This window comes from Triticum dicoccoides, chromosome 4B (assembly GCF_002162155.2).
Source record: "Triticum dicoccoides isolate Atlit2015 ecotype Zavitan chromosome 4B, WEW_v2.0, whole genome shotgun sequence".
Taxonomy (NCBI): domain Eukaryota; kingdom Viridiplantae; phylum Streptophyta; class Magnoliopsida; order Poales; family Poaceae; genus Triticum; species Triticum dicoccoides.
Window position 1 is genome coordinate 96,538,576 of NC_041387.1, and position 72,089 is coordinate 96,610,664.

At 44.4% G+C, this 72,089-nt stretch overlaps 1 protein-coding gene across 1 annotated transcript; it reads left to right on the forward strand.

The window, feature by feature from the left end:
- Positions 1-28,985: 28,985 nt before the first annotated feature.
- On the forward strand, positions 28,986-36,744 carry LOC119295245 (WD repeat-containing protein 20-like). Its single transcript, XM_037573613.1, has 11 exons — positions 28,986-29,455; positions 29,935-30,249; positions 30,339-30,447; positions 30,534-30,633; positions 31,435-31,522; positions 31,608-31,691; positions 33,365-33,461; positions 33,553-33,640; positions 34,942-35,047; positions 35,144-35,236; positions 35,847-36,744. Exons 1-11 carry the CDS (start codon positions 29,288-29,290, stop codon positions 36,285-36,287), a joined length of 1,689 nt encoding a protein of 562 aa, XP_037429510.1. The 5' UTR covers positions 28,986-29,287; the 3' UTR covers positions 36,288-36,744.
- The last annotated feature ends 35,345 nt before the right edge of the window (positions 36,745-72,089 follow it).

The following is a 72,089-nucleotide window of genomic DNA, read 5'->3' on the forward strand; positions in this document are numbered from 1 at the left end:
GGGCCAAGCCCCTGGCGAGATCGTAAGTATCCGAATTCCCGAATAACTTCAAGGTTTTTCTTTTTCGCCACATAATGTCTTTCTAATGCCGCATACAACCCTGCAGTCCGCCCAAGGATGATCTTCCCGCTTCATTGAGTGGGTCCTTAGGTGCGTCGGATATGGATTCTCTTCCGACTGCCTCCACCCCCCGTGACACGGACGATGCCGAGGTGGGATCCCAGGAAGGGACCCACCAGGAGGAGGAGGCCCCGGAGGTGTCGCAGGACAACCTCCCGGACTTTGCACCGGACTCGGCCCCGGAACCCACAATGGCTCCGGAGTCTGGTGGGCGACCCCTTCATAAGAAGGGCAAGACCACGACGCCGGCAGCCTCCGTCCAACCGGAGGCGCCGGATAACTTGCTGGAGGCGCTCAATGGCGCCTCCATTGAAGAGGATAGTGCGGTGATTCAGAAGGTTCAGCTCGCCAAGAGCAGGCTGACCGAAGCCTGCAGCAGCCTTCTAACAGGCTTTAAGGTAAGAATTTCGATATATATAAAATGGTACCGCATAGACAGTAGCCCCTGATGCTCGGTTCGGTGTTCGGAAAGAAAAGCCGGACTGAGGATCTAAAAAGATATACGCATGAGTCATAAAAAATATGTCAATATGGGATTGCAGGCTGCGCTGCTGACCTCTGCCGCACTGACTGCGGAGGTCAATACTTTGAAGGAAAGCCTCGAGCGGTCCGAGAACGAGCTCGGCCGTGCCAAGAAGCAGCTCGAGGACAAGGAAGGTGAGTAACACCTTATTAAAATTGTACCTTACAGAAAAGGATTTTGGTTGCCAAAAGAATGACAAGGATAACGTGGGTATTGCAGGGGCCACTAACGAGGTGGCGACCCTGAAAGAGGCGGTGGCCGCAGCCAAACGCAATGCGGCCGCGGAGCGCACCGAGCGAGAGAAGCAGGAGGCGCGGGTGGCGGAGGTACAGCAAGAGCTCTAGGATCTCGTGAAAAAACATGAGAGCCTGGAGCGTGACTCGGAGACTCGAGAGTCTGAGCTTGCAACGGCTCTTGAGAATGCTAAAGCCGCTAAGGCCGAAGCCTACAAGGCCCTCCAGGAGATTGAGGCGGTGAAGAAAATAGCAGCGGGTAAGGCATTTTTCATGCAAAGTAAGCATGTGAGTGTTAATTACCTGTTGCTTACCCGAATTCGGAGCTCTCCAGGAGCGTTCGCAGATCTTCCTCGCAGCGTGTCCGATGATGCCGTGTTCTACCGGGCCAAGGAGGGGAGCTCGACGGAGAAGGTCTTCTGGTCTCAGTATGCTGAGGCCGGACATCCGGTGCCCCTTAGCGACCAGCTGAAGCAGCTGGTCGAGCTCCACAAGGCGGCCGAATAGGCCATGAAGGGCCTCATAGTTCGGCTGTGGCCTAGGGAGGCCATGCCTGGGAGCTACTTTGGCCTGGTGCGGCGGCTGGTGGATGCGTGCTCGTGGGTTGAAGTCATCAAGCACTCCGCCTGTATTGAAGGTGCCCGTCAGGCCCTTGCCCGCGCAAAGGTGCACTGGGGCAAGATGGATGCCCAGAAACTCGTGATGGACCCGCCACCAGAGGGCAAGGAGCATCGCACGCCCGAGATGTATTATAAGAGTGTGCTGAAGGGCACCCGCACTATTGCGGGTGAGTGCTCCAAAGATGTAATATTTGAGTAGACTCGCCTTTTGTTATCTTGTGCGCTGAAAACTTAGTTCATATGCGCTAAGCAACGCTTGTTAATTTAAAATATTACCTTCTGTGCGGTTGTTTATCAAATCTGAGAGATGGCAAGTCGTCGGCTTCAGCTCCCATGCCACGAGTGCTGGGGTGTTCGGGATAAACTTGAGCACTCTTGTTCCCATTTTTGGGTCCATCTAGGGAGGCGCTCAACACAGCGAACAAGGCAACCGGACTTATAATGCTTGAACACTCTCACTTAGCCATAGAATTCTATAATTTTAAATTTCGTCGAAGCCCCTAGTCTTCGGAAGGCTGAATTTGGGGCGCTATCCATGCCTGGGCCGGACAAGATCCGGCTCCTCACTCTAAGCGGCATAAGTCTTTAAGGACTCGCAAAAAACCTCTCGAACAGCGACCGGCTCTCGCCTCATCATGACGGTCAGTTTTAGCTTTCTCCACTGAGGCGTTAACCCAGCTCAACTGGGGCGCAATCACAGTGGTTCTCCCAGTGCTACCTTAGCCGATACAACGGAACGTAAGGTACCAAAACATGGGAGCCGGGCAAACCCAACTATTGACCCAAGACATGATTCGGAGCCGATGCATATAATGCTATAAGTTCGGGGTGCCGCACTTGTGAAAGTGTTCGGACTTATCACACCATGATGCGGGAAACATAAGCCCCTGGTGTGTTTTAACCGTACCAAAGTGTACGGATGCGACATGTCGTAAATGAACATATGTATAAAAAAGAAATGCACTTGGAAGCAAAAAGGTGTTGCATTACTTATTCAAGAAAATTTGCTGTGAGTGCAGAATGATACAAATGGTGCGATAAGCAAGGGATGGGACTGTTAAACATGTCCCCTTCCAGGGGTAGGCTACGGAATGGTGCGTAAAACGGATTAAATGCTCATAATGGAGACCACCTGGATATTCGTTGTAGCCTTTATCCTTCCCTGGCTGTTGCATCATGAGTTCGGCAGGTCTGCTGCCGGACAGGGCCTCTGACGAACGGAGTCCTGTGAGTAAAAAAAGAAAAAGAAGAAGAAAAAAAGGAACGACACACTTGAGAGCCCCTAGTGTGGTTGAGCCGCAGTCTGGGCCTATCGTGGTCGCGCCCCTCTCCCCATGCCCATGGTATCTTCAGAGTGTAATGGTGTACGTGAAGGATCTGTCTTGACGTTTCAAAGGGGCTGGGGTTGGGGCCGCACTGCTACGTGTGCTCGGAACGTGCCAGGTGGTCTTGTTGTATATTACTCCGGGCGCGCTTAGCTGTGTCCGGCCGCTTAACGGCCGGACTCGAGAACTGCCTTAAGAGGCTGCATTGTGGTTCTGCTGCGAGAGCCGCTGTATGTTCCTCCGTTCGGAGAGAACGTTTAGTGTTTCCGTTGACCGTGATGACTCCTCGAGGGCCTGGCATCTTGAGCTTGAGATATGCGTAGTGCGGCACCGCGTTGAACTTTGCAAACGTGGTGCGTCCGAGCAGGGCATGATAGCCGCTGCGGAATGGAACTATGTCGAAGATTAACTCCTCGCTCCGGAATTATCCGGGGATCTGAAGACCACTTCCAGTGTAACTGAGCCTGTACAATTGTCTTCTACACCTGGTATGACGCCTTTAAAGGTCGTCTTGGTAGGTTTGATCCTTGAGGGGTCTATGCCCATTTTGCGCACTATGTCCTGATAAAGCAGGTTCAGGCTGCTGCCGCCGTCCATTAGGACTCTGGTGAGGTGAAATCCATCGAGGATTGGGTCTAGAACCAATGCGGCGAATCCGCCATGGCGGATGCTGGTGGGGTGGTCCCTACAGTCAAAAGTGATCGGGCAGGAGGACCATGGATTGAACTTCGGGGCAACTGGCTCCATCGCGTATACATCCCTTAGTGCACGCTTCCGCTCCCTTTTGGGTATGTGCGTTGCGTAGATCATGTTCACCGTTCGCACCTGTGGGGGGAAACCCTTCTGTCCTCTATTGTTCGGCGGTCGGGTCTCTTCCTCGTCATCGCTGTGCAGCCCCTTGTCATTGTTTTCGGCAATTAGCTTGCCTGCTTGTTTGAATACCCAACAGTCCATGTTGGTGTGATTAGATGACTTTTCGGGGGTGCCGTATATCTGGCACAAGCGGTCGAGTATTCGGTCCAAATTGGACGGACCCGGGGTAGTTCTTTTGAATGGCTTTTTCCGCTGACCGGGTTTAGAGCCTCTGAATCCGGCATTGACTGCCATATCCTCACTATTGTCGCTGTTAATGCGGCGTTTGTTTTTGTTACGACGCGACCTGCCATTACGGTCCTTGATATCCGGACTGCCAAAAATTTTGCTGAGGTTGTTGCTGCGTGCTAGCCAGCTGTCTTCACCCGTGCAGAAGCGGGTCATGAGTGATGTGAGGGCTGCCATGGATTTCGGCTTTTCCTGTCCCAGGTGCCGGGCAAGCCACTCGTCGCGGATATTATGCTTGAAGGCTGCAAGGGCCTCCGCATCCGGACAGTCGACGATTTGGTTTTTCTTGGTTAAGAACCGTGTCCAGAATTGTCTGGCCGATTCGTCTGGCTGCTGAATTATGTGGCTTAGGTCATCAGCGTCTGGTGGTCGCACATACGTGCCTTGGAAGTTATCAAGGAATGCGGCTTCCAGGTCTTCCTAACTCCCAATTGACTCTGCTGGCAAGCTGTTAAGCCAATGTCGGGCTGGTCCTTTAAGCTTGAGGGGGAGATATTTGATGGCATGAAGATCGTCACCGCGGGCCATGTGGATGTGAAGGAGATAGTCTTCGATCCAAACCGCGGGGTCTGTTGTGCCATCGTAAGATTCAATATTCACGGGTTTAAACCCTTCGGGGATTTGATGATCCATTACTTCGTTTGTGAAGCATAGTGGGTGTGCGGCGCCTCTGTACTGGGCGATATCACGACGGAGCTCAAAAGGGCTTTGTCTATTTTGTTCGGCCCGGCCGGACTTACTGTGTCCGGCGCGACGGTTGTCGTCATGTGTCATGGGGCGCCCACGCGATCCATAGATCGATCTTGATTGTCTTGCCCTATCCTCCAATATATCTCGCAAGTCCGGAGTGTTCCCCTGTGGCCTTGTGCTTTTCGAGCGATGTCGGGGTACGGGTTTAGTGAAGGGCCTAGAGGCCTCTCTGTCGCGACCACGGGGTGGTCGGTCAGCCGTATTGTCTCCTGGTGATGCGGGTTCATACGCCTCCTCCTCTAATCGGGGGAGCAGCTTGCGTTTAGGGTAGCTTTTGGAGGGGCGTTCGAGCTCATGTTCTTCGGCCGCGAGGACTTCAGTCCATCTGTCGGCTAGCAGATCTTGATTAGCTCTAAGCTGTTGCTGCTTTTTCTTGAGGCTGTTCGCCATGGCCATAAGCCTGCGTTTAAAACGCTCTTGTTCGGCGGGATCCTCAGGCACGACGAATTCATCGTCGTCGAGGCTTGCCTCGTCTCCGGAGGGAGGCATGTAATCCTCTACCTCTTCTTCTGCCGCTCTCTCATGAGGGCTGGCGTCTCCGTCCTCCTGCGCTGGATCTTGCTGGAGTGGGTTGTCTTTGGCACTGTCCGGTGTATTATTATCTCCGATGCTGGAGTCTTCGTTCTTGCTGTGGCGGGATTTAGAGCGGCGCCGCTGATGCCGGCGCTTGGGCTGTTTCTTGGAGGGGTCATCCTCCGCTGCCACTTCGCCATTCCCATCCTTTGGGATATCCACCATGTATATGTCATATGATGAGGTGGCTTTCCAGTGCCCGGTAGGCGCTGGTTCTTGGTCGTCTCCGGCATCGTCATCCATATCGTCGATGTCTTCGGAGTCGTAGTCTAGCATGTCGGTGAGATCATCGATAGTGGCTACCAAGTGGGTGGTGGATGGGCTTTGAATTTCTTCGTCGTCCGCATCCCAACCGTCCTGGCCGCAGTCCGGCCAGGACTCTCCTGATAACGAGAGATACTTTAGCGAACTCAAGATGTCGCCAAAAGGTGAGTGTTGAAAGATGTCTGCCGCGGTGAACTCCATGATCGGCGCCCAATCGGATTCGATTGGAGGGGGCGCGGGAGGTTCGGAGTCCGGCAAGGAGTCCGGCTCCTCGGAGTCACGAGCTTCATGAGGGACAAGGTCAATGTTCGGCTCTATCGCCGTAGAGGTTACAGCCCCCGAGGCGGTGTCTAGCCATCCGTCCTCGACCCACGCAGCCGGCTCCGAATTGAAGATCGGAGGGGGTTCGAGTGCGGCCTCCAAGGTACTGTCCGGCTGCAGAGCTAAATCATGCTCGCCGTGACAGTGCGACACGCTTGGCTGTGGCTCGAATCCATCGAGGATCAAGTCCCCGCGGATGTTAGCCGTGAAGTTCAAACTTCCGAACCTGACCTGACGGCCAGGGGCGTAGCTTTCGATCTGCTCCAATTGGCCAAGCGAGTTGGCCCGCAGTGCGAAGCCGCCGAATACGAAGATCTGTCCGGGGAGGAAGGTCTCACCCTGGACTGCATCGTTGATGATGATCGAAGAATCCATCGAGCCTATCGGTGACGACACAGAGGAACTCTCAATGAAAGCACCAATGTCGGTGTCAAAACCGGCGGATCTCGGGTAGGGGGTCCCGAACTGTGTGTCTAGGCGGATGGTAACAGGAGACAAGGGACACGATGTTTTACCCAGGTTCGGGCCCTCTCGATGGAGGTAAAACCCTACGTCCTGCTTGATTAATATTGATGATGTGTGTTACAAGAGTAGATCTACCACGAGATCAAGGAGGCTAAACCCTAGAAGCTAGCCTATGGTATGATTGTTGTTCATCCTACGGACTCAAGCCATCCGGTTTATATAGACACCGGAGAGGGCTAGGGTTACACAGAGTCGGTTACAATGGTAGGAGATCTACATATCCGTATCGCCAAGCTTGCCTTCCACGCCAAGGAAAGTCCCATCCGGACACGGGACGAAGTCTTCAATCTTGTATCTTCATAGTCTTGGAGTCTGGCCGATGATGATAGTTCGGCTATCCGGACACCCCCTAGTCCGGAACTCCCTCAGTAGGAATGGAATATCTTGGTCTCAACACATGAGTAGGTGGTTCTCTCTCAGAAAATGTATGTTGGAAGTGTAGTCATGTTCTGATGGCTCTCTCCATGAATGAAGAGTGGGTGGAGGGGTATATATAGCCTCCACACAAAATCTAACCGTTACACAAAACTTACCAATCTCGGTGGAACCGAATCGTGAAACTCGGTCGGAACGATTTAGCGAATAATGTGACCATTAGGATTTCCGATGGGACCGACGTGCAACTCAGTAGGACCGATATGGTTAGGGTTAGGGCATAACATAATCTCGGTGAGACCGATTACACAAACTCGGTGGGACAGATTTTGGTAATAAGCTAACCAGAGAGTTGGTCAGGCAAACTTGGGACCGATTCGCTCGTCTCGGTTGGACCGAAACGTTACGAAAGGGAAACAGAGAGTTTGCATTGCAATCTCGGTGGGACCGATCGCTCATCTCGGTTGGACCGAAACGTTACGAAGGGAAACAGAGAGATTGCAATCCCATCTCGGTGAGACCGAGATCCCTATTAGTGAGACCGATTTGACTAGGGTTTGTGGCAGTGGCTATGACATCTGAACTCGGTGGCGCCGGATAGAAAGCATCGGTGGGGCCGAGTTAGATTTTTGGTTTGGGTCATATGTGGATGTGAGAAAGTAGTTGAGGGCTTTGGAGCATATCACTAAGCATTTTCAGCAAGAAAGCCATTAAGCAACACATCATCCCTCCTTGATAGTATTGGCTTTTCCTATAGACTCAATGTGATCTTGGATCACTAAAATAGAAAACATGTAGAGTGTTGATCTTGGAGCTTGAGCCAATCCTTTGTCCTTAGCATCTTGAAGGGGCTCCACATCCTTTAGTCCATGCCACTCCATTGTTGAACTTGTCTGAAATATACTAGGTAAAAGTGTTAGTCCAACAAGAGATATGTTGACATTAATTACCAAAACCACCCAGGGAGCACTTGTGCTTTCACCTACCCCTCTACCTCCTCATCTCTCGTAGTGCTTGGCGAAGCTCTGCTGGAGTGCCACGCTCCTCCATCACCACCACGTCGTTGTGCTGCTGCTGGACGGAGTCTTCCCCAACCTCTCCCTCTCTTCTTGCTGGATCAAGACACGGGAGACGTCACCGGGCTGCAAGTGTGTTAAACGCGGAGGCGCCGTTCTTCGGTGCTTAGATCAGATTCAGCCGCGATCTGAATCGCTTCGTGAATGACTCCACCGACCGTGTTCTTGTAACGCTTCCGCATCGCGATCTTTAAGGGTATGAAGATACACTCCCCTCTCTCTTGTTGCTAGAATCTCCATAGATTGATCTTGGTGATGTGTAGAAAATTTTCAATTTCTGCTACGTTACCCAACAGTGTCTACGTACCCTTGTAGATCGAAAGCGGAAGTGTTTGACAACGCGGTTGATGTAGTCGAACTTCTTCTCGTTCCGACCGATCAAGCACCGAACGTACGACACCTCCGAGTTTTGCACACGTTCAGCTCGATGACGTCCCTCAAACTCTTGATCCAGCAGAGTGTCGAGGGAGAGTTGCTTCAACACGATGGCGTGGTGACGGTGATGGTGAAGTGATCTGCGCAGGGCTTTGCCTAAGCACTACATGAATATGACCGGAGGTGTAAACTGTGGAGGGGGGCACTGCACATGGCTAGGAATCAATGTTGTATGTTCTAGCGGTGCCCCCCACATATATATAGGTGGGAGAGGGAGGGGAGCAGCAAGGGGTTCCCCAAGTAGGAGGGTTCCTACTTGGGCGCCTCCTCCAAGTCGGCTTCCCTCCTTCCATAAGTATCGGAGGGGGAACGAAAGAGAGAGGGGGGGGAGGCCGAATCCTCCCCTTTCCTTCTCCCTTCCCTCCTTTCCTTCTCCTCCTATTTCGGCCTATATGGGGGCGCACCAGCCCCTTGTGGGCTGGTCTATCCCTCTCTTGGCCCAATAAGGCCCATATATCTGCTGGGGTTGCCCGGAACCCCTTTCCGGTGACCCGATATGTCCCTGGTACCCCCGGAACACTTCCGGTGTTTGAATACTATCGTCCTATATATCAATATTTACCTCTCGACCATTTCAAGACTCCTCATCATGTATGTGACATCATCCGGGACTCCGAACAACATTCGGTCACCAAATCACATAACTCATATAATACAAATCGTCACGTGCGGACCCTACGGGTTAGAGAACTATGTAGACATGACCGAGACACCTCTCCGGTCAATAACTAATACCGGAACCTGTATGTTCATATTGTCTCCCACATATTCTACGAAGATATTTATCAGTCGAACGTTATGACAACATATGTTATTCCCTTTGTCATCGGTATGTTACTTGCCCGAGATTCGATCGTCGCCATCCTCATACCTAGTTCAATCTCGTTATCGGCAAGTCTCTTTACTCATTCCGTAATGCATCATCCTGCAACTAACTCATTAGTTACTTTTCTTGCAAGGCTTCTTATGATGTGCATTACCGAGAGGGCCCAGAGATACATCTCTGTGAAGGAAATATGCCCTAGAGGCAATAATAAAGTTATTATTTATTTCCTTATATCATGATAAATGTTTATTATTCATGCTAGAATTGTATTAACCGGAAACATAATACATGTGTGAATACATAGACAAACATAGTGTCACTAGTATGCCTCTACTTGACTAGCTCGTTTATCAAAGATAGTTATGTTTCCTAGCCATGGACAACAAGTTGTCATTTGATTAATGGGATCACATCATTAGGAGAATGATGTGATTGACTTGACCCATTTCGTTAGCTTAGCACTTGATCATTTAGTATGTTGTTATTGCTTTCTTCATGACTTATACATGTTCCTATGACTATGAGATTATGCAACTCCCGTTTACCGGAGGAACACTTTGTGTGCTACCAAACGTCACAATGTAACTGGGTGATTATAAAGGACCTCTATAGGTGTCTCCGAAGGTACATGTTGGGTTGGCGTATTTCGAGATTAGGATTTGTCACTCCGATTGTCGGAGAGGTATCTCTAGGCCCTCTCGGTAATGCGCATCACTATAAGCCTTGCAAGCAATATGACTAATGAGTTAGTTGCGAGATGATGTATTATGTAACGAGTAAAGAGACTTGCCGGTAACGAGATTGAACTAGCTATTGGATACCGACGATCGAATCTCGGGCAAGTAACATGCCGATGACAAAGGGAACAACGTATGTTGTTATGCGGTTTGACCGATAAAGATCTTCGTAGAATATGTGGGAGCCAATATGAGCATCCAGGCTCCGCTATTGGTTATTGACCGAGAATAGTTCTAGGTCATGTCTACATAGTTCTCGAACCCGTAGGGTCCGCATGCTTAACGTTACGATGATGGTTTTATTATGAGTTTATATGTTTGATGTACCGAAGGAGTTCGGAGTCCCGGATGAGATCGGGGACATGACGAGGAGTCTCGAAATGGTCGAGACATAAAGATCAATATATTGGACGACTATATTCGGACTTCGGAAAGGTTCCGAATGATTCGGGTATTTATCGGAGTACCGGAGAGTTACGGGAATTCGCCGGGGAGAAGTATTGGGCCTTATTGGGCCATACGGGAAAGAGAGAGGGGCTGCCTAGGGCAGGCCGCGCCCCCCCCCCCAAGGCCTAGTCCGAATTGGACTAGGGGGAGGGGCCGCACCCCCTCCTTCCTTCCCTTCTCTCTTCCCCTTCCTTCTCTCCTACTCCTACTAGGAAAGGTGGAGTCCTACTCCCGGTGGGAGTAGGACTCCCCCCTTGGGCGTGCCTCCTCCTCCTTGGCCGGCCCTCCTCCCCTTGCTCCTTTATATACGGGGGCAGGGGGGCACCCCATGACACACAAGTTGATCTACGTGATCGTTCCTTAGCCGTGTGCGGTGCCCCCCTCCACCATATTCCACCTCGGTCATATCATCGCGGAGTTTAGATGAAGCCCTGCGCTGGTAGAACATCATCATCGTCACCATGCCGTCGTGCTGACGGAACTTATCCCCGACACTTTGCTGGATCGGAGTCTGGGGATCGTCATCGAGCTGAACATGTGCTGAACTCGAAGGTGCCGTACGTTCGGTACTTGGATTGGTCGGATCGTGAAGACGTACGACTACATCAACCGCGTTGTCATAACGCTTCCGCTTACGGTCTACGAGGGTACGTGGACATTACTCTCCCCTCTCATTGCTATGCGTCACCATGATCTTGCGTGTGCATAGGAATTTTTTTGAAATTACTACGTACACCAATAGTGGCATCCGAGCCTGGTTTTATGCGTAGATGTCATATGCACGAGTAGAACACAAGTGAGTTGTGGGCGATACAAGTCATACTGCTTACCAGCATGTCATACTTTGGCTCAGCGGTATTGTGAGATGAAGTGGCCCGGAGCGACATTACGCGTACGCTTACGCGAGACTGGTTTCACCGTTACGAGCACTCGTGCTTAAAGGTGACTGGCGGGCGTCTGTCTCTCTCACTTTAGTTGAACCGAGTGTGGCTACGCCCGGTCCTTGCGAAGGTTAAAACAGCACCAACTTGACAAACTATCGTTGTGGTTTTGATGCGTAGGTAAGAACGGTTCTTGCTCAGCCCATAGCAGCCACGTAAAACTTGCAACAACAAAGTAGAGGACGTCTAACTTGTTTTTGCAGGGCATGTTGTGATGTGATATGGTCAAGACATGATGCTAAATTTTATTGTATGAGATGATCATGTTTTGTAACAGAGTTATCGGCAACTGGCAGGAGCCATATGGTTGTCGCTTTATTGTATGCAATGCAATCGCCCTGTAATGCTTTACTTTATCACTAAGCGGTAGCGATAGTCGTAGAAGCATAAGATTGGCGAGACGACAATGATGCTACGATGAAGATCAAGGTGTCACGCCGATGACAATGGTGATCATGACGGTGCTTCGAAGATGGAGATCACAAGCACAAGATGACGATGGCCATATCATATCACTTATATTGATTGCACGTGATGTTTATCTTTTATGCATCTTATCTTGCTTTGATTGACGGTAGCATTATAAGATGATCCCTCACTAAAATTATCAAGAAGTGTTCTCCTTGAGTATGCACCGTTGCGAAAGTTCTTCGTGCTGAGACACCACGTGATGATCGGGTGTGATAGGCTCTATGTTCAAATACAACGGGTGCAAAACAGTTGCACACGCAGAATACTCAGGTTAAAATTGACGAGCCTAGCATATAACAAATATGGCCTCGGAACACAGAGACTGAAAGGTCGAGCGTGAATCATATAGTAGATATGATCAACATATTGATGTTCACTGTTGAAACTACTCCATCTCACGTGACGATCGGACATGGTGTAGTTGATATGGATCACGTAATCACTTAGAGGATTAGAGGGATGTCTATCTAAGTGGGAGTTCTTAAGTAATATGATTAATTGAACTTTAATTTATCATGAACTTAGTCCTCGTAGTATTTTGCAAATTATGTTGTAGATCAATAGCTTGCATTGTTGCTTTCATATGTCTATTTTGATATGTTCCTAGAGAAAATTGTGTTGAAAGATGTTAGTAGCAATGATGCGGATTGGATCCGTGATCTGAGGTTTATCCTCATTGCTGCATAGAAGAATTATGTCCTTAATGCACCGCTAGGTGACAGACCTATTGCAGGAGCAGATGCAGACGTTATGAACGTTTGGCTAGCTCAATATGATGACTACTTGATAGTTTTGTGCACCATGCTTTATGGCTTAGAACCGGGACTACAAAAACGTTTTTGAAACGTCATGGAACATATAAGATGTTTCAAGAGATGAAATTGGTATTTCAGACTCATGCCCGTGTCAAGAGGTGTGAGACCTCTGACAAATACTTTGCTTAAAAGATGGAGGAGAATTGCTCAACTAGTGAGCATGTGCTCAGATTGTCTGGGTACTACAATCGCTTGAATCAAGTGGGAGTTAATCTTCCAGATAAGATAGTGACTGATAGAGTTCTCTAGTCACCATCACCAAGTTAGTAGAACTTTGTGATGAACTACAGTATGCAACGGATGACGAAAACGATTCCCGAGCTCTTCGTGATGTTGAAATCAATGAAGGTAGAAATCAAGAAAGAGCATCAAGTGTTGATGGTTGACAAGATCACTAGTTTCAAGAAAAGGGCAAAGGGAAAGAAAGGAAACTTCAAGCAAAATGGCAAGCAAGTTGTCACTACCGCAAAGAAGCCCAAAGCTGGACCAAAGCCTGAAACTGAGTGCTTACACTGCAAAGAAAATGGTCACTGGAAGCGGAAATGCCCTGAATTTTTGGTGGATAAGAAGGATGGCAAAGTGAACAAGGATACTTTGATATACATGTTATTGATATGTACTTTACTAGTGTTTATAGTAGCCCCTGAGTATTTGATACTTGTTCGGTTGCTAAATATTAGTAACTCGAAACAGGAGTTACGGAATAAACAGAGACTAGTTGAGGGTGAAGTGACGATGTGTGTTGGAAGTAGTTCCAAGATTGATATGATCATCATCACACTCTCCCTACACTTTTGAGATTTGTGTAGAACCTAAATAAATGTTATTTGGCATTTGCGTTGAGCATGAATATGATTTGATCATGTTTATTGCAATACGGTTATTCATTTAAAGCTAGAGAATAATTGTTGTTCTATTTACATGAATAAAACCTTCTATGGTCATACACCCAATGAAAATAGTTTATTGGATCTCGATCGTAGTGATACACATATTCATAATATTGATGCCAAAAGATGCAAAGTTAATAATGATAGTGCAAGTTATTTGTGGCACTGCCGTTTGGGTCATATCGGTGTAAAGCGCATGAAGAAACTCCATAAAGATAGATTTTTTGAATCACTTGGTTATGAATCATTTGATGCTTGCGAACCGTGCCTTATGGGAAAGATGACTAAAACTCCGTTCTCCAGAACAATGGAACGAGCTACTGACTTATTGGAAATAATACATACCGATGTATGCGATCCGATGAGTGTTAAGGCTCGTGGCAAGTATCGTTATTTTCTAACCTTCACAGATGATTTGAGCAGATATGGGTATATCTACTTAATGAAACATAAAGTCTGAAATAGTTGAAAAATTCAAAGAATTTCAGAGTGAAGTGGAAAAATCATCGTAACAAGAAAAATAAAGTTTCTACGATCTGATCGTGGAGACGAATATTTGAGTTATGAGTTTGGTCTTCATTTGAAACAATGTGAAATAGTTTCGCAACTCACGCCATCTGGAACACCACAATGTAATGGTGTGTCCGAACGTCGTAATCATACTTTACTAGATATGGTGCGATCTATGATGTCTCTTATCGGTTTACCACTATCGTTTTGAGGTTATGCATTAGAGACAACTGCATTCACATTTAATAGGGCAACATCTAAATCCGTTGAGACGACACCGTATGAACTATGGTTTAGCAGTAAACCTAAGCTGTCGTTTCTTAAAACTTGGAGTTGCGATGCTTATATGAAAAAGGTTTTCAACCTGATGAGCTCGAACCCAAATCGGAGAAATGCGTCTTCATAGAATACCCAAAGGTAACTATTGGGTACACCTTCTATCACAGATCCGAAGGCAAGTTATTCGTTGCTAAGATGGATTCTTTCTAGAGAAGAAGTTTCTCTCGAAAGAAGTGAGTGGGAGGAAAGTAGAACTTGATGAGGTAATTGTACATTATCCCTTATTGGAAAGTAGTTCATCACAGAAATCAGTTCCAGTGATTCCTACACCAATTAGTGAGGAAGTTAATGATGATGATCATGAAACTTCAGATCAAGTTGCTACCAAACCTCGTAGGTCTTCCAGAGTAAGATCCGCACCAGAGTGGTACGGTAATCATGTTCTAGAAGTCATGTTACTAGGCCATGATGAACCTACGAACTATGAGGAAGCGATGATGAGCCCAGATTCCGCGAAATGGTTTGAGGCCATGAAATCTGAGATGGGATCCATATATGAGAACAAAGTGTGGACTTTGGTTGTCTTGCCCGATGATCGGCAAGCCATAGAAAATAAATGGATCCTCAAGAGGAAGACGGACACTGATAGTAGTGTTACTATCTACTAAGCTCGACTTGTTGCGAAAGGTTTTCAACAAGTTCAAGGTATTGAATACGATGAGATTTTCTCACTCGTATCGAAGCTTAAGTCTGTCTGAATCATGTTAGCAATTGCCACATTTTATGAAATCTGGCAAATGGATGTTAAAACTGCATTCCTTAGTGGATTTATTAAAGAAGAGTTGTATATGATGCAACCAGAAAGTTTTTGTCAATCCTAAAGATGCTAACAAAGTGTGCAAGCTCCAGCAATCCATCAATGGACTGGTGCAAGCATCTCGGAGTTGGAATATACACTTTTGGAAAGACCTGTATTTACAAAAAAGTGAGTGGGAGCACTACAACATTTCTGATAAGTATATGTGAATGACATATTATTAATTGGAAATGGTGTAGAATTTTCTGGAAAGCATAAAGGAGTGTTTGAAAGAAGTTTTTCAAAGAAAGACCTCGGTGAAGTTGCTTACACATTGAGCATCAAGATCTATATAGATAGACCAAGACGCTTGATAAGTTTTTCAATGAGTACATACCTTGATAATTTTTTTGAAGTAGTTCAAAATGGAACAGTCAAAGAAAGAGTTCTTGCCTGTGTTGTAAGGTGTGAAGTTGAGTAAGACTCAAAACCCGACTATGGCAGAAAATAGAAAGAGAATGAAAAGTCATTCCCTATGCCTCAGTCATAGGTTCTATAAAGTATGCTATGCTGTGAACCAGACCTATTGTATACCTTGCTCTGTGTTTGGCAAAGGAATACAATTTTGATCTAATAGTAGATCACTGGACAGCGGTCAAGAATATCCTTAGTGAGGACCAAGGAAATACTTCTCGATTATGGAGGTGATAAAAGAGCCCGTCGTAAAAAGTTACATCAGTGCAAGCTTTTACACCGATCCAGATGACTCTAAGTCTCAATCTGGATACATATTGAAAGTGGGAGCAATTAGCTAGAGTAGCTCTGTGCAAAGCATTGTAAACATAGAGTATTTGCAAAATACATACGACTCTGTAATATGACAGACCCGTTGACTAAACTTCTCTCACAAGCAAAACATGATCATACCTTAGTACTCTTTGGGTGTTAATCACATAGCAATGTGAACTAGATTATTGACTCTAGTAAACCCTTTGGGTGTTGATCACATGACGATGTGAACTATGGGTATTAATCACATACAGATGTGAATATTGGTGTTGAATCACATGCTGATGTGAACTAGATTATTGACTCTAGTGCAAGTGGGAGACTGAAGGAAATATGCCCTAGAGGCAATAATAAAGTTATTATTTATTTCCTTATATCATGATAAATGTTTATTATTCATGCTAGAATTGTATTAACCGGAAACATAATACATGTGTGAATACATAGACAAACATACTGTCACTAGTATGCCTCTACTTGACTAGCTCGTTTATCAAAGATAGTTATGTTTCCTAGCCATGGACAAAAGAGTTGTCATTTGATTAACGGGATCACATCATTAGGAGAATGATGTGATTGACTTGACCCATTCCGTTAGCTTAGCACTTGATCGTTTAGTATGTTGCTATTGCTTTCTTCATGACTTATACATGTTCCTATGACTATGAGATTATGCAACTCCCGTTTACCGGAGGAACACTTTGTGTGCTACCAAACGTCACAACATAACTGGGTGATTATAAAGGAGCTCTACAGGTGTCTCCGAAGGTACATGTTGGGTTGGCGTATTTCGAGATTAGGATTTGTCACTCCGATTGTCGGAGAGGTATCTCTAGGCCCTCTCGGTAATGCACATCACTATAAGCCTTGCAAGCAATGTGACTAATGAGTTAGTTGCGAGATGATGTATTACGTAACGAGTAAAGAGACTTGCCGGTAACGAGATTGAACTAGCTATTGGATATCGACGATCGAATCTCGGGCAAGTAACATGCCGATGACAAAGGGAACAACGTATGTTGTTATGCGGCTTGACCGATAAAGATCTTCGTAGAATATGTGGGAGCCAATATGAGCATCCAGGTTCCGCTATTGGTTATTGACCGAGAATAGTTCTAGGTCATGTCTACATAGTTCTCGAACCCGTAGGGTCCGCACGCTTAACGTTACGATGACGGTTTTACTATGAGTTTATATGTTTGATGTACCGAAGGAGTTCGGAGTCCCGGATGAGATCGGGGACATGACGAGGAGTCTCGAAATGGTCAAGACGTAAAGATTGATATATTGGACGACTATATTCGGACTTCGGAAAGGTTCCGAGTGATTCGGGTATTTATCGGAGTACCGGAGAGTTACGGGAATTCGCCGGGGAGAAGTATTGGGCCTTATTGGGCCATACGGGAAAGAGAGAGGGGCTGCCTAGGGCAGGCCGCGTGCCCCCCCCCAAGGCCTAGTCCGAATTGGACTAGGGGAAGGGGCCGCACCCCCTCCTTCCTTCCCTTCTCTCTTCCCCTTCCTTCTCTCCTACTCCTACTAGGAAAGGTGGAGTCCTACTCCCGGTGGGAGTAGGACTCCCCCCTTGGGCGCGCCTCCTCCTCCTTGGCCGGCCCTCCTCCCCTTGCTCCTTTATATACGGGGGCAGGGGGGCACCCCATGACACACAAGTTGATCTACATGATCGTTCCTTAGCCGTGTGCGGTGCCCCCCTCCACCATATTCCACCTCGGTCATATCATCACGGAGTTTAGGCGAAGCCCTGCGCCGGTAGAACATCATCATCATCACCACGCCCTCATGCTGACGGAACTTATCCCTGACACTTTGCTGGATCGGAGTCCGGGGATCGTCATCGAGCTGAATGTGTGCTGAACTCGGAGGTGCCGTACGTTCGGTACTTGGATCGGTCGGATCGTGAAGACGTACGACTACATCAACCGCGTTGTCATAACGCTTCCGCTTACAGTCTACGAGGGTACGTGGACATTACTCTCCCCTCTTGTTGCTATGCATCACCATGATCTTGCGTGTGCGTAGGAATTTTTTTGAAATTACTACGTTCCCCAACACTCTGATCGGAGTGACAAATCCTAATCTCGATCTATGCCAACCCAACAAACGCCTTCGGAGATACCTGTAGAGCATCTTTATAATCACCCAATTATGTTGTGATGTTTGATAGCACACAAGGTATTCCTCCGGTATCCGGGAGTTGCATAATCTCATAGTCGGAGGTATATGTATTTGCCATGAAGAAAGCAGTAGCAATAGAACTGAATGATCATAATGCTAAGCTAACGAATGGGTCTTGTCTATCACATCATTCTCCTAATGATGTGATCTCGTTCATCAAATGACAACACATGTCTATGGCTAGGAAACTTAACCATCTTTGATTAACGAGCTAGTCAAGTAGAGGCATACTAGGGACACGGTGTTTTGTCCATGTATCCACACATGTATCAAGTTTCCGGTTAATACAATTCTAGCATGAATAATAAACATTTATCATGAATAAGGAAATATAAAACAACAACTTTATTATTGCCTCTAGGGCACATTTCCTTCATTGTCGTCGGGCGGGTGAGTAGTGAACTTGCACCAAGCAAGGGTGGGGTGCCAGATTGTCCTAGAGAAGACACATCCAACTAGGAGAAGGTGGGTGTCTTCGGGGTCCTGATCATAGAGGACACAACACGATGGGTGGGCCAACCCTCTCTTCGCGAGTCTTTCGACTGTCCGGCATCTTCTTGCTTTGCAAGCCAAAGGGAGATTTTGATCTTCAAGGGTGCCCACCCCTCCCACTTAAGCCACCAATCGGAGTCGGGGGATGGACCCATGGAACAACGTACAATAGCATGAGGCGGCAGAGTATGCTACGTTGTCCGTCCAGCGCTAAGGGATGGTGTCTGGGGCGGAGGAGAGGGTGACCAGACAAAGGCATCTCCAAAGGTCGACGTATTCAACCGTGGCAAGGACACCAAGAGCTCCTCGGATGTCGCGGATCCAATCCCGGTTGAGGATGCTGTCATGAACCAGAAGCTTGTTCTGAATGCGTCGGGGGACGAGCTTGTAGAGGGTGGGGGCGATCTCGCCGATCGATTTGCCATCTAGCCAATGAACTGACCAGAAGTGGCATGTCTTCCCATTGCCCAACATGCAAACGGTGGAAGCGCAGAAGATGTCCCGAGTAGCAACGTCCTCCGGCAAAGGCAAATGGTGCCATGGTCGGGAAGGATCGGTACCCGAAGCCATAGCCAGCGAACCCTGAGAGATATGCTAGTGCAGTGGATGTCGCCGATGCCGAGCCCTCTTAGATCAAGTGGGTAACAAACCTTGGGACAATTGACCGGCCAGTTACCTAGACGCGCCTTCTTACGATCATGCCAGATGAAGTCCCGGATTAAGCGGGTGACGAGCTTTAGGATGTAGGTGCAATCGCCATGGCCAAGAGCAAGTGGAACAATATGGCAGATAGAACGTGTCACATGAGGGAAAGACGCTCGATGTCGGTGTCAAAACCGGCGGATCTCGGGTAGGGGGTCCCGAACCGTGCGTCTAGGTGGATGGTAACAAGAGACAAGGGACACGGTGTTTTTACCCAGGTTCGGGCCCTCTCGATGGAGGTAAAACCCTACTCCTGCTTGATTAATATTGATGATATGGGTAGTACAAGAGTGGATCTACCACGAGATCAGAGAGGCTAAACCCTAGGGGATAGCCTATGGTATGATTGTTGTTCGTCCTACGGACGAAAACTCTCTGGTTTATATAGACACCGGAGAGGTCTAGGGTTACACGGAGTCGGTTACAATGGGAGGAGATCTTCATATCGAATCGCCAAGCTTGCCTTCCACGCCAAGGAAAGTCCTATCCGGACACAGGACGAAGTCTTCAATCTTGTATCTTCATAGTCCGGGAGTCCGGCCAAAGGTCATAGTTCGGCCATCCGGACACCCCCTAATCCAGGACTCCCTCAATAGCCCCTGAACCAGGCTTCAATGACGACGAGTCCGGCACGCAAATTGTCTTCGGCATTGCAAGGCGGGTTCCTCCTCCAAATATTCCATAGAAGATGTTGAACACAAGGATAGTGTCCGGCTCTGCAAAATAAGTTCCACATGCCACCGTAGAGAGAATAATATTTGCGCAAATCTAATCTGCTGACGTACTCCGCAGCGTGACATCACGCCACGGCCAGGCCATTATTTGTTTCACTGTTCCACCTCCGCGCGTTTAGCGAGGCGGTTTCCTTGGCATGTCTTGTCAAAGCAGAGATCGTGTCCCCTTATTCCGGGATTCTCATCAATACGGGCGTGGGTAACCCAACCACGCCATTAACCGCGACGCTTGGGAGATAAGCGAGTTTTATTAGACTGGTGGGGGCTCATAGTCTCGGCCGCCCATATAAGGGGATAAGGATCCACCCTTTCCATTCACGCCTTCTTCCTCCCTTGCTTGTCCATCCGCGCACTCGAGCTCCAGCGCCCAGGTCCGCACTTCCCACCTCGACCTTTCTCCAATCATGTCCGGAGCGGGAGGTAGATGGATGGCCTCCTCCGTCATCGAGGGGCAAATCAAAAAGTTGAGGAAGGTCGGATACTTGTCCGACGACATCGCACACCGGATTCCCGAGGAGGGGCAACTCGTCCCCACCCCTAGGCCCCATGAGAGGGTCGTGTTTCTTCCCCATTTCCTCCACGGACTGGGCTTTCCCCTTCACCCGTTCGTCCGGGGGTTCATGTTCTACTATGGCCAGGACTTACACGATCTGGCCCCGAACTTCATCCTCAACATTTCGGCGTTCATCGTCGTATGCGAGGCCTTCCTCTGCATCCAGCCTCACTTTGGCCTATGGCTGAAGATCTTCAGCGTCAAGCCGAAGGTCGTGGGCGGACGTCAAGCGGAGTGCGGAGGCGCCATGGTGGGCAAGATAGCCAACGTCACATGGCTCGAGGGCGCCTTCGTAGAGACCATCAAAGGATGGCAATCGGGGTGGTTCTACATCACCGAGCCACGTGGCCCTGAATGGGCAGCGGTCCCCGAATTTCGATCCGGCATCCCCACCCGGCTCACATCTTGGAAGGAGACGGGCCCATCATGGGGTAGTCCGGGAGAGGTGACCGGACTCCAAACCTGCGTCCGAGACCTGGTGAACAAGAAGGTTAAGCTTGTCAACATAGTCCAGGTCATGCTCTTCCGCCGGATTCTTCCGTGTGAACGACGGGCCTTCACCTTGTGGGAGTTCGACCCGACCCAGCACCAGACCATGTCCCGACTTTTCGACACAAAGCACGAGGACGCCTGGAAGGTGCTATTCAAGAGCTCCGAGGCCTCCCCACCCATCACCGAGGATCACAGATTCTGCGCCAAGTGCTAAGCCACCGAAGTAAGCTCGTCCTTAGTCTTTCTCGGGACACTTTATTTTCATGGTTTGATTTCATGCGGGATCTAAACTCCTGCTCCTTTGACAGGACTGGAAGAGGACATCCGGGCAGTTTGACTGTCCGGCCCCTTTGCCCGAAGGCCCAGCAGACACGCGCTTGACGAAGCTGCTGGTTCCGGCACCTCACGTGGTGCGGAGAAGAAGGCCAAGAAGAAGGCCACGGGGACCCGAAAGAGTTCCCGGTGCATGGTGGTGTCGGATTCATCGCCCGACAACCCCGAAGCACCCTCCGCCTCTGAGGACGAGGAGGAGGAAGAAGAAGAAGAAGCCTCTCCCCCTCCAGCGAGGGGAGGAAAGAAAAGGGAGGCCGCCCCAACTGGGGGGGCAGAGGGTCCAAGAAGGGGAGGACCCTTCTGCCGGACTACGCCTCCGATGCCGAAGACGGCGGGGAGGAATGGCCATCCAGGGTCAAGCCCCTAGCAAAATCGTAAGTATCCGGATACCAGAATAACTTATGGTGCTCCTCTGATGTATGGCACCTTCTGACGCTGAATTCAATTATGTAGTCCGCCCCGGGCTCAGCTCGGCTATTCGTCGAGCGGCTCCCTGGACTCGTCGGATGTGAACAACGCTTCACTTCCGACGGCCTCCTCCCCTCTCCCTACAGACGACACTGAGGTGGAGTCCCAAAAGGGGCTAAACCAGGAGGAGGTGGTTCTGGAGGCGCCACAAGGAGACCTCCTGGACTCCAGGCCCAAAGGGGGCAAAACCCCAGAGGGATCTAAGTCCGGCCCTGGGCCGGACACCGCTCCAAAACCAACATCGGTTCCAGAGACCGGCAGGCGGCGCCTTCGCAAGAAAGGCGTGTCTTCGACGCCGGCGGCCTCCGTCCAACCGGAGACGCCGGACAACTTGCTGGAGGCGCTTAACGGCGCCTCCATCGACGAGGAGCACCACACTGTTATGAGTGCGGTGATTCAGAAGGTTCAGTCCGCCAAGAGCGGAATGACAGAAGCTTGTACCAGCCTGCTAACAGGCTTCGAGGTATGTAAAACATATAAAAATGTTACCGCATAGACAGTAGCCCCTGATGCTCAGTTCGGTGTTCAAAAAGAAAAGCCGAGCTGAGGATCTAAAAAGATATACGCAGGAGTCTAACATAAATGTGTCAATATGGGAATGCAGGCTGCGCTGCTGACCTCTGCCGCACTGACTGCGGAGGTCGATACATTGAAGAAAAGTCTCGAGCGGTCTGAGAACGAGCTCGGCCGTGCCAAGAAGCAGATCGAGGACAAGGAGGGTACGTAATACCTTATGTAAATGTATATAGAAATACCTGGTTGCAAATAATGATAGGACCAACATGAATGTTGCAGGGACCACAACAGAGGTGGCGACCCTGAAGGAGGCGGTGTCCAAGGCCGAAAACAGTGCGGCCTTGGAGCGCACTGAGCGAGAGAAACAGGAGGCGCGGGTGGCGGAGGTACGGCTAGAGCTCCAGGCCCTCGTGGAGAAACACGAGAGTTTGGAGTGTGACTCGAAGACTCGAGAGTCCGAGCTTGCCTTGGCTCTTGAGAGTGCCAAAACTGCTAAGGCCGAAGCCCAGAAGGCCCTCCAGGAGATCGAGGCGATAAAGAAGATAGCGGCGAGTAAGGCATTCTTTATGCAAAGCAAGCATATAAAAGTGAATTATCTGTTACTTACCCGAATCCGGAGCTCTCCAGGAGCGTTCGCCGATCTGCCTCGTAGTGTGTCTGATGCTGCCGCGTTCTACCGCGCCGAGGAGGGGAGCTCGACGGAAAAGGTGTTCTAGTATCAATATGCTGAGGCCGGACATCCGGTACCCCTGAGCGACTAGCTGAAGCAGCTGGTCGAGCTCCACAAGGTGGCCGAACAGGCCATGAAGGGCCTCATAGTTCGGCTGTGGCCAGGAGAAGCCATGCCTGGGAGCTACTTTGGTCTGGTGCGGCGGCTGGTGGACGCTTGTCCCTGGATTGAAGTCATCAAGCGCTCCGTCTGTATTGAAGGTGCCCGTCGGGCCCTTGCCCGTGCTAAAGTGCACTGGGGGAAGATGGACGCTGAGAAGCTTGTGACGGACCCGCCACCGCTGGGCAAGGAGTATCGCATGCCCGAGATGTATTATGAGGGCGTCCTGAAGGGTGCCCGCATTATAGCGGGTGAATGCTCCAAAGATTTAATTTTGAGTAGACTCGCATCTGTGATCCTATGCGCTGAAAACTTTGTTCATATGCGCTAAGCAACGCTTGTTAATTTAAAATATTACCTTATGTGCGACCGCTTATTAAATCTGAGAGATGCAATTCGTCGGCTTCTGCCCCCATGCCACGAGTGCTGGGGTGTTCGGGATAAATCTGAGCGCTCTTGTTCCCATTCTTGGGTCCATCTAGGGAGGCGCTCAGCACAATGAACAAGGCCATCGGGCTTATAGTGCTTTATCACTCTCACTTAGCCATAGAATTCTATAATTTTAAATTTCGGCGAAGCCCCTAGTATTCGGAAGACCGAGTTCGGGGCGCTATCCACGCCTGGGCCGGATAAATCCGGCTCCTCGCTCAAAGCGGCATAAGTCTTTAAGGACTCGAAAAACCTCGCGAACAGCGACCGGTCTCTCGCATTATCATGATAGTCAGTTTTAGCTTTCTCTACTGAGGTGTTAACCCAGCTCAACTGGGGCACAATTGCAGTAGTTCTCCCAGCGCTACCTTAGCCAACATTGCGGAACATAAGGTACCAAAACATGGGAGCCGGGCAAACCCAACTATTGACCCAAGACATGATTCGGAGCCGATGCATATAGTGCTATAAGTTCGGGGTGCCGCACTCATGAGAGTGTTCGGTCTTCTCACACCGTATTATGGGGTGCTAAAGCCCCTGGTGTATTGGCCGTACCAAGTGTACGGTTGCAAAATGTCATGACTGAACATATTTGTATAAAAATAGATGAATACAATAATAGATAATAGCTATATATTGTTTATTAAAGGGGGTTGCTATGAAAGCAGAATGATACAAGTAGTGCGGTAAGCAAGGGGTGGGATTATTTGACATATCCCCCTCCAGGGGCAAGCTGTCAGACCTTTAAGTAAAACGAGTACTTAGCTCGTTATAGAGACCACCTGGACATTTGACGTGGCTTGTGCTCTCCCTGGCTGTTGCATCGTGTGTTCGGCGAGTATATTGCCGGACAGGCCTTCCGGATAGTTGGGTCCTGAAATAAATAAAAAAAGAAACGGCAGAATAGGGAGCCCATAGTGCGGTTAAGCCGTATTCTGGGAGTGTCGTAGTTGTGCCCCTCCCCTTATGCCCATGGTATTTCCAAAGCATAGTTATGTACGCGTGGTACCGCTATCGCCATCTGGCGAGGGTTGGGGTTGGGGCCGCACTGCTATGCTTGCTCGGAGCGTGCCAGCCGGCTTTGTTGTAGGTTACTTCGGGCGCGCTTGACGTTGTCCGGACGCTTAACACCCGGATTGGGGAATTGCCTTGAAAGGCTACTTTGAACTTCCGCCGCCAGGGCCGCTGTGTGCTCCTCCGTTCGGAGGGAGCGTTCGGTGTTTCCATTTACCGTAATGACTCCGCGAGGGCCTGGCATCTTGAGCTTGAGATATGCGTAGTGCGGCACCGCATTGAATTTTGCGAATGCGGTTCGTCCGAGCAGGGCATGATAGCCACTGCGGAATGAGACTATGTCGAAGATTAACTCTTCGCTTCAAAAATTATCCAGGGATCCGAAGACCACTTCGAGTGTAACCGAGCCTATACAGCTGGCTTCTACACCTGGTATGAATCCTTTAAAGGTTGTCTTTGTGGGTTTAATCCTTGAGGGATCTATGCCCATTTTCCGCACTGTATCCTGATACAGCAGGTTCAGGCTGCTGCCGCCGTCCATGAGGACTCTAGTGAGGTGAAATCCGTCAATGATTGGGTCTAGGACCAATGCGGCGAATCCGCCGTGATGGATGCTAGTGGGGTGGTCCCTTCGATCAAAAGTGATCGGGCAGGAGGACCATGGGTTGAACTTCGGAGCGACCGGCTCCAACGCATAGACGTCCTTGAGAGCACGCTTCCGCTCCCTTTTGGGGATATGGGTTGCGTATATCATGTTCACCGTCCGCACTTGCGGGGGGAAACCCTTCTGTCCTCTGTTGTTCGGCGGCCGGGGCCCCTCCTCGTCATCGCTATGCAGCCCCTTGTCTCTGATTTCGGCACTTAACTTGCATGTCTGCTTGAACACCCAACAATCCCTGTTGGTGTGGTTGGCTGGTTGTTCGGGGGTGCCGTGTATCTGGCATGAGCGATCGAGTATCCGGTCTAAACTGGATGGGCCCGGAGGATTTCTTTTGAATGGCTTCTTCCGCTGACCGGGTTTAGAGCCTCTGAATCCGGCATTAACTGCCGTATCCTCAGTGTTGTCGCTGTTAATGCGGCGCTTGTGTTTGTTGCGACGTGACCTGCCGTTGTTGTCCTTGGTATCCGAATTGCCAGGGCTCTTGGTTATGTTATTGCTACGAGCTAGCCAGCTGTCTTCTCCTGCGCAAAAGCGGGTCATGAGTGTCGTTAGGGCTGCCATAGATTTCGGCTTTTCCTGTCCTAGATGCCGGGCGAGCCATTCGTCTCGGATGTTGTGCCTGAAGGCTGCAAGGGCCTCGGCGTCCGGACGGTCGACTATTTGATTCTTCTTGGTTAGGAACCGTGTCCAGAATTGTCTGGCCGATTCCTCTGGCTGCTGGATTATGTGGCTGAGGTCATTGGCGTCTGGTGGTCGCACATAAATACCCTGGAAGTTGTCCAGGAACGCGGATTCCAGGTCCTCCCAGCAACTAATTGACTCTGCTGGTAGGCTGTTAAGCCAATGCCGAGCTGGTCCTTTGATGGCGGGAGGTATTTGATGGCGTGTAGATCATCACCACGAGCCATGTGAATATGAAGGAGATAATCCTCGATCCATACCGCGGGATCTGTTGTGCCATCATATGATTCAATGTTTATGGGTTTAAAACCCTCGGGGATTTGATGATCCATTACTTCGTCTGTGAATCATAGTGGGTGTGCGGCGCCCCTATACTGGGCTATATCGCGACGCAGCTCGGATGAGCTTTGTCTTCTGTGTTCGGCCTGGCCGTATTTATCATATCCGGCGTGAAGGTGATCGTCACGTGAAGTAGGGCGCCCACGCGATCCGTAGATAGATCTTGTTTGCCTTGCCTTATTCTCTAATATGTCTCGCAGGTCTGTTGCGTCTCCCCGCACTCTGGTATTTTTTGAGCGGTGCCGGGGTGCGGCTTGGGTCAAGGGCCTGAAGGCCTCTCTGTCGCGGCCACGGGGTGGCCGATCGGGCGCATCGTACGCTGGTGATGTAGGTTTAGTTGCTTCCTCCTCAAGTTGGGGTAGCAGCCTGCGCTTTGGGTAGCTCTTGGAGGGGCGTTCAAGTTTATACTCTTCGGCCGCCAGGACTTCGGTCCATCTGTCGGCTAGCAAGTCTTGGTCAGCTCTAAGCTGCTGCTGTTTTTTCTTGAGGCTGCTTGCCATGGCCATAAGCCTGCGTTTGAAACGCTCTTGTTCGACGGGATCCTCTGGCACGACGAATTCGTCGTCGTCGAGGCTTGCCTCATCTTCGGAGGAAGGCATATAATTGTCGTCCTCGACCTCCCTGTCCGCAGCTCTCTCCTGAGGGCTGGCTCCTTCATTTTCCTGCGTTGAATCCTGCTGGAGGGGGTTGTCTTCAGCACTGTCCGGCGTGTTGTTATCTCCGGTGCCAGACTCGCCATTTTTGCTTTGGCGGGATTTAGAGCGGCGCCGCTGACGTCGGCGCTTGGGTTGCTTCTTGGAGGGGTCGTCCTCCGTTTTTTCATCGCCATCCCCTGCTTTGGGGGTGTCCACCATGTATATGTTATATGACGAGGTGGCTTTCTAGTTCCCTATAGGTGCTGGTTCTTGGTCGTATCCTTCATCGGCGTCCATACCATCGATGTCTTCGGAGTCGAAGTCGAGCATGTCGGTTAAATCATCGACAGTGGCTACAAAGTGGGTGGTGGGTGGGCTTCGAATTTCTTCGTCGTCCGCATCCCAACCATGCTGACCATAGTCCGGCCAGGGCTCTCCTGACAAAGAGAGAGACTTTAGTGAATTCAGGATATCACCGAAGGGCGAGTGCTGAAAGACGTCTGTGGCGGTGAACTCCATGATCGAAGCCCAATCGGGTTCGATCGGAAGAGGTGCGGGAGGTTCGGAATTCGGAACGGAGTCCGGCATCCTGGAGTCATAGGCCTCGCAAAGGACTAGGCTGGTGTTCGGCTCTATCGCCGTAGAGATTGCGGCTCCTGGGGTGGCGTCCAGCCGTCCGGCCCCAACTGACGCAGTCGGCTCCGAGCTAATGGTCGGAGCGGGCACCTGAGCGACGCTCTGGGCGTTGTCCGGCGGCAGAACTAAATCATGCCCCTCGTGACAGTGCGGCGTGCCCGGCCGTGGCTCGAATCCGTCGAAGATCAAGTCCCCGCGTATGTCGGCCGTGTAGTTCAAACTTCCAAACCTGACCTGGTGGCCAGGGGCGTAGCTTTCGATCTGCTCCAGATGGCCAAGTGAGTTGGCCCGTAGTGCGAAGCCGTCGAATACGAAGATCTGTCCGGGGAGAAAAGTCTCACCCTGGACCGCGTCGTGGTTGATGATCGAAGAAGCCATCGGGCCTAAAGGTGACGACACAGAGGAACTCTCAATGAAAGCACCAATGTCGGTGTCAAAACCGACGGATCTCGGGTAGGGGGTCCCGAACTGTGCGTCTAGGCGGATGGTAACAGGAGACAAGGGACACGATGTTTTTACCCAGGTTCGGGCCCTCTCGATGGAGGTAAAACCCTACTCCTGCTTGATTAATATTGATGATATGGGTAGTACAAGAGTGGATCTACCACGAGATCAGAGAGGCTAAACCCTAGAAGCTAGCCTATGGTATGATTGTTGTTCGTCCTACGGACTAAAACTCTTCGGTTTATATAGACACCGAAGAGGGCTAGGGTTACACAGAGTCGGTTACAATGGAAGGAGATCTTCATATCGAATCGCCAAGCTTGCCTTTCACGCCAAGGAAAGTCCTATCCGGACACGAGACGAAGTCTTCAATCTTGTATCTTCATAGTCCGGGAGTCCAACCAAAGGTCATAGTCCGGCCATCCGGACACCCCCTAATCCAGGACTCCCTCACTCGCCACGGGTGATGAGGGATGCTTGCCAGGTGCCCAGCCGCTCTGCAATCTTGTCGACTAGGGGCATGAGCACCGAGGAGGGGACTTTGCACACCGATAGTGGAAGCCCAATATAGGTTATGGGGAAGGCAGCAACAAGGCAGGTTAGGGACTCGCCAACACGCAGGGACACATCCAGAGGGCAACATATGAGGGTAACCAGGCACTTGGCGAAGTTGGTGTTCAGGCTAGATGCCTTGCCAAACAGGTGAAAAATGGCGCACACTACTTGAAGATCGCGATCGTCGAGATGACAAAATATGACGACATCATCCGTGAAAAGGGAGATGGTACATACTGTGCGTCTAGTGGTGAGGCGTTGCAGCACCCCGTGCAAAACGACCCGCTGCACCATGGTGTTGAGTACGTCAATGACGACGACGAACAACATAGGCGAGATGGGGCCACCTTGCCGTAAGCCGCAGGCGTGATCAAATATATATTTTTAATTTTAGTTCTCATATTTTTAATCCATAATTCATGTCCATGAATCAAATTGGCAGGCAATTGCCGCAGCAAGTGGGGGTTGTCCTAGCTCCTATAGTTGCAATTGGATCCATAGTCCTTGCACCGAAAAGAGTTATTCAGAGGAGTGAACAAAGCAGAAGAAAAAGGTGAGTCATTCCGTTCCTCCTCCTACCACCAGCACCAGGTCTCTGTTTCTCCAGTCTCCCCACCGTCCTCCCTCATCCCAAATCGAACCGCCTCCCCGTCGCATCGATCCCAATCTGACCACCCCCAAAACCCTAACCCTCACTCGCCTCCTAGCACGGCGGCGAGTCACGGCGGCGGAGGCTTGAGATGGCTGCGCGGGCGTAAGCATTTCGGAGGCGATCGCGGAGGTGGGGGCTTCCTGTGACCCGCCAGCGGTCTAGCTGGTGCCGGCCCGTGCCCGTGGGTATGGCGACGTCGTCGTCGGCTAGCGGGGGCGGTGCCGCCGGGGGCGCGCCTGGACTCAAGACTTACTTCAAGACCCCCGAGGGCCGGCATAAGCTGCAGTACGAGAAGACCCACTCCCCCTCCGTGCTGCACTACAACCACAGCTCTGGTGGCAAGACTGTCTCCGAGGTATGAAGGGCGGCGACTCCGCGGTACCGGCGATCGCGTCCCGGGGTTTGCGGTTAGCGCGCGGGTTGGGACGGGGATTGGGATCTCGATGGGTCGCTCGGATGGGATGGGGAATTGAGCTGTGGCGTTGGGTGTTGACCTGATCAGGTGCCGGATTCAGGCGCGTCTATTTTCGCGTATCTGGTTGGGTTTTATTTGGTTTTAGTTAGGGTTTCGGGTAAGTTTTGGATCGTGGCATTTTTGGTCAGGTTACTGTGCTTCTGGTAAGACGGGCGTCCTCTGTTGCAGGTATTAACCGGTGACCATTTATGGAACCTCGCAGTGTGATGAATTTAGAGGGGTTTCTCGTTTGGGATTCTTACTGTATAAGGGATTGTTTTAGTTATTTGCTTGCTTCGTGATGATCGACTTCATTGCGATTTATATTCCTGTATATTATGAAAAGTTAAGTTTACATCAATATCTTTTGACGATGGCAGATGACAGTGGCATATTTGAAGGAGAAGCCCGTGGGGCAGGGCTCTACACCATCAACACCAAGTTCCAGCAGTGGCATGCGATCTGCAGCTGCGAGACTGCTTGGTACCGGGAATGGGAGCCGGACACTTAGCTTTGCAGGCAGCAACGGTGTCAGCAGGGCTGTTTCAGGGAGCAGCCGTGTGGGTGGCGGCGTTGGTATGTCAACGGGCGTCGGTGGATCTCAAGCTGTGGCGAATTACGATGGCAAGGGAACATACATCATCTTCAATACCGCAGATACACTGTTCATTAGTGATCTCAACTCACATGATAAAGTATTAGTTCCCTTGTCCAATGCATGCCAAAGTTTTACTTACAAATATGCAGCCTTGCGTTTCTCTGATCAAGTTGTTAATTGCACTAGGATCCAGTAAAGTCCATCCACTTCAGCAACTCAAACCCACTTTGTCATGCATTCGACTCGGAGGCCAAAGATGGGCATGACCTGATTGTTGGAGTATGGTCAGGAGATGGTCAGTGCTTTCGTTTTGGAATGCTTTATTCTTAGAATTGAACTCTGTTCTGAGACCGAGACGAGTTATATGTGTCCATTGTGCAGTCTATTCAATGTCATTGAGGCAACAGTTGCAAGATCCTGGAAAGAAGCCTGTTATGTCTCAGCATTTTATCAATAAAGACAAAGATGGAACTGCCAACAGGCATGTTTGCTTCCTTTAAAATAATAATGAAAGTGATAAATTTGTATGAGAATTACCTTACAAGTAACAAACTTTTTCTTCATATTTTTGTTTTATGCCACATTCTGAACACACTATTGTTTTAGGATAACTATGAAAGATGGTCTGATTCGGTGTTTCCTTTTTGTGCATTATTAGATTATTAGAAGTTGTAACTTATAGGAAACTGCTCCTATTATTAATGGATAAGGACTAGGGCCGAAAACTTCATTTGAGCACCTCATTTTGATGGAGCTCAGTCGATAGTGGCAAACATTGTTTTGCTTTATGCCTGGCAACATGCTTTGCATTGCATGTCTTTTAATACTGCCTGATTCAAATTGGCATGTGAGAGATGTCGACATTCCCCTGTTTTGAATATCCCTTAATGCCACCCAACCATGGTGGGTTCGATAGTTGTCCTGTTCCTCTCTTCTTTATGGAGTCTGCGAGGAGGGTTTAGTGTAAGCATCTTCTGTGTGTGTGTGGCGGGGATGGGGGGCTGGTACAAATTGCTGAGGTGATATACAACCCTTAGCTAGTCAGCATCTAAAGCGAATATTTACAAATTGCTGAGGTGATATACATCCCTTGGCTAGTCAGCATCTAAAGCGAATGTTTACAAATTGCTGAGGTGATATACATCCCTTGGCTAGTCAGCATCTAAAGCGAATATTTACACATAGGTTGTGGGACTATCTATATACATGTAAATACTGGTTGAAAAGACATGAATATTTGCAACCAGTTCAACTTTGACTTTACTAGATGCTGTTATTGCAGCCGCTGCACTTGTGTTGCATGGGTTCCAGAGCGTGAAGGCATTTTTGTTGTCAGCAATGCTGATGGGAATCTGTATGTGTATGACAAAGTGAGTGCCTACTGTCATCAAATTTTGTTACAACGTAATCATACTCCATTATGCCAAATCTGAACCAATTATTTTCTATGTTCAGTCCAAGGATGGAAATGCTGACTGGGCATTTCCAACTGTAAGGGATCAAAATCAGCTGATGATTTCACATGCAAAGTCCACTAAGGTATCTTAGGGCACTTGATTTCTGTTTAAATGGTTATGTCATTTGAATTTTTTTTTCTTCACTTCAAAGACGTACAGGCATGGTTATTTATGCTGTCATGTTTAAAGATTTGGTAATAGAGAGGTACTTGTTCTGGAAACTTTTTGAAGGAAATAATTACCACCTGTGCATCTGTGAAAACCGATGGCTAACATGCAGTAGCTGGACTACTAACACAATAATTTGTTTCGCTTGATATCCATGATGTATATATGCTTGTAATATCAGTTTTATAATCATTTTTTAGTTCACTATTGGATTTTATGATCTGTGGTTGTTTATCACTTTGTAACATCCCTCAAAAGGTAGAATGATCCATCCGTCATTTTAAATGTATTGTAGCATTTTAAAAAACTAATGGCAACATTTTCAGCATCAGCATGTTGTAAGTCTGTGTCAAGGATGCTGAACACAAATAAAGTGTGCATACGTCCTTGCAAATATTTGTCAAATCTTGTTTTATTGCACATGAAAGCATTTTGTGGAATATCGTATCCAATATCTTTAAAACACACATAAGTTTGAAAATTCCAACGTCTTCTGATGCTTTATTGAAACACTGCAAAATAGTATGTATGCAAAAACCTTAAGTCAGCTATCGTGCCATTCGAGATAACATTTGCAACAACACAAACTAAATATTGAAATAGCCTTTGCTTGCAAAAGTAGACATAATTGCTACATTATCTTGTGTAACATCTGCAACAATGTAAACTAGATGTTATAACATGCCGGAAAAGAATGTCTGCAACAAAGTATGAGAGTCATGAGGCTTGCCCCACCCATGCGACACAATAACCCTCGAATTACTCTGGTGTAATTCATGTCGGTGAAGTGTATGACAATTTAACATGTATCGGAAACAAGGATGGTACTGTTTAACCTTTTTACATGATTTCTTCGATGACAAGAAAAGTTCCTCTAGGGAAGGGGAACACCACATTTACTTTTGTATAATTAAAGAAGTTCCTCTAGGGAAGAGAACACCACATTTACTTTCCTATAATTAGAGAAGTTCCTCTAGGGAAGCGGAACACCACATTTACATTCCTACAATTAAGTTGATCGTGTGTTTATTTTCTTTGCTATCTCATGGTTGAAATTATGCGACACAAACTTGGTAGATATGTGAGACCACACATAGCCCAGTAGTCTCCATTTCTATATAAACTGTGAAGATAGACCAGTATCCTGGTATTACGGATCATATATGCCCCAGTTGTTGAAGATGGCAGAAAATTAATTTTCCACAAGCTCATTCTCGTGTTCTTACTTTGTAGTTGACGCGTTCAACACAAGCTTCATGTGGTCGAACTGTCCTCACACTTGCTAGTTGACATAGAGCACAGACTGCTTATGCTGGGTCAACCTGCATTGTATTTAGTGCAGTGGTGTTTATCTGTCACATGGTTTTTATTTCGATCATATTAGGAAATGCCAAGTTCTCAAGTAGCAGCACTTTACCAGCAGACCATACTGGAACCAGTACTAAGAACCTGGAAGTTACTATTTTTTGCTATGTTCTTTTAATGCTGCAAAACATTAATTCAAGGAAACTCAAGAAATTCCTGAACATGATGAATTCTAAATTTGTAGCTGCTATCATTGATTATGGGATGTAAATAATGCTGCAGAGCAATCCTACTGCAAGATGGCACATCTGTCAAGGTGCAATCAATGCCATTTCATTTTCGCCGGATGGAGCTTACATGGCAACTGTTGGGCGAGATGGTAAGTTTGTCTAGCCAAGAATGAGAATTGACATGTAATAAAGGTTCCCTGTTGGTGATACATTGTACTTAAGTTGTTCGATTGTATGCAGGTTATTTAAGAGTATTTGACTTCGCGAAAGAACAACTAATATTTGGTGGGAAAAGTTACTATGGTGCTCTTTTGTGTTGCTCATGGAGGTAAACTGCCGATTGCATTTACTGTTACTCTGGTATATGGTGCCAATTTTGTTGCATGCCTGCACCTACCTTTTACTTCCTCCGTCCCAAAATATAATATCATTTTTGACACTACGATACTGTCAAAAATGATCTTATATTTTGGGGCGGAGGGAGTACTAACTAGTAGTTCAGATATGATGTTCACGAAAACATAAACTCATATTTCCTATCTGTTTTGCACAGTTGCATCTCTGCTATTGACCGATTATTCTAGGATTGTGTATGAGTTTACCTCTTGTAATCTTGTTTGATCTGTGAATCACATAACACCATTTGTAAATTACCTTTTTAGATCTTCATAAGAAGCGGCCAATTTTACATATGAAACGGTGCAAGAGAAGTAGCTAAGTGTTGCTGTGATGGATATTCTATAGAAAACTAGTAGAAACATAGTCGGTGACTTGGTGCAGCATGCTTGTCATTTTTTGGATTATATATTAAGTTAATCTTAAACTTCAATCGTTCATCATATAGAATGCAATGTGTCTGCATCTAGAGATGATGTTTGTTAGTTGCTCGATAAGAACTTACAATTGCAGGCTACCAAGTAAGGTTTTTAATTAACGATAAGAAACTGAAGGGACACGGATTGATAGTGGCACATTTTGTACAATTAGCCATGATTTCTGCTGGCGATAAATAGGGGCAAGTTCTTGGAAACACAGCACATGGTTGAAAGTTGAAAGATCTTATACTGAAAGTTTGCCTGATTTGGTTGCTAGCAAATTACTGTCATTATTGATGGTATATACTGTATAATATGGAAGTTCGTTATTGTCCACCTGCTTATCGAAAGTTGTGTTGACTTGGCACTTCTGCTTATGCTTTTGTACATGGATTGACTACCTTGTTATGGCAAGCGTCTGGAATCCCAGCTTTTGAGATGTCATGGAATCAAACTTTAAAGATATCATCGTCTGATACAACATTGCATCAAAATTTCATATTGATACTCAAGGCTCTTTTGGCCTTCTCTGTCCTGACATTGTTGGATTATTTTCTTATTTGGTTTCACAGGAAGTTTGATGAATATCGTGTAACATTCTAAGTAGTGATGTATACTTGCATCCCTTATAACTTTGCATGTAGTCACAACATAGCTAGTCTTGCTTGTACAATTTTCCTGATGTAATTGGATTTATTTGTGCCATTTCACAACAGTTGTGATTTGTGAAGCTAACGTTTTTACCACATAATTGTATAATAGCGTGCCCTTGAAGATGTTAATAATTTGGTTTGTTTGTGCTCTCCTGTTACAGTGCGGATGGAAAATATATATTATCAGGTGGGGAAGATGATCTTGTGCAAGTATGGAGCATGGATGACAGAAAGATGGTTGCGTGGGGCGAGGGGCATACATCATGGGTGCTACTATCATTACAGTTGTTTTTGTTTAGCAGCATATTGATGCTTTTGTCAGAACTTTCTATTTTGATGCAGATCTCCTTTTATGTTTTGCAGGTTAGCTCAGTTGCCTTTGATTCGTACTGGTCCCCCCCAAGTTCTGATGACGCAGGAGAAAATGTCATGTATCGCTTTGGTTCTGTTGGCCAGGTACCAGTAAATATGAATGAACGAATTTTTTAATCTGGGCCTAATTGTAATTTTTATGGTTTTTATTCTAACGGAAATCATAATGATACATCATAGAATAATCTGTTTGTTTCCTGATATACTTGTGATACCGACAAGGATTGAAATGCTAGTGATATCTGAATTTTGTATTGGTTACTTGTTGGGTTGCTTAGGTGACTTGCAGTTGTGAAAAATGAGCATGCTTGCTTCTTGTTCATTAGTATTCTTACCGACTTGATGAATCAAGTTCATGTGTCTCACTAGTTTTTTGGTTAAAAAGTTGTGCTACACTCTGTGCCACTTACCACTTGTTCATGAGGGACTGGGTATCACAAATAAGTTACATTGTATTTCATGTATCTTGAATTCGAAATAGGTTTATTATCTGTTTTGTATATTTATTGTTAAGCTCTGGCGTTGGATATATATATACTCTTGACCAAGTATTACAACTTGAGGTTCCATGATTTTGTCTTGGGCATAAGATGTGCTACTGCCATGTGGTCTATGCTTCAGCTACCATTTAGCATTGCTTTTCCTACTGGGTTAGTACCGGAAATAATGTATTTTCACCTTTGCATGCCCTCAGGACACCCAACTTCTTCTCTGGGATTTGGCAATGGATGAGATTGCTGTGCCACTTCGACATCCTTCCAGCGGCTCCCCGACATTTAGCAGTGGAAGCCCTTCTGCACACTGGGACAGTGCATGTCCTCCTCCTACTGGTGTTCTTCAACCGTCTCCACGGATGCGAGACGTACCTAAGCTCTCACCCCTCGTTGCACACAGAGTACATGCTGATCCCCTTTCTGGCCTAGAATTCACCAGTGAATCGATCGTCACCATATGCCGCGAGGGGCTAATCAAAATCTGGGCCAGGCCACAACACAGTGAAAACAGCCAGCGGCCGAATTCTTCTGAGCTGGCAGCTGGCAATGCCATCTCAAAGGATAAGATGATAACATCACCAAACAAAGCAGGCGCTTCCAGCTCTAGCTTCAAGCAACCATCATCTGTTATTTTCTCATGACCAAAGGCTTCTGCTTGCATTTTTATCATGCTTGCTCAGCCATGGCTACTCATATCTTGTCACTAACGTGGTGATTAGTGATGCAGGGCTTCGCTGGGAAGTCTGCCAGCGACAGAGGCGTGCTTCATAGATGTCTATGTGACAAAAGAATAACGGAACTTGTTCCTGTACAGATACAGATATTGCCCCCAGATGAATAGTACAAGTTTACTGGTTGTTGTTCCATATCATTTGTCTGGTCTTCCATAACATCTCAATGATTAGAGTATGTATCCATTCTTTGCATATTAATGGCATCTTCACTTATTAGGCGCTCTGGAGGGTACAGATCAGATTCCATTTGCCCCCCATAACATTGCTTTCCTGCTTGTGTTATCCATGGAACTGTAAATTACTGTTGTTTATACAATGTTTCTGAATCTCCTTGGGTATTGTATTCCATTTCTTCTTCTTTTGAGTGTTGATTTGTCACTGAATGTAGTCTTATGAGAAACAAAGTGCTCGAGTTGTCCCACACAGGTTTGAGGCAAGTTGACGTTGAGAACATAAGGGAATGCACGACCAAACTGAATTAACATGATTATGTTCTGCTACCTATGTCTATTCTTTCTACTATATAGTATTTCAACTGTGAAATGTGCACCGCTCTCATCCATGAGAGACGAGTTTAAGGTTTTGGTCGTATCAGTGAAATTTGGTTGAGTTGTCGTTGTTGATTCTTTGTTTGGTCTACTGTGATTTTGTGATTTTGGCTGATGGGAACTGTTGGCATTTACTCCCTCCATTCCCAAATACTCCCTCTGTTCGGAATTATAGAACTAATTCCGAACGGAGGGAGTATTTGTCTTTCTAGAGATTTCAACAAGTGACTACATACGGAGCAAAATGAGTGAATCTACTCTCTAAAATATGTCTATATGTATTCGTATGTGGTAGTTCATTTGAAATCTCTAGAAAGACAAATATTTAGGAACGGAGAGAGTATAATGCAAAGCAGGGTAGTTTAGAGTAAGCTAAATACACATTGTGTAGACTCCAAAAACTGACCAGTCTTAAAAATAAACGTGCAAACATATGGACAACTTTGGACACAATTATTAAGTGTCATCCTTATATGTTGGGCGCTATAGGAAAGGCGTCCGCGGTTGCTGGTTGCTCGACGATGTCTTTCTTTCCACTTATTTTGTGGGGGCCGTTTTGTGAGGATGAGTCGCATGTGCCTGACAGGTTATAGGGGTAGTGTGTTGGGTCTTGTGTCCTCATGATATGGGAGTAGTCTGCTTGCATCATGGGATTGTGACTTGGTTGTCTTTCCTGACCAAGTTCGTAACGGTGTTCCGTGAATTAATCGGGTAAATTTCTTCTTCTTAATTAATGGATGAGGCAAAACTTTTGTCTTCGTTTCGAAAAAGAATGTCCAAGTGCATAACTGAATGTTCACTAAAGCATTGTCTTCATTTTTGTGTGGGTTTGACTCCACGCCATGGTTGATCATGTTCCAGATACATGTCCCTCTTACTAGGTCCTCGTATTCATGAAACTTGAGCAGTGTAATTGTAGGGGTAGTGGAGCTAATTGTAGTAGCAGTAGGGATGTCCTCATCAGTATAATTTTTTATCTATTTTAAATGCTTAATCTTGATACCTGAAAACCATATATGCAGACTTATCTCAGAGTATCTTTTGTAACGTCACAATTCCATTGTGTTCGATAAATATTATGTTTGAGTACAAATTTGTAATCAGATTACATTCTGCATGCCTCATTGATTTTCACAGTGATAAGCAGTGATAAGCTTTAAAAAGAATCGCAGAGGTTTACCAAGTAGAGCATACTTACTTCATACTAAAATACACAATGTTTTAGACATGAAAACAATATATCTTCAAATTCAACTTTGACCAATTTCTATATGAATACTGTTACTAAAAGCCTAAATAATTATCAAATGAAAAATCATGTTGAATATAACATAATTTTCATTTGACCATGCTGAATAATTCTCTTATATACCAATAATTAAAGCCACCACTCTTTAGATTGTCATCTCTTTTTGAACAAAATCAATATGTACTTCCTATTTTTTCACCCACCATGCATAAGGAAAAGAACTAAATATACAAGTAAGTTAAAGAAAAATGAATATCCATATCCATCTTGAATTGTTATGATAAATAAACTTAAGCTACCTAACCTTTTTGGAAGCCTTTAAGTTTACGTGAAGACCAAAACATAATGGCTTCACCCTCCTTTTTGAGTGGACAAAATGTTTTGAAATGTATCTTCTAAGAGCACCACAAATTCGGAAGGTATACAACTTGAAAGTGCGTTACGTCGACTAGAGGGGGGGGGGTGAATAGGCGATTTTTAAGAATTCTTCACTGAGGAATTTCAGGGTGAGGAAATTTCTAAACGAAGAACTACTTGCAGCGGAATAAGTACTCAGGTATAAGCATAACAGAGCAACAACATAGTCATCATGATGAAATGAAAGACAAACACAGAGTACAGAAAGCGTAAGCACAGGATAAGCAGGAAGAAGACAAACAGACTGAAGAGATAGGATTGAGGAATTAGAGAAAGTCTTCAGTCAAAGTCTTCAAACAGTAATGATCAGGTACATCAACACATGACTGAGGAAATGAGAGGGTTGAGGAAATAGAACCAATAGGCTTGGTGAAGACAATGATTTGGTAGACCAGTTCCAACTGTTGTGACAGTTGTACGTCTGGTTGGAGCAGCTGAGTATTTAAACTCGAGGACACACAGTCCCGGACACACAGTCCTCGTTGTATTCTCCTTGAGCTAAGATCACACAGACCTCGCCCAACAGTAGTGGTAAGTCTTCATAGGTGACTTACAAACCTTCACAGACTTGGTCACTCGGCAATCCACAATTCCTCTTGGATGCTCAGACCATGACGCCTAACCGTCTGGAGGATACACAGTCCTCAAAGGTAACAAGCGTCGGTTCCACACAGGAACAATCTCTTCAGTGATGCTCAATCACTTTGGGGTTTGTAGGTTTGAGTTTGGGATTTGGGTTTTCCTCACTTGATGATTTTCGCTCAAAGTCCTCGGAGGATGGGATGCTCTCAAATGACAAGTGTCAGTTTCTCTCGGAGCAGCCAACCAGCTAGTGGTTGTAGGGGACGACTATTTATAGCCTAGGAGCCGCCCGACATGATAAGACATAAATGCCCTTGTCTGATATGACCGTTAGGTGGTAGGATATTTTGGGACAGCTGGCGCGCGGCACAACAACGGTCAGATTTGAGGTTCGAATTCCTCAGGGCTATCATGTTCCTCACTGTGTAGGCAATCCGCACTGGCGAATTCCCAACTCCTCAGTCAGAACAAATTCCTCAGAGACCAGAAGATCTTCGTCTCTGTCGCTGAAGAACTTGACTGAACTGATATGAGATTTCCAATGGCTTCACTCGAAGGATTGGGTAGGTGTAGGATTTTGAGATGAGCATCACTTGGAAATATATTTCCTTAGTATTACCTCGACCCCCTTTAACAATACGGTGTTTCCTATGACTCTAGAAGAAGAAAAATGAAACTACGAAAACAAAAGTCTTCACGCTTCAGATTCCTCGCATGAATATCGAAGTCTTCAAGGTCACACCAATTTCTTCACTTTCCAAGTCTTCAGGAAAACCAAAGTCTTCAGCCGAAGACATTCATTTTTAGGGGTCAACTTTCACTGTAAATATCAAACTCCTCATTGACTTATAGAGCCTGTGTATACTCACAAACATATTAGTCCCTTAACCTATAAGTCTTCAATACACCAAAATCACTAAGGGGCACTAGATGCACTTACAATCTCCCCCTTTTTGGTGATTGATGACAATATAGGTTAAGTTTTCAAAGGGGATAAACATATGAATTGAAAGTACTAAATATTGAGGAATTTGATTGCAAGATATAGAAGAACTCCCCCTGAAGATGTGCATAGTGAGGAATTTGCTTTTGAAGCAATGCACGTTTGAAGAGTAGAATCATGGAGAACTCCCCCTATATCTTATAATTCATACACGCATTTAACATATAGTTATGAAGAATTTGAAATGCATGATGAAATATGGTGACAGATGTGATTCAGCATGCGTGCATAATATTAATGAGGAAATAGCATGCAGGAAAACAGAGCAAAAGTATCAGGTCACCATCGGACTTAAGTTTACAACTCAATCAACAAAAGCTTCAGAAGAGCGAGAGTTGCAACTTAATAAAAAACACCCATATATATAGACCCATTTGAAGACTAACTAAAATTTCTCCCCCTTTGTCATAAAATGACCAAAAGGGACGAAAAGTGAGAAGTAATGCCCCTGAAGAATTTCTTCATGAAGTCGATGGAGGAGCGTCAGCGTTGTTGGGGTCGTTTGTTGGAGAAGGGCCTGTCACAGTGTCGTCCAGATCTTCATTTTCACCAGTATCACGGGATGAGGAATATGAACTAGGTACCAGAGAAGGAACTGCAACTTTCTTGAATTTCTTCGGGGGAGGCTTAGCCCAGCCGAAGTCCTGCTTGAAGCCCATCTGCTTGAGATCCTCGTCACCGTAAAGGTGAGACAATATAGCCTAGGTGCGATCAAACACTTCATTAAGGTAGTAATGGTTCTTCTACACTGAATTATATGTGGCAGTCATGTTATGAAGAATTGAACCAAACTGATGTTTTACCATTTGTGATTGCGATCCACCTTTTGATGAAGACTGAGGAGAAGCTCACGATCAGTCATCACCCTTGGAGTTGTTGCCTGAGGACTTTGCTTGGATGCATTAGCGGCAGAATCATGAGTAGCAGAGTCATCATTGGTGGAGTATGAAGCAGCTTTGCGAAACTATCCATCCAATGGTCGAATGCCCTCATCAATAACAATAGTGGCCTTACCCTTTTCATCAGCTGAGGAAAATGTCCGTTTGAGGACTTCAATTGGCGGCAAGTAGCTGCCATGGTTGAGTGTATCAGCTTTGTAGTTGAGTGAAGACCTTGATCTGAGGAATTTCATAATCCAGGGAGCGTAAGGCTTCAACTCAAATGGGGACATTGCAATGTTTGCCAAAGTCCTTATGAAGAAATCATGATAGTTCACGGGAATACCGTGCATGATGTTGAAAAGCAGATTCTTCATGATGCCAACGACTTCTTCATCATTCGAGTCGTGGCCTTTGATTGGACTCAATGTCTTCGTCAGAATGCGATAGACTGTTCTTGGCACATATTGCAATTCCTTCACAAGGAATTTGGTCCTTGAGGCTTGTCCAGGCTTCAATGGCTTCATCAGAACTTGCATGAAATGATCTGACAGCTCAGTTTCAGAATAGATGAGACGTGCACCTTCCAGGGAAGGACTGACAGGCATGGCACGAAGCAATTCAGTGGCCGGTGCCTTATAGTGTGTGTTCTCTGTCATCCAGTCCAACACCCATGAGTTCACATCTTCAACATTGCATGTGATGTGCAGCGTCGCATAGAATTGAAGAATGAGTTCTTCATTCCAATCGCATATGTCAGTGCAGAAATTGAGCAAGCCAGCATCATGAATGGCAGCGAGGACTGGCGCGAAGCAAGGCAGTGATTCCATATCCACGTGAGGAATATGCTCATGGTCGAAGACTTTTTCCTTGTTGAACAACACTGAAGAATAGAAATTTGCTTGACTAGCTGTCCAGAAGCGCTTCCTCCTCAGGCGAGCAGAATCATAGGGATTGTAGTCCGTGAAGAATACATGCTCATTGAAGAATGCATCAGCCTTGAACTTCGGAGTTTTGGAGAATGGATTCTTCGGCTGAGACTGAGGAGTGTCAGTGATCTGAAGAATAACTTCTGGAATGTCAATTTCTGGAGCCGCAGGCTGAGGAATATCTTCTGCTTCAGTAGCAGCCCGGGCTTCCATTTCTTCAGCAGCATTTTCATCAGCATTAGTGGCTGGAATCTCTTCATGAATGGAAGGGGTGACATGAATTTCATTAGAGCCCATCTGAACTTCTGTTGGTGCTGGGGACTGAGGAATTTGTTGTACTGGTATGAACAGAGGAGAGTTGGGGTGTTGACTATCCCAAAAATCATCGTTCATTACTGGAGTGGTGCAGCCAATGTCCACATCCTCATCCACTTCCATTTCTTCAACACCGGCCTCTTCAGCTGTGAACTGAGGTGTTGGCGATGATACCTGAGGAGTTGAAGTAAAAGTCTCAACTTCAATTTTTTCATCCATCTGCTTTGTGGAAGCAGCAGAGGGATCTTCTTCAACAGATTCTTCAGGAATCTGATATTCTTCACCATGAGGAACAAGTTCCTTTGATGACATGCTTGCAAGAGGGACAACATCAATGGGATTGTCCATTGAACTTGTCAAAATCTTCGCCTTCTTGGGGGCCGAAGATTCTGAGGCAGCTGATGCCTTCCTCTTCTTCAGAGCAGCTCACTCCGCAACTTTGGTTTTCTTCACTTCCAGAGCAGAAGGAAGAACTGGGCTTGGTGTTGGTGCAGACGGAGCAGTGGGAGTTGGATCAATTTTATCAGGCCCAACTGATGCAGTTGGCCTGTCATAAGCAATTTCTTCAGGCGCAACAACAGAGTCTTCAGCTGACCTGGCAGGTTCTTTAGGCGCAATACTAGTGGTTGCCCTGGCAGTTTCTTCAGAGGCTGGAATTTCTTCAGCAGCCCTGGTGCTTGCAGTTTCATCAGCAGCCTGATTTTAATCAGCTATGCTAGCAATTCCTTCAGTGGCTTGAGCAGATGCTTCAGCCTGAGCGATTTCAATGTGCACAGGAGCAGCACCACTTGAAGTGAATTTCTTTGTCAGCTTGACGAATCTGACTTTGGCACTCTGCCATTTAGCCTTGTAGGCGTCAAATTCATTGCTGAGCTTTTTGATGTCAGCTTGCAGTGCAATGAGCTACTCAGGCGAAGGACTAAGGACATTGTCCTTTAGATAGCGCTGCTTGATAACCCACAAGTGTAGGGGATCGCAACAGCTTTCGAGGGTGAAGTACAACCCAAATTTATTTATTCGACACAAGGGGAGCCAAAGAATATTCTTGAGTATTAGCAGTTGAGTTGTCAATTCAACCACACCTGGATAACTTAGTATCTGCAGCAAAGTATTTAGTAGCAAGAGTGGTATGATAATAATGGTAACAGTAGCAACAAAAAAGGTAAATGTTTTTGGGTTTTTGTAGTAGTTGTAATAGTAGCAACGGAAAAGTAAATAATCGAAGAACAGTATATGAAAAGCTCGTAGGCAATGGATCAGTGATGGATAATTATGCCGGATGCGATTCCTCATGCAATAGTTATAACATAGGGTGATATAGAACTAGCTCCAATTCATCAATGTAATGTAGGCACGTATTTTGTAAATAGTCACACGTGCTTATGGAAAAGAACTTGCATGACATCTTTTGTCCTACCCTCCCGTGGCAGCGGAGTCCTAGTGGAAACTAAGGGATATTAAGGCCTCCTTTTAATAGAGAACTAGACCAAAGCATTAACACATAGTGAATACATGAACTCCTCAAACTACGGTCATCACCGAGAAGTATCCCGATTATTGTCACTTCGGGGTTGTCGGATCATAACACATAATAGTTGACTATAGACTTGCAAGATAGGATCAAGAACACACATATATTCATGAAAACATAATAGGTTTAGATCTGAAATCATGGCACTCGGGCCCTAGTGACAAGCATTAAGCATAGCAAAGTCATAACAACATCAATCTCAGAACATAGTGGATACTAGGGATCAAACCCTAACAAATCTAACTTGATTACATGGTAAATCTCATCCAACCCATCACCGTCTAGCAAGCCTATGATGGAATTACTCACGCACGGCAGCGAGCATCATGAAATTGGTGATGGAGGATGGTTGATGATGACGACGGCGACGAATCCCCCTCTCCAGAGCCCCGAACGGACTCCAGATCAGCCCTCCCGAGAGAGATTAGGGCTTGGCGGCGGCTCCGTGTCGTGAAACGCGATGAAACTTTCTCTCTGATTTTTTTCTTCCCGAGACGGTATATATGGAGTTGGAGTTGAGGTCGGAGGAGGTCCGAGGGGCCCATGAGATAGGAGGGCGTGCCCCTAGGGGGGGCGCCCCCCTGTCTCGTGGACAGCCCGTGGGACCCCTGGCCTTGATTCTTTCGCCAAAAATTCTTATTTATTCTGAAAAGTGCCTCCGTGGATTTCCAGGACATTCCGAGAACTTTTCTTTTCTACACATAAAACAACATCATGGTAGTTCTGTTGAAAACAGCGTGAGTCCGGGTTAGTTTCATTCAAATCATGCAAGTTAGAGTCCAAAACAAGGGCAAAAGTGTTTGGAAAAGTAGATACGTTGGAGACGTATCAACTCCTCCAATCTTAAATTTTTGCTTGTCCTCAAGCAATTCAGTTGACAAACTGAAAGTGATAAAGAAAAACTTTTACAAACTCTGTTTGCTCTTGTTGTTGTAAACATGAAAAGCCAGCATTGAAGTTTCAGCAAATATTATGAACTAACCATACTCACAATAACACATAGGTCCCACAATTACTCATATCAATAGCATAATCAGCTAGCGGGTCATAATAATAAAACTCGGATGACAACACTTCCTCAAAATAATCATAACATGATATAACAAAATGGTATCTCGCTAGCCCTTTCTGAGACCGCAAAACATAAATGCAGAGCACCTCTAAAGATCAAGGACCGACTAAACATTGTAATTCATGGTAAAAGAGATCCAGTCAAGTCATACCTAATATAAACCAGTAATAATGAATGCAAATGACAGTGTGCTCTCCAGCGAGTGCTTTTTAATAATAAGGATAATGACTCAACATAAAAGTAAATAGATAGGCCTTTCGCAGAGGGAAGCAGGGATTTGTAGAGGTGCCAGAGATCGATTTTAAAATAAAGATTGAATAACATTTTGAGTGGCATACTTTCGCTGTCAACGCAACAACTATGAGATGGTTGTATCTTCCATACTACATGCATATAGGCAGTTCCCAAACATAATGGTAAAGGTTTATACCCCCCCAACCACCAACAAGCATCAATCCATGGCTTGCTCGAAACAACGAGTGCCTCCAACATACAACAGCCCTGGGGGAGTTTTATTTAATTATTTTGATTTGCTTTAATCTTTTTGGATCATGGGACTGGGCATCCCGGTTACCGGCCCTTTATCGTGAATGAGGAGAGGAGTCCACTCCTCTGAGAATAACCCACCTAGCATGGAAGATATAGGCAGCCCTAGTTGAAACATGAGCTACTCGAGCATACAAAACAGAATTTCATTTGAAGGTTTGGAGTTTGGCACATACAAATTTACTTGGAACGGCAGGTAAATACCGCATATAGGAAGGTATAGTGGACTCATATGGAACAACTTTGGGGTTTAAGGAGTTTGGATGCACAAGCACTATTCCCGCTTAGTACAGGTGAAGGCTAGCAAGAGACTGGGAAGCGACCAACTGGGAGAGCGACAATAGTCGTAAACATGCATCAAAATTAATTTACACTGAATACAAGCATGAGTAGGATATAATCCACCATGAACATGAATATCATGAAGGCTATGTTGATTTGATTCAACTACATGCGTGAACATGTGCCAAGTCTAGTCACTCAATTCATTTAAAGGAGGATACCACCCCATCATACCACATCATAATCATTCTAATAGCATGTTGGCACACAAGGTAAACCATTATAACTCATAGCTAATCAAGCATGGAACAAGCAACTATAATCTCTAAATGTCATTGCAAATATGTTTACTTCATAATAGCTGAATCAAGAACGATGAATCATCATATTTACAAAAACAAGAGAGGTCGAGTTCATACCAGCTTTTCTCCCCTCAATAAGTCCATCATATATCATCATTATTGCCTTTCACTTGCACGATCGAACGATGTGAATAATAATAAGAGTGCACGTGCATTGGACTAAACTGGGAGAGCGACAACAGTCATAAGCATGCATTAAAATTAATTCACACCGGATACAAGCATGAGTAGGATATAATCCACCATGAACATAAATATCATGAAGGCTATGTTGATTTGATTCAACTACATGCGTGAACATGTGCCAAGTCGAGTCACTCAATTCATTCAAAGGAGGATACCATCCCATCATATCACATCATAATCATTCTAATAGCATGTTGGCACGCAAGGTAAACCATTATAACTCATAGCTAATCAAGCATGGCCCAAGCGACTATAATCTCTAAGTGTCATTGCAAATATTTTTATTTCATAATAGCTGACTCAGGAACGATGAATCATCATATTTACAAAAACAAGAGAGGTCGAGTTCATACTAGCTTTTCTCATCCCAATAAGTCCATCATATATCGTCATTATTGCCTTTCACTCGCACGACCGAACGAAGTGTATAATAATAGGAGTGCACGTGCATTGGACTAAGCTGGAATCTGCAAGCATTCAACTCAAGAGGGAAGACAAGTAATATGGGCTCTAAATATAAATAATCAATCATGCATATGAGAGCCACAAAACATTTTCAATATGGTCTTCTCGACCCCCAGAAGAAAGAAAATAAAATAAAACTATTTACACGGGAAAGCTCCCAACAAGTAAAAGAAGAATGAGAAATCTTTTTGGGTTTTCATTTTAATTTCTACTACAAGCAAGGAAATTAAACTAACTAATTTTTTTTGTTTTTTCTTAAGGTTTGTCAAACACACAAGAAGAAAACTAGAAAAATAGATTTAAACTAACATGGATAATACAATGAAAGAGTATGAGCACCGACGACTAGTGTGTGAACATGAATGTAAAGTCGGTGAGAAATATGTACTCCCCCAAGCTTAGGCTTTTGGCCTAAGTTGGTTTAATACCAAGGACTGCCTGGCTGATATCCATAAGTGAAACTGGGATTGTAATGAGATGCAGAGGCAACGGCCTCCTGGGCAGCAGCATGTTGGCGAGCTGCCTCCATTCCCCTCTCATATTCAGTGGCTTCTTCCCTGGTGATAACATATCCTCCTCTTGCCTGATAATCAAAAAGGTAGGGAGCAGGAAGAGTGACAGGGACGACGTTGGGTCTATCATTGATTAGTCGATAATGGAGGAATTATTCATTCCTCTCAAGAAATTTATGATCAAACATAGCTTCTTTATCTAAATAAACAGGAGGTACAATCATATCCCCCTCTCGTGGAGCTATATTAAGAAAATTTGCCACACGGGTTGCATAAATTCCTCCAAAGAAATTTTCCTTTTTACTATTATTATGCAACCTACGTGCAACAATTGCCCCCAAGTTATAACCTCTGTAACCAGACACAACACTCTTGAGGACACAAAGGTCAGGAGCACACAAGTGACTTACTTCGTCCTTACCGTTAATGCATTTACCAATAAAGAGAGCAAAGTAATGTATAGCAGGAAAATGAATGCTCCCTATGGTAGCTTGTGCTACGTCCCTAGATTCTCCCACAGTAATACTAGCAAGAAAATCTCTAAATTCAGATTTGCGAGGATCATTGATATTACCCCACTGAGGGAGTTTGCAAGTGATACGTCTCCGTCGTATCTACTTTTCCAAACACTTTTGCCCTTGTTTTGGACTCTAACTTGTATGATTTGAATGGAACTAACCCGGACTGACGCTGTTTTCAGTAGAACTGCCATGGTGTTGTTTTTGTGCAGAAAATAAAGATTCTCGGAACGACCTGAAACTCCACGGAATATCTTAGAATAAATAATAAAAAATCCTCGCAAAAGATGAAGACCAGGGGGCCCACACCCTGTCCACGAGGGTGGGGGGCGCGCCCCCCCTGGGCGCGCCCCCCTACCTCGTGGGCCCCCTGGTGGCCCTCCGACGCCAACTCCAACTCTATATACTGGCTTTCGGGGAGAAAAAAATCAAGGAGAAGAAATCATCGCATTTTACGATACGGAGCCGCCGCCAAAGCCCTAATCTCTCTCGGGAGGGCTGATCTGGAGTCCGTTCGGGGCTCCGGAGAGGGGAATTCGTCGCTGTCGTCATCCTCAACCATCCTCCATCACCAATTTCAGGATGCTCACTGCCGTGCGTGAGTAATTCCATCTTAGGCTTGTTGGACGGTGATGGGTTGGATGAGATTTATCATGTAATCGAGTTAGTTTTGTTAGGGTTTGATCCCTAGTATCCACTATGTTCTGAGATTGATGTTGCTATGACTTTGCTATGCTTAATGCTTGTCACTAGGGCCCGAGTGCCATGATTTCAGATCTGAACCTATTATGTTTTCATGAATATATGTGAGTTCTTGATCCTATCTTGCAAGTCTATAGTCACCTACTATGTGTTATGATCCGGCAACCCCGAAGTGACAATAATCGGAACCACTCCCGGTGATGACCATAATTTGAGGAGTTCATGTATTCACTATGTGCTAATGCTTTGTTCCGGTTCTCTATTAAAAGGAGGCCTTAATATCCCTTAGTTTCCAATAGGACCCCGCTGCCACGGGAGGGTAGGACAAAAGATGTCATGCAAGTTCTTTTCCATAAGCACGTATGACTATATTCGGAATACATGCCTACATTACATTGATGAACTGGAGCTAGTTCTGTGTCACCCTATGTTATGACTGTTACATGATGAACCACATCCGGCATAATTATCCATCATTGATCCGGTGCCTACGAGTTTTCCATATACTGGTTTACGCTCATTTACTTTTCCGTTGCTACTGTTACAATCACTAAAAAATACCAAAAACATTACTTTTGTTGTCTTTACTTTTTTACCATTACCACCACTACCATATTACTTTGCTACTAAAAACCTTTCTGCAGATACTAAGTTTCCAGGTGTGGTTGAATTGACAACTCAGCTGCTAATACTTGAGAATATTCTTTGGCTCCCCTTGTGTCGAATCAACAAATTTGGGTTGAATACTCTACCCTCGAAAACGGTTGCGATCCCCTATACTTGTGGGTTATCAAGACCTTTTTCTGGCGCCGTTGCCGGGGAGCATAGCTCTATTCTTTGAGTCACTTGGGATTTATATCTGCTGGACACTATGAAGAACTTGAAAGACGCTAAGACCACGATTTTACCCTCAACTACGAGGGGAGGTAAGGAACTGCCATCTAGCTCTGCACTAGATTCTCCTTCTGTTATAAGTAAGCTTGCGGCACCTAAACCTGCTACTGCTATGAATTTTGATATGTCGCATGTTATTGATGATGCCACTTCTGCTATGCATGATACTTATGATGAAACTACTTCCATGCTTGATACTACTGTGCCACTTGGTGAATATCTTGATGAGCAAATTGCTAGGTCTAGAGAAAGAGAAATTATTGAACCTGAACACGATGATGTTAGTGACGATGAACCTATTCCTGCTATTCCTGAGGGTTATCTTTTTTATGCTGAATCTTCTGCCGCTATTTTTGCTTGCCAGGATAGATATGAACTTAAGAGGTTGCTAATTAAATGGAGTAAAGAATCTCTTAGAGATAGAATGAGACCCAACCCTGCTTTTGCTACTTCACCTATTTGTGTTCCCGATAAGGATTATTATGATTTTTCTGTTGATCCAAATATAATTACTTTGGTTGAATCCGATCCTTTCTATGGTCATGAATCTGAAACTGTTGTGGCACATCTTACTAATAATGAGAGATCGCGCTACCTTTATTTACTTAAGATATTTCCGTTCTCATTAAAGGGTGATGCTAAGATATGGTTTAATTCTCTTGATCCTGGTTGTGTGCAAAGTCCCCAGGATATGATTTATTACTTCTCTGCTAAATATTTCCCTACTCATAAGAAACAAGCTGCTTTGAGGGAAATATACAATTTTGTGCAAGTTGAAGAAGAGAGTCTCCCACAAGCTTGGGGGAGGCTTCTCAAGTTACTTAATGCTTTGCCTGATCATCCTCTTAAGAAACCTAAAATATTTGATATCTTTTATAATGGACTAACTGATGCTTCCAGAGATTACCTGGATAGTTGCGCTGGTTCTCTTTTCAGGGAAAGAACACCGGATGACGTTGAAATTCTATTGAATAATATGTTGGCTAATGAAAATAATTGGGCACCTCCCGAGCCAGCTCCTGAGCCAACTCCTGAGCCAATTATTGAGCCTATTCCTAAACCAACCCCGAAGAAGAGAGGTGTTTTATTTCTCAGTCCTGAAGATATGAAAGAGGCAAAGAAATCTATGAAAGAAAAAGGTATTAAAACTGAAGATGTTAAGAATTTACCTCCTATTGAAGAAATACATGGTCTTAATTTACCGCCTGTTGAAGAAGTATATGATCTCAATTACTTATTTAATGAAGAACCTCCCGACATCCCGACACAGGTAGTAAAGGTAAATTCTCTCTATCGATATGATAAAGCTGAAGTCCCTCCTACTAAAATTGCTAGTCAGTGCTTGGATGAGTTTGATAACTTTATGTTTAAGCAAGATGACTTTAATGCTTATTTTGGTAGACAATTAAAACAAGATGCTTATATGATTAAACGCTTGGGTGATTATATGGCTGATATTAGAGGTGAACTTAAACTTGTTAGCAAACATGCTTCTATGGTTACCACTCAAGTAGAACAAGTACTTAAAGCTCAAAAAGAGGCGCTTGATGAAATGAATAGTAAGAAAAATGATTATGCTGTTAGAGTGGCTACTAGAACCGGTAGAATGACTCAGGGACCTTTGTATCCTGAAGGCCACCCTAAGAGAATCGAGTAAGATTCTCAGAGAAATGATATTGATGTACCTAGTTCTTCAAGAAAGAAGAAAAAGAAAAATGATAGGACTTTGCAAACTTCTAGCGAACCTAATGTTGAGCCACCTGAAAATCCAAATGATATTTCTATTTCTGATGCTGAAACACAATCAGGTGACGAACATGAACCTAGTGATAATGTTAATGATAATGTTCATGATGATGCTCAACCTAGTAATGATAATGATGTAGAAGCTGAACCTGCTGTTGATCTTGATAACCCATAATCAAGGAGTCAACGCTATGATAAAAGAGACTTCGTTGCTAGGAAACATGGTAAAGAAAGGGAACCATGGGTTCAGAAACCCATGCCTTTTCCTCTGAAACCATCCAAGGAAAAGGATGATGAGGACTTTGAGCGCTTTGCTGAAATGATTAGACCCATCTTTTTGCGTATGCGATTAACTGATGTGCTCAAAACAAATCCTTATTCTAAGTATATGAAGGATATTATTACTAATAAAAGAAAGATACCTGAAGCTGAAATTTCCACCATGCTTGCTAATTATACTTTTAAGGGTGGAGTACCAAAGAAACTTGGAGATCTCGGAGTACCTACTATACCATGCTCCATTAAGATAAATTATGTTAAAACTGCTTTATGTGATCTTGGAGCCGGTGTTAGTGTCATGCCTCTCTCTTTATATCGTAGACTTGACTTGAATAAGTTGACACCTACTGAAATATCTTTGCAAATGGCTGATAAATCAACTGCTATACCTGTCGATATTTGTGAGGATGTGCCTGTTGTGGTTGCAAACGTTACTATTTTAACGGACTTTGTTATTCTTGATATTCCTGAGGATGATAGTATGTCTATTATTCTTGGAAGACCTTTCCTTAATACTGTAGGGGCTGTTATTGATTGCAACAAAGGCAATGTCACTTTTCATGTTAATGGCAATGAGCACACGGTACATTTTCCGAGGAAACAACCTCAAGTTTATGGTATCAACTCTATTGAAAAAGTTCCATCGATTATGTTTGGAGGTTTTGAATTTCCTCTCCCTACTGTCAAGAAAAAGTATGATATACTCATTGTTGGGGATTTTCATATCCCCGTTGAGGTAACTTAGTGCTATTATTTCTTCGGTTCCATGTTAATCGGAATAAGCTCGTTAATAAGACTTGATCAACCTTGTTAGTGGATTCATTTTGATGATCACGAGAAGGATGAAACTAGAAGCACAACCTTCTGTACCCTCTTTATATTTTCTGTTATTTAGTAGAAATAAAGTAAAATAGTATGTTTATGTCTGTCTCCTGACTTATCCGCTCAATATAAAAATATCCCGAAAATAAAAGTCCTCGGAATGCCATGACAATTTAATATGATTTTTTCAGGAATATTTAAGAATTTACTGCGCAAAAATCACCGCGGAGGGAGCTTCCACCTGGCCACGAGGGTGGAGGGCGCGCCCTACCCCCCTGGGCGCGCCCCCTGCCTCGTGGGCCCATGGTGGCCCTCCTCCACTTATTCCTGCACCCATCTTCTTCCTCTGTCTCACACAAACACGAAAAACCAACTCAAGCACGAGTTCCAGCCCCCGTTGTTGTGATTTTCGATCTCCTTGCTCAAAGCACCTCTCGCAAAACTGCTTGGGGAGATTGTTCCTTGGTATGTGACTCCTTCATTGGTCCAATTAGTTTTTGTTCTAGTGTTTTATTCATTGCAAATTTGTGCTGCATATGTGACCATGTTCTTGAGCTTGCATGTCAAATTTATATGGTTCCAAGTAGTTCCAATGCTTTATATAGGCTCTAGGCACTTGTAGGAGTTGTTGCTATCAATTTTATTGAAGTTGGTTCACTTTTATTTGAAGTTACTAAAAATTTCAGATTGTTTCAGAAATAATGAAGATACTTTTGAGGGGCTCGCCGAGCCGAAACTCTAAGGAAAAACAAAAGGAAGAAGAGGAGAAAGCCCAAATTTAATTTACCTCGCACCGCGGAGGTCCGGCCTTGTGAATGGCCTTCCGATGACTTCTTGAGGAGAGCTGGGATTTATGAAGATTTCTATTTATTGATTGAGAATGCTGGCCTCACCAACTTCCTCCACGACCAACGTCATCAGTATCTCTTACTCACAAATACTTTTGTGCAAAACTTCTACTTTTTCCCTAAGAAATCACCTCCAACAGTAGAGTTTCATTTATATGACGTTGTTAAAAAGATGACATTAGCAGAATTCTGCGAGGTTTGCAGAATACCCTTTGAGGGCACCTTAGATGAACCCCACCGTAACGAAGTAGAAGCTTTTGTTAACACTATCACGGTGGGAGAAACCAGGAAGGTTTCTGATGCAAGGATCACTAGCATACATTATCCTGTTTTACGCTACTTTGCCTTATTTGCTAGTCGTTCCTTGATTGGACGCGGGAACTGTGGGAACCTTAGTATTCCTGATATTATTATTTTGCTCCATGGTTTATACTGCAATAACTCTGTCAGTATGGGTGGAATTGTTGCTAGACGATTAAGCCTGAACCGTACTAAGGGCCCCATCTTTGGAGGCATTTATGCTTCACGCCTAGCTAAACATTTTGAAATACCTATTAGGCATGAGGAGAAAGAGGAAACATCGCTGCCTCGTGCTTATTTAGATTATAGGAGTATGATAGCGCATGATTTTCTTGTTAAGAGTCGCGATGGGGAGCTCAAATATAAATTATACTTTGATAAACATCACCCTGAGACTATTACCTTGCCTGCTCCTTCTTTATTTAACTTGTTTGCAGAACCTCACATCATTTTGTGGTCGGCTGTTCAAGCCTATCGGAACCCTGCACCATCCCAGGAACCGGAGCCACAAGATGAGCCTCCACAACTATCTGTTTATTCTTGGGATCCAGAGGAGGTTGCCAGCCAGTGGCAGCCGGAGTCTTCTGCATCACAGTATGACCCCAGTTTCACCTACGGGTATCCGCCAGGCCATCCCTAGCAATAGACCAACTTAGGTCAAAAGCCTAAGCTTGTGGGAGTACGTATTTCCCACCGACATTACATTCATGTTCACACACACTCATTGCTAGATGTCGGTGTTCATATTCTTTCACTGTAATATCCATACTAGATTATTTTCTTTTTCCTGCTTTCTTTTTGTGTGTTTAATAAACCTTAAGAAAAACAAAAAAAATAGTAGTAGTTTATTCCTTTGTTGTAGTAGTTAAAAAGTAAAACCCAAAAATATTTCCCGTTCTTCTTTTGCTTGTTGGGAGCTTTCCCGTGTAAATAGTTTTTATTTCTTTTCTTTTCTTTGGGGGTCAGTAGGAGAAGACCATGATTAAATTGTTGAAGTGGCTCTTATGTGCATGATTGTTTATTTTAACTTAGAGCCCATATTACTTGTCTTCTCTCTTGAGTTGAATGCTTGCAGATTCCAGCTTAGTCCAATGCACGTGCACTCTTATTATTATTCACATCGTTCGATCGTGCAAGTGAAAGGCAATAATGATGATATATGATGGACTTATTGAGGGGAGAAAAGCTGGTATGAACTCGACCTCTCTTGTTTTTGTAAATATGATGATTCATCGTTCTTGATTCAGCTATTATGAAGTAAACATATTTGCAATGACATTTAGAGATTATAGTTGCTTGTTCCATGCTTGATTAGCTATGAGTTATAATGGTTTACCTTGTGTGCCAACATGCTATTAGAATGATTATGATGTGGTATGATGGGGTGGTATCCTCCTTTAAATGAATTGAGTGACTAGACTTGGCACATGTTCACGCATGTAGTTGAATCAAATCAACATAGCCTTCATGATATTCATGTTCATGGTGGATTATATCCTACTCATGCTTGTATTCGGTGTAAATTAATTTTGATGCATGTTTACGACTATTGTCGCTCTCCCAGTTGGTCGCTTCCCAGTCTCTTGCTAGCCTTCACCTGTACTAAGCGGGAATAGTGCTTGTGCATCCAAACTCCTTAAACCCCAAAGTTGTTCCATATGAGTCCACTATACCTTCCTATATGCGGTATTTACCTGCCGTTCCAAGTAAATTTGTATGTGCCAAACTCCAAACCTTCAAATAAAATTCTGTTTTGTATACTCGAGCAGCTCATGTTTCAACTAGGGCTGCCCTTATGTTCCATGTTAGGCGGTTATTCTCAAGAGGAGTGGACTCCGCTCCTTATTCACGAGAAAAATGGCTAGTCACCGGGATGCCCAGTCCCATGCTTTATGCAAACTAAATCAAAATAATTGCAAACAAAACTCCCCTTGGGACCCATTGAATGTTGGAGGCACTCGTTGTTTCGAGCAAGCCATGGATTGATGCTTGTGGAGGAAGGGGAGTATAAACTTTACCATTCTGTTTGGGAACCGCCTATAATTTGTTTAGCATGGAAGATATCGTCATCTCATAGTTGTTGCGTTGACAACAAAAGTATGCCGCTCAAAATGTTGTTCGAACTCTATTTTAAAACTGAGCTCTGGCACCTCTACAAATCCCTGCTTCCCTCTGCGAAGGGCCTATCTATTTACTTTTATGTTAGTCACCACCCTTCTTATTAAAAAGCACCCGCTGGAGAGCACACTGTCGTTTGCATTCATTATTATTGGTTTATATTGGGTATGACTTGACTAGATCTCTTTTACCATGAATTACAATCTTTAGTCAGACCTTGATCTTTAAAGGTGCTCTGCATTTATGTTTTGCGGTCTCAGAAAGGGCTAGCGAGATACCATTCCGTTATATCATGTTATGATTATTTTGAGAAAGTGTTGTCATCCGAGTTTGTTATTATAGCTCGCTAGATGATTATGCTATTGATATGAGTAATTGTGAGACCTTTATGTTATTGTGAGAATGGTTAGTTCATAATATTTGCTGAAACTTGAATGCTGGCTTTTCATGTTTACAACAACAAGAGCAAACAGAGTTTGTAAAAGTTTTTCTTTTTCTCTTTCAGTTTGCCAACTGAATTGCTTGAGGACAAGCAAGGGTTTAAGCTTGGGGGAGTTGATACGTCTCCGTCGTATCTACTTTTCCAAACACTTTTGCCCTTGTTTTGGACTCTAACTTGCATGATTTGAATGGAACTAACCCGGAATAACGCTGTTTTCAGCAGAACTGCCATGGTGTTGTTTTTGTGCAGAAAATAAGGATTCTCGGAACGACCTGAAACTCCACGGAATATCTTAGAATAAATAATTTAAAATCCTCGCAAAAAAGATGAAGACCAGGGGGGCCACACCCTGTCCACGAGGGTGGGGGGCGCGCCCCCTACCTCATGGGCCCCCTGGTGGCCCTCCGACGCCAACTCCAACTCTATATATTGGCTTTCGGGGAGAAAAAAATCAAGGAGAAGAAATCATCGCGTTTTACGATACGGAGCCGCCGCCAAGCCCTAATCTCTCTTGGGAGGGCTGATCTGGAGTCCGTTCAGGGCTCCGGAGAGGGGAATTCGTCGCCGTCGTCATCCTCAACCATCCTCCATCACCAATTTCATGATGCTCACCGCTGTGCGCGAGTAATTCCATCATAGGCTTGCTGGGCGGTGATGGGTTGGATGAGATTTATCATGTAATCGAATTAGTTTTGTTAGGGTTTGATCCCCAGTATCCACTATGTTCTGAGATTGATGTTGCTATGACTTTGCTATGCTTAATGCTTGTCACTAGGGCCCGAGTGCCATGATTTCAGATCTGAACCTATTATGTTTTCATGAATATATGTGAGTTCTTGATCCTATCTTGCAAGTCTATAGTCACCTACTATGTGTTATGATCCGGCAACCCCGAAGTGACAATAATCGGAACCACTCCCGGTGATGACCATAGTTTGAGGAGTTCATGTATTCACTATGTGCTAATGCTTTGTTCCGGTTCTCTATTAAAAGGAGGCCTTAATATCCCTTAGTTTCCAATAGGACCCCGCTGCCATGGGAGGGTAGGACAAAAGATGTCGTGCAAGTTCTTTTCCATAAGCACGTATGACTATATTCGGAATACATGCCTACATTACATTGATGAACTGGAGCTAGTTCTGTGTCACCCTATGTTATGACTGTTACATGATGAACCACATCCGGCATAATTATCCATCATTGATCCGGTGCCCACGAGTTTTCCATATACTGGTTTACGCTCATTTACTTTTCCGTTGCTACTGTTACAATCACTACAAAATACCAAAAACATTACTTTTGCCGTCTTTACTTTTGTTACCATTACCACCACTACCATATTACTTTGCTACTAAAAACCTTGCTGCAGATTCTAAGTTTCCAGGTGTGGTTGAATTGACAACTCAGCTGCTAATACTTGAGAATATTCTTTGGCTCCCCTTGTGTCGAATCAACAAATTTGGGTTGAATACTCTACCCTCGAAAACGGTTGCGATCCCCTATACTTGTGGGTTATCAGCAAGCAGTTGTGAAATCCTCTAAATCCATGGTATAAGATGTATCATAAATATCAAACATAACACTAGGAGAATTACGTGAAGAAATATATTCAAACCTCCGCACAAAGGAATCAGTCAAATGATAATATTGTGGACACTTATCTTGTAGGAAGTCCTCCAGCTCGGCATTATGCACATACGCGTCAAATTCCTCCTTGAAGCCTGCTTCAACCATAAAATCATCGGATGCCCACTCACAAGCCCGTACATATGCATCCCTCGGCAATTTAACGTCTTGCTCTCGTATAGCAATCCTTGGCCCTTTCTTTGCCGAGGAACCACCTTGGTACATTCTTCTAAGCATATTTCTTTTTCTGAAAATTTCTGAAATTTTAGTAACTTCAAAATAAAAGTTCATAAAATTAAACAAGATTGATATCAACTACTCCTACAAGTGTCTAGAGCCTATATCATGCATTGGAATTGCTTGGGACCTCAAAAATTTAACATGCAAGCTCAAGAACAGGGTCACCAAGGCAGCAAGGATTTGCAATGAATAAAGCACTAGACAAAAACTAATTGGACCAATGGAGGAGTCACATACCAAGCAACAATCTCCCAAAGCAGTTTTGCGAATGGAGCTTTGAGCTAAGAGATCGAAAATAGCAGCAAAACGAGCTAGAACTCGAGCTTGAGCTAGATGGGGATTTTTTTGGCTAGAAGATGAAGTGTGTGGGTGCTGGCATAAGTGGAGGGGAGTCACCAGGGGCCCATGAGACGGGGGGGGGGGGCGCCCTCCTCTCTCGTGGGCTGGTTCTTGGCCCTCATGCAGTGTTTTCAGTGCCTAAAATCCCCAACTATTCTAGAAAAAATCATACTAAATTTGCAGGGCATTTGGAGCACTTTTATTTTTGGACTATTTTTTATTGCACGGATAAATCAGAAAACAGACAGATAATACTATTTTTTTTCTTTATTTATTCTAAATAACAGAAAGTAAAAGGAGGGTACAGAAGGTTGTGCCTTCTAGTTTCATCCATCTCGTGATCATCAAAATGAATCTACTAACAAGGTTGATCAAGTCTTGTTAACAAACTCATTCCAAATAACACAGAACCGGAGAAATTTTGAATAACACTAAGTTACCTCAACGGGGATATGAAAATCCCCAACAATAAGAATATCATACTTTTTCTTGACAGTAGGGAGAGGAAATTCAAAACCTCCAAAAATGATAGTTGGAACTTTTTCAATAGAATTGATGCTATGAACTTGAGATTGTTTCCTCGGAAAGTGTACCGTATGCTCATTACCATTAACATGAAAAGTGACATTGCCTTTGTTGCAATCAATAACAGCCCCTGCAGTATTAAGAAAAGGTCTACCAAGGATAATAGACATACTATCGTCCTCGGGAATATCAAGAATAACAAAGTCCGTTAAAATAGTGACATTTGCAACCACAACAGGCACATCCTCACAAATACCGACAGGTATAGCAGTTGATTTATCAGCCATTTGCAAAGATATTTTATTAGGTGTGAACTTATTCAATTCAAGTCTACGATATAAAGAGAGAGGCATAACACTAACACCGGCTCCAAGATCACATAAAGCAGTTCTAACATAATTTCTTTTAATAGAGCATGGTATAGTTGGTACACCCGGATCTCCAAGTTTCTTTGGTATTCCACCCTTAAAAGTGTAATTAGCAAGCATGGTGGAAATTTCAGCTTCCGGTATCTTTCTTTTATTTGTGATGATATCCTTCATATATTTAGCATAAGGATTTGCTTTAAGCATATCAGTTAAGCGCATACGTAATAAAATAGGTCTAATCATTTCAGCAAAACGCTCAAAATCCTCATCATCCTTTGACTTGGATGGTTTAGGAGGAAAGGGCATGGGTTTCTGAACCCATGGTTCTCTTTCTTTACCGTGCTTCCTAGCAACAAAATCTCTCTTATCATAATGTTGATTCTTTGATTGTGGGTTATCAAGATCAATAGCAGGTTCAATCTCTACATCATTGTCTTTGCTAGGTTGAGCATCAACATGAACATTATCATTAACATTATCACTAGGTTCATGTTCATCACCTGATTGCGTTTCAGCATCAGAAATAGAAATATCATTGGGATTCTCAGGTGTGTCTGCAACAGGTTCACTAGAAGTTTGCAAAGTCCTATCATTCTTCTTTTTCTTCTTCTTCTTAGAAGAACTAGGAACGTCTAGATTATTTCTCTGAGAAGTTTGCAAAGTCCTATTTCGAAAGCATTATTCTTTAACTCTCTACCAACATAAGCATTAAAACTTTCTTGTCTAGCCATAAAGTCATCAAATTCATCTAAGCATGGGCTATGAAATTTAGTAGAGGGTATTTCAACTTTATCGTATCTATAGAGAGAATTTACCTTCACTACCTGTGTCGGGTTATCAAGACAATGTAGTTCTTCAGGCGGTATATTCAGACCATGTATTTCTTCAATAGGAGGTAAATTCTTAACATCTTCAGCTTTAATACCTTTTTCTTTCATTGATTTCTTTGCCTCTTGCATATCTTCAGGACTGAGAAATAAAACACCTCTCTTCTTCGGAGTGGGTTTAGGAATAGGCTCAGGAGTTGGCTCAATTGGTTCAGGAATTACTTCAGGAACTGGCTCGGGAAGAGTCCAATTATTTTCATTAGTCAACATATTATTCAATAGTATTTCAGCTTTGTCGACTGTTCTTTCCCTGAAAACACAACCAACACAACTATCCAAGTGGTCCTTGGAAGCATCGCTTAGTCAATTATTAAAGATATCAAGTATTTCATTTTTCTTAAGATGATGATCAGGCAAAGCATAAAGCAACCGGAGAAGCCTCCCCCAAGCTTGTGGGAGACTCTCTTCTTTGATTTGCACAAAATTATATATTTCCCACAAGGCAGCTTGTTTCTTATGAGCAGGGAAATATTTAGCAAAGAAGTAATAAATCATATCCTGGGGACTACGCACACAACCAGGAGCAAGAGAATTATACCAAGTCTTAGCATCACCCTTTAATGAGAACGGAAATATCTTAAGGATATATAAATAGCGAGACTTCTCATCATGAGTAAATAGAGTGGCTATATCATTCAACTTGGTAAGATGTGCCACAACAGTTTCAGATTCAAGGCCATAAAAAGGATCAGATTCAACTAAAGTAATAATATCAGGATCAACAGAGAATTCATAATCCTTATCAGTAACACAGATAGGTGAAGTAGCAAAATTAGGATCGGGTTTCATTCTAGCATTAAGAGACTGCTGCTTCCATTTAGCTAATAATTTCTTAAGATTAGATCTATCATTGCAAGCAAGAATAGCTTCAGCAGCTTCTTTGTTCATAACATAACCCTTAGGAACAACAGGTAAAACATAATCATTGGGGGGACGTTCATCATCACTATCATCAATAGCATCTTCAATATTTTCATTCCCCCTAACTCTAGCAAGTTGTTCATCTAAAAATTCACCTAATGGCAGAGTAGTATCACGCACAGAAGTAGTTTCATCATAAGTATCATGCAAAGCAGAAGTGGCATCATCGATAACATGCGACATATCAGAATTCATAGCAGTAGCAGGTTTAGGTGTCGCAAGCTTACTAATAATGGAAGGAGAATCTAGTGCAGAGCTAGATGGCAGTTCCTTACCTCCCCTCGTAGTTGAGGGCAAAATCTTGGTCTTAGCGTCTTTCAAGTTCTTCATAGTTATCAACAGATATAAATCCCAAGTGACTCAGAGAATAGAGCTATGCTCCCCGGCAACGGCGCCAGAAATTAGTCTTGATAACCCACAAGTGTAGGGGATCGCAACAGCTTTCGAGGGTGAAGTACAACCCAAATTTATTGATTTGACACAAGGGGAGCCAAAGAATATTCTTGAGTATTAGCAGTTGAGTTGTCAATTCAGCCACACCTGGATAACTTAGTATCTGCAGCAAAGTATTTAGTAGCAAGAGTGGTATGATAATAATGGTAACAGTAGCAACAGAAAAGGTAAATGTTTTTGGGTTTTTGTAGTAGTTGTAACAGTAGCAACGGAAAAGTAAATAAGCGAAGAACAATATATGAAAAGCTCGTAGGCAATGGATCAGTGATGGATAATTATGCCGGATGCGATTCCTCATGCAATAATTATAACATAGGGTGATATAGAACTAGCTCCAATTCATCAATGTAGTGTAGGCATGTATTCCGTAAATAGTCACACGTGCTTATGGAAAAGAACTTGCATGACATCTTTTGTCCTACCCTCCCGTGGTAGTGGGGTCCTAGTGGAAACTAAGGGATATTAAGGCCTCCTTTTAATAGATAACCGGACCAAAGCATTAACACATAGTGAATACATGAACTCCTCAAACTACGGTCATCACTGAGAAGTATCCCGATTATTGTCACTTCGGGGTTGTCGGATCATAACACATAATAGGTGACTATAGACTTGCAAGATAGGATCAAGAACACACATATATTCATGAAAACATAATAGGTTCAGATATGAAATCATGGCACTGGGGCCCTAGTGACAAGCATTAAGCATAGCAAAGTCATAGCAACATCAATCTCAGAACATAGTGGATACTAGGGATCAAACCCTAACAAATCTAACTTGATTACATGGTAAATATCATCCAACCCATCACCGTCCAGCAAGCCTATGATGGAATTATTCATGCACGGCGGTGAGCATCATGAAATTGGTGATGGAGGATGGTTGATAATGACGACGGCGACGAATCCCCCTCTCCGGAGCCCCGAACGGACTCCAGATCAGCCCTCCCGAGAGAGATTAGGGCTTGGTGGAGGCTCCGTGTCGTGAAACGCGATGAAACTTTCTCTTTGATTTTTTTTCTCCCCGAGACGGTATATATGGAGTTGGAGTTGAGGTCGGAGGAGGTCCGGGGGGCCCACGAGATAGGAGGGCGCGCCCCCTGTCTCGTGGATAGCCCGTGGGCCCCCTGGCCTTGATTCTTTCGCCAAAAATTCTTATTTATTCTGAAAAGTGCCTCCGTGGATTTCCAGGACATTCCAAGAACTTTTCTTTTCTACACATAAAACAACATCATGGTAGTTTTGCTGAAAACAGCGTCAGTTCGGGTTAGTTTCATTCAAATGATGCAAGTTAGAGTCCAAAACAAGGGCAAAAGTGTTTGGAAAAGTAGATACGTTGGAGACGTATCACTGCTTCTTCTACTGTGCTTTCTTAGCCACTCTGGCTTGGTCATACTTCCACTTTTCTTCAGCAATGAACGCCGTCACCACGTGACTTTGTCTAGGAGTGAGGCCCAACTCTGGTATTGGAGCATTGGGATCTTTGTGCCAAAGATCGATGAAATCGAGGATCTTCTTCGGATCTAGTAGAAGGGGCACATCACTCCCTTTGGCTCTAGCGGCCCGCTGCTGTCTGTCCATGATGATATTAGCTAATTCATCATCACCAGCTTCATCATCAGACGGAGTTTGAAAGACCACCTGCTTCTTGTGAGGACTTGGTCTAGTGCCTCATCCAGCAGTGGCCTTGGTCTTCAGCAGAGTGGGATCGGTTGATGAAGGATGAGCTGAAGAACTTTTTGAAGCTCTGCTACGTCTTGAGCTACCGTTGGTTTTCCCCGAAGAGGAGAGGGTGATGCGGCAAAGTGTAGCGTAAGTATTTCCCTCAGTTTTGAGAACCAAGGTATCAATCCAGTAGGAGGCTCCTCAAAAGTCCCACGCACCCACACAAACAAACTGAGAACTCGCAACCAACGCAATAAAGGGGTTGTCATTCCCTTCACGGCCACTTACGAAAGTGAGATCTAATAGAGATAGTATGATAAGATAAATATTTTTTGATATTTTATAATATAAATGCAAGAAATTAAAGATGCAAATAAAAGTAGATTGAAAGCAAATATGATAAGAGATAGACCCGAGGGCCATAGGTTTCACTAGAGGCTTCTCTCGAGAGCATAAGAATTACGGTGGGTGAACAAATTACTGTCGAGCAATTGATAGAAAAGCGAATAATTATGACATTATCTAGGCATGATCATGTATATAGGCATCATGTCCATAACAAGTAGACCGACTCCTGCCTGCATCTACTACTATTACTCCACACATCGACCGACTCATGCCTGCATCTAGAGTATTAAGTTCATAAGAATAGAGTAACGCTTTAAGCAAGATGACATGATGTAGAGGGATAAACACATGCAATATGATATAAACCCCATCTTGTTATCCTCGATGGCAACAATACAATATGTGTCTTGCAACCCTTTCTGTCACTGGGTAAGATCACCGCAAGATTGAACCCAAAGCTAAACACTTCTCCCATGGCAAGAAAGATCAATCTAGTAGGCCAAACCAAACTGATAATTCGAAGATACTTGCAAAGATAACTCAATCATACATAAAAGAATTCAGAGAAGATTCCAATATTATTCATAGATAAACTTGATCATAAACCCACAATTCATCGGATCTCGACAAACAACCCGCAAAAAGAGATTACATCGAATAATCTCCACAAGAGAGGGGGAGAACATTGTATTGATATCCAAACAGAGAGAAGAAGCCATCTAGCTAATAACTATGGACCCGTAGGTCTGTGGTAAACTACTCACAACTCATCGGAGAGGCTATGGTGTTGATGTAGAAGCCCTCCGTGATCGATTCCCCCTCCAGCAGAGTGCCGACGAAGGCTCCAAGATGGGATCTCGCGGATACAGAAGGTTACGGCGGTAGAAATTGTGTTTCGTGGTGCTCCTAGATGTTTTCGGGGTCCATGGATATATATAGGAGGAAGAAGTACGTTGGTGGACGCCCGAGGGGCCCACGAGACAGGGGGGCGCACGGCGCACCCTACAAGGGGGGGAGGGCGCCCTCCTATCTCATGGGGCCCTCGGAGCTTTCTTGACTTGCACTCCAGGCTCTCCGGATCATATTTGTTCCAAAAATAACGCTCCCAAAGATTTCATTCCGTTTGGACTCCGTTTGATATTCCTTTTCTTCGAAATACTGTAATAGGCGAAAAAACAGCAATATGGGCTGGGCCTCCGGTTAGTAGGTTAGTCCCAAAAATGATATAAATGTGTAGAATAAAGCCCATAAACATCCAAAAGGGGTAATATAATAGCATGGAACAATCAAAAATTATAGATACGTTGGAGACGTATCAAGCTCCTGAGGCAATTGATATTCTAGTGGGGAAGAACATTGTATTGAGATCCAAAAAGAGAGAAGAATCCATCTAGCTAATAACTATGGACCCGTAGGTCTGTGGTAAACTACTCACAATTCATCGGAGAGGCTATGGTGTTGATGTAGAAGCCCTTCGTGATCGATTCCCCCTCCAGCAGAGTGCCGGCGAAGGATCCAAGATGGGATCTCGCATATACAGAAGGTTACGGCGGTGGAAATTGTGTTTGGTGGTGCTCCTGGATGTTTTCGGGGTCCATGGATATATATAGGAGGAAGAAGTACATCGGTGGACGCCCGAGGGGCCCACGAGACAGGGGGCACGCCCTACAGGGGGGCGCCCTCCTATCTCATGGGGCCCTCGGAGCTTTCTTGACTTGCACTCCAGGCTCTCCGTATCATATTTGTTCCAAAAATAGCGCTCCCGAAGGTTTCATTCCGTTTGGACTCCATTTGATATTCCTTTTCTTCGAAATACTACAATAGGCAAAAAAACAGCAATATGGGCTGGGCCTCCAGTTAGTAGGTTAGTCCCAAAAATGATATAAATGTGTAGAATAAAGCCCATAAACATCCAAAAGGGGTAATATAATAGCATGGAACAATCAAAAATTATAGATACGTTGGAGACGTATCAAGCATCCCCAAGCTTAATTCCTGCTCGTCCTCGAGTAGGTAAATGATAAAAAGAGAATTTTTGATGTGGAATGCTACCTAGCATAATTCATAATGTAATTTTCTTTCATTGTGGCATGAATGTTCAGATCCAAATAATACAAAAATAAAAGTTCATAAAGACATAAGAAATAGTAAAACTTCAAGCATACTAATCAAGGTAATCATGTCTTCTCAAAATAACATTGCTAAAGAAAGTTATCCCTACAAAATCATATAGTCTGGCTGTTGCTCTATCTTCATCACACAAAGTATTTAATCATGCACAACCCCGATGACAAGCCAAGCAATTGTTTCATACTTTAATAATCTCAAACTCTTTCAACTTTCACGCAATACATAAGCGTGAGCCATGGACATAGCACTATATGTGGAATAGAATGGTGGTTGTGGAGAAGACAAAAAGGAGAAGATAGTATCACATCAACTAGGCGTATCAACGGACTATGGAGATGCCCATTAATAGATATCAATGTGAATGAGTAGGGATTGCCATGCAACAGATGCACTAGAGCTATAAATATATGAAAGCTCAACAAAAGAAACTAGGTGTGCATCCAACTCGCTTGCTCACGAAGACCTAGGGCACTTTTGAGGTAGCCCATCATTGGAATATACAAGCCAAGTTCTATAATGAAAAAGTCCCACTAGTATATGAAAGTGACAACATATGAGACTCTCTATTATGAAGATCATGGTGCTATTTTGAAGCACAAGTGTGGAAAAAGAGATAGTAGCATTGTCCCTTCTCTCTTTTTCTCTCATTTTATTTTTTTATTTTTATTTTTCTCTTTTTTTTCTTTCTTTGGCCTTTTTCTTTTTTTTCTTTGGCCTTTTTCTTTTTTTGTTCTCTTTTCTTTTGTAAATTCCGAAGTCTCATCCCGACTTGTGGGGGAATCATAGCCTTCATCATCCTTTCCTCACGAGGACAATGCTCTAATAATTAAGATCATCACACTTTTATGGATTTACAACTCAAAGCTAGAACAAAATATAACTCTATATGAATGCCTCCGGCGGTGTATCGGGATATGCAATGAAACAAGAGCGACATGTAAGAAAATTATGAAGGTGGCCTTGCCACAAATACGATGTCAACTACATGATCATTCAATGAGCAATATTACAAAAGTAATGTGTGTCATATGAACGGAACGGTGGAAAGTTGCATGGCAATATATCTCGGAATGGCTACGGAAATGCCATAATAGGTAGGTATGGTGGCTGTTTTGAGGAAGGAGTATGGTGGGTGTATGGTACCGGCGAAAATTGCGTGGCACAAGAGAGGCTAGCAATGGTGGAAGGGTGAAAGGGTGCGTATAATCCATGGACTCAACATTAATCAAAAGAACTCATATACTTGTTGCAAAAATTTAGAAGTCATCAAAAATCAAAGCACTACGTGCATGCTCCTAGGAGGATAGATTTGTAGGAAAAGACCATCGCTCGTCCCCGACCGCCACTCATAAGGAAGACAATCAATAAATAAAATTGTGCTCCAACTTCATCACAAAGCGGTTCACCATACGTGCATGCTACGGGAATCACAAACTTCAACACAAGCATTCTTTAAATTCATAATCACCCAACTAGCATAACTTTAATATCACTACCTCCATATCTCAAAACAATTATCAAGTATCAAGTTGATCATAGCATCCAATTCACTTCCTATGATAGTTTTTATTATACCCAACTTGGATGCTCATCATTCTAGGACCAACTTTATGATAATAGCAAATACCATGCTGTTCTAAAAGACTCTCAAAATGATATAAGTGAAGCATGAGAGACTAGCAATTTCTTCAAAATTGAGACACCACCGTCGTGCTCTAAAAGATATAAGTGAAGCACTAGAGCAAAAACTATCAAGCTCAAAAGATATAAGTGAAGCACATAGAGTATTCTAGCAAATTCTAATCAAATAGGCTTCTCCCAAAAGGTGTGTTACAGCAAGGATGATTGTGGTAAACTAACAAGCAAAGACTAATATAATACACGATGCTCCAAGCAAAACACATATCATGTGGCAAATAAAAATATAGCTCCAAGTAAAGTTACCAATGAACGAAGACGAAAGAGGGGATGCCTTCCCGGGGCATCCCCAAGCTTAGGATTTTGGATATCCTTGAATATATTGGGGTGCCATGGTCATCCCCAAGCTTAGGCTCTTGCCACCCTTTATTCCATAGTCCATAAAGGCTTTACCCAAAACTTGAAAACTTCACAACACAAAACTTAACAGGAAATCTTATAAGCTCCGTTAGTGAAAGAAAACAAAATCACCACATAAGGTACTGCAATGAACTCATTATTTATTTATTTTGATGTTAAACCTACTATATTCCAACTTCCTTTTGGTTCATAAACTAATTTACTAGCCATAGATGCATTGAAATAAGCAAACAACACATGAAAAACAGAATCTGTCAAAAACAGAACAGTCTGTATCAATCTGTAACTAACGCAAACTTATGGAACTCTAAAAATCCTACCAAAACAGGACGTGCTGGAAAATTTGTCTATTGATCAGAAGAAAAAAGAATCAATGCAAAAGTAAGTTTCTGTGATTTATTGAAATTTTTCTCGTGAGTGCAAAGTTTCTGTTTTTCAGCAGAATCAAATCAACTATCATCATAGTTTATCCTATAGGTTCTACTTGGCACAAACACTAATTAAAAGATAAAAACACATCTAAAAAGAGAGTAGATGCAAGATTTATTCCTAAACAGGATCAAAAACAAAAAACATAAAGAAAAATTGGGTTGCCTCCCAACTAGCGCTATCGTTTAACGCCCCTAGCTAGGCATAAAAGCAATGATAGATCTAACTAGTGCCATCTTTGGCACTTGATTCATAAGTAGCACGCATGATAGATTCATAAGGTAATTTGACTTTCTTTCTTGTAAAGTGCTCCATGCCTTTCTTTAAAGGAAATTGGAATCGAATGTTCCCTTCCTTCATATCAATAATCGCACCAATCGTTCTAAGGAAAGGTCTACCAAGAATAATAGGGCAAGAAAGATTGCAATCTATATCAAGAACGATAAAATCTACGGGCACCAAATTTCTATTAGCAACAATAATAACATCATTGATACTTCCCATAGGCTTTTTAATGGTGGAATCCGCAAGGTGCAAATTTAAAGAGCAATCATCAAGATCATGGAAACCTAGAATATCACATAAAGTTTTTGGAATCGTGGAAACACTAGCACCCAAATCACACAAAGCAAAACACTCAAAATCTTTAATTCTAATCTTTATAGTAGGTTCCCACTCATCATTAAGTTTTCTAGGTATAGAAACTTCCAAATTCAGTTTTTCATCATAAGATTGCAACAAGGCATCAACAATATGTTTGGTAAAAGCTTTATTTTGACTGTAAGCATGAGGAGAATTAACAACGGATTGCAACAAGGAAAAACAACCTTTTAAACAACAATTATCATAATCAAATTCCTTGAAATCCGAGATAGTAGGTTCAATATTAGAAGTTGAAGATTCTCCAATCTCTCTTTTACCAAATTTAACATCACGATCTAAAGATTCCGAATTTTTGGGACGCCTTCTAGGCAAAGTTGATTCATCATCACTCCCATAATCATCAAAATTCATCTTGCAAAACATAGATCTAATAGGAGACGCATTAATAACTTTAAGATCCTCATCATTATTTTCATGTAGTTTTCCTGGTTTAGCGGCCATCTTATTGACTAAGGTGGCTTGCTTGTCAGAAATTTTGGCTATAACATTTTCAAGCCGGGTAATTTGAGCGTTAACACCATGGAATTCTTTATTCATATCATCAAGCTCTTTGTTCATAAACCCCAAAAAACTCTTTTGTTCCTTAAGCTCTTTTCTAAAGAAATTATTATGCTCAAATTGCAAATTCAAAAAGCTTCTGATATTTGATTCAATCTCATCCATCTTTCTGAGAAGGTGTTCAGGTCCTTAGGCACAGCCATAAGGTCAAACAAGCAAACAAGCACACAAAAGGAGGCACGCGAAAAGAGAGGAGGAGATTGGGAAAGCGAGGGCGAATAAAGCGGCAAGGGTGAAGTGGGGGGGGAGAGGAAAACGAGAGGCAAATAATATAAATGCGAGGGAGATGGGTTTGTGATGGGTACTTGGTATGTATTGACTTGAGCAAAGACCTCCCCGGTAACGGTGCCAGAAATCCTTCTTGCTACGTCTTGAGCTAGCATTGGTTTTCTCCGAAGAGGAGAGGGTGATGCAGCAAAGTGTAGCGTAAGTATTTCCCTCAGTTTTGAGAACCAAGGTATCAATCCAGTAGGAGGCTCCTCAAAAGTCCCACGCACCTACACAAATAAACTGAGAACTCGCAACCAACGCAATAAAGGGGTTGTCAATCCCTTCATGGTCACTTACGAAAGTGAGATATGATAGAGATAGTATGATAAGATAAATATATTTTTGGTATTTTATAATATAGATGCAAGAAAGTAAAGATGCAAATAAAAGTAGATTGAAAGCAAATATGATAAGAGATAGACCTGGGGGCCATAGGTTTCACTAGAGGCTTCTCTCGAGAGCATAAGTATTATGGTGGGTGAACAAATTACTGTCGAGCAATTGGTAGAAAAGCGAATAATTATGACGTTATCTAGGCATGATCATGTATATAGGCATCACGTCCATAACAAGTAGACCGACTCCTGCCTGCATCTACTACTATTACTCCACACATCGACCGACTCCTGCCTGCATCTAGAGTATTAAGTTCATAAGAACAGAGTAACGCCTTAAGCAAGATGACATGATGTAGAGGGATAAACACATGCAATATGATATAAACCCCATCTTGTTATCCTCGATGGCAACAATAAAATACGTGTCTTGCAACCCTTTCTGCACTGGGTAAGATCACCGCAAGATTGAACCCAAAGCTAAACACTTCTCCCATGGCAAGTGTAAGAACATGCGGTGCCCCCATGTTTGGTTTTGGTAATTGATGACAATCTCTATGGACTAATGGTTGTCTTGAGTTATATTTCAAGGATTTGTCCATAGGTTTTTCTTGAAGTCCATGTGTTGGTTTCAAGGAGTTTATGAGTTGACCAATGTGCTATTAAGGACTTATCCAAAGATTGGTCATCTGAGGGTTGAGCTTATTGCAAGCATGTCTTGAAGAAGAAGATTGTGTGATCATTCATGTTTACCTTCAAGACATCATCCAAATGAAGAGAGTTGGAAAGATTCAAGGTTGATCAAGACTAAGTCAAGAGTGAATCAAGTTGATCAACTCACAAAGCGTAGAAGATGTACCGAGAGGGATTAAGTGATCCCATGGTATGGTAAGCATTGTCCATTGCACTTTGTGTACTAACCCATGGTCTATGTGAGAGTTCTATGTGGGTTTAGGTACGTGTCCATGGGCTTGCGTCAAGAGGCAGATATCATACAACCCATGGAAAGGATGACATCAAGTGGTGATCGTCATCAAGATTGTCGTGTGCAAGTTCAAGTGGAGCATCACGAAGGGATCAAGTGCTTGAATCTTGCCATCCATTGTGGTGTCAATGGACTTGTGAAGATGTGCCTAAGAGTGGCTCACCCATAGTGAACTATGGGGAAGCAATCATCTAGTCTTCATCGAGCCAACGCAATCAAGAAAGGTGGTCCAACTTGAGGGAGTCAAGATCATCTTCATCTAGCTCAAGTGGACCATGTGCAAAGCAAAGGTTTGCCCTTGATAGGTTATCTATTTTACCGGTCTCGTGGTGGTAGTTGGTAGACCGAGTTATAGGATCGTTTGTCGTACTATCAAGGGGGGCTCTCAAGTTGGTAGCTTGATCGTATCGTTAGTAGAGAGCTCAAACTATTGCATCCTTGCATCATGTTTCTTGGTTCTTGTTTGGTTATCTTTGTGAGTCTTAGAGATTATGGTCATCTTGATGACAAGCTTGAGTTCATCGAAAATGGAGTTCGCATGCGTCTTCTATGATATTTTCGGTGTTGGAGGTTTTATCGGTCTTATCCGAGGAAGGGTTCTCACCATTTTCTTATGGGACTTTTCCTCATTTGCTTATTCTTGATATCTCTATCAAGATTGTATTAGCCCATGTCGTTAGCTTTCCAACAAACTTGGTCTCGTTGAATTCGGAGTCCGTATGCAAAAGTTGTGGCTGTTTTGGTAAAGGCTGCAGCGGTACCACCGCGACTAGAGCGAATGTAATTTTTTACTACTGCTCCAGAGCGGTACTACCGCGGCTCCTGAGTGGTAGTACCGCTCCAGAGCAGTACTACCGCGGCTCCTAAGCAATAGTACCGCTTCAGACCAAAATCTCGTGTTTTACTCAGCGGAAGTAGGCACAGAAGTATTTTTTTAGTACCGCTCGCAAGCAGTAGTACCGCTACCATTTGCAGTAGTACCGTGAGGACGAGCGGTAGTACTGCTCCAGCGGTTCTACTGGCCTTTTGCCTCCTCGCTGTTATTTTTCAAAGGGGCTCTACCGCCCTAGCGGTAGTACCGCTCCTTGGAGCGGTAGTACCGCTCTGTGCGGGCTGTGAGCATAACGGTTTGATTTTTTCCCACCTATAAGAGGGTGTCTTCTTCCCCATTGAACCTTATCCTTTGAGCTCGTGTTCTTCCCCCATTGTTGACCTTCTCCGAGCTTGCTATCTCTCAATCCCTCCATGGATTCTTGCTAGTTTTTGAGGAAAAAGAGAGAGGAGATCTAGATCCACGTTTCCACCAATCACTTTCTCCTCTATGTGAGGGGAACCCCTTGGATCTAGATCTTGGAGTTCTT

Excerpts from the sequence above, each read along its gene's own strand:
- LOC119295245 (XM_037573613.1), top strand. The coding sequence starts at position 29,288 with ATGGCGACGTCGTCGTCGGCTAGCGGGGGCGGTGCCGCCGGGGGCGCG. Across the intron at positions 29,456-29,934 it reads GTGGCAAGACTGTCTCCGAG|ATGACAGTGGCATATTTGAA; the intron begins GTATGAAGGGCG and ends TGACGATGGCAG. Across the intron at positions 31,523-31,607 it reads ATCTGTATGTGTATGACAAA|TCCAAGGATGGAAATGCTGA; the intron begins GTGAGTGCCTAC and ends TTCTATGTTCAG.